The sequence below is a fragment of the Mytilus edulis genome, chromosome 3, assembly GCF_963676685.1.
Source record: "Mytilus edulis chromosome 3, xbMytEdul2.2, whole genome shotgun sequence".
Classification (NCBI taxonomy): Eukaryota; Metazoa; Mollusca; class Bivalvia; order Mytilida; family Mytilidae; genus Mytilus; species Mytilus edulis.
In genome coordinates, this window is record NC_092346.1 from 43,185,514 (window position 1) to 43,257,602 (window position 72,089).

General features: G+C 31.8%; 3 protein-coding genes across 6 annotated transcripts in view; 1 reads left to right on the forward strand and 2 right to left on the reverse strand.

Moving 5' to 3' along the window:
• Positions 1-5,738: 5,738 nt before the first annotated feature.
• On the reverse strand, positions 5,739-42,160 carry LOC139516578 (uncharacterized). The gene is made up of 25 exons (XM_071306757.1): positions 42,068-42,160; positions 40,303-40,770; positions 38,371-38,549; positions 35,779-35,928; positions 34,742-34,908; positions 33,815-33,998; positions 32,469-32,596; positions 32,096-32,207; positions 29,984-30,184; positions 28,765-28,809; positions 27,555-27,737; positions 26,936-27,079; positions 24,319-24,516; positions 23,424-23,548; positions 21,977-22,106; positions 21,308-21,498; positions 20,451-20,544; positions 18,649-18,871; positions 15,981-16,162; positions 15,365-15,517; positions 14,255-14,403; positions 11,992-12,134; positions 9,380-9,477; positions 8,794-8,974; positions 5,739-7,180 (listed from the first exon to the last, which is right to left on the reverse strand). Exons 1-25 carry the CDS (start codon positions 42,108-42,110, stop codon positions 7,077-7,079), a joined length of 3,975 nt encoding a protein of 1,324 aa, XP_071162858.1. The 5' UTR covers positions 42,111-42,160; the 3' UTR covers positions 5,739-7,076.
• A 4,355-nt stretch (positions 42,161-46,515) lies between these two features.
• On the reverse strand, positions 46,516-64,715 carry LOC139516579 (ESF1 homolog). 3 transcript variants are annotated; one of them, XM_071306758.1, is made up of 15 exons: positions 64,608-64,715; positions 61,726-62,100; positions 60,931-61,011; positions 60,237-60,332; positions 59,418-59,590; positions 58,566-58,692; positions 57,772-57,931; positions 57,231-57,342; positions 56,346-56,502; positions 54,710-54,871; positions 53,877-54,040; positions 52,956-53,073; positions 52,092-52,153; positions 50,455-50,610; positions 46,516-46,816 (listed from the first exon to the last, which is right to left on the reverse strand). In XM_071306758.1, the coding sequence occupies exons 1-15, from the start codon at positions 64,627-64,629 to the stop codon at positions 46,526-46,528; spliced, it is 2,256 nt and encodes a 751-aa protein (XP_071162859.1). In that variant the 5' UTR covers positions 64,630-64,715; the 3' UTR covers positions 46,516-46,525. The 3 variants fall into 3 exon arrangements, with proteins under 3 accessions (XP_071162859.1, XP_071162860.1, XP_071162861.1); XM_071306759.1 differs by lacking the exon at positions 64,608-64,715 and adding an exon at positions 64,451-64,517; XM_071306760.1 differs by lacking the exon at positions 64,608-64,715 and adding an exon at positions 64,463-64,488.
• The window catches only part of LOC139516580 (GRIP and coiled-coil domain-containing protein 1-like), a 24,093-nt gene continuing 16,659 nt past the window's right edge, over positions 64,656-72,089 (forward strand). Inside the window, exons 1-4 of one of the 2 annotated variants that reach the window (XM_071306761.1) lie at positions 64,663-64,764; positions 68,453-68,573; positions 69,198-69,337; positions 70,559-70,591. In XM_071306761.1, coding sequence (XP_071162862.1) covers positions 68,489-68,573; positions 69,198-69,337; positions 70,559-70,591 — 258 coding nt within the window. In that variant the 5' untranslated portion in view covers positions 64,663-64,764; positions 68,453-68,488. Of the gene's footprint in view, positions 64,765-68,452; positions 68,574-69,197; positions 69,338-70,558; positions 70,592-72,089 lie in introns of both variants that reach the window. The other variant, XM_071306762.1, reaches the window with a different exon arrangement.

Sequence of the window (72,089 nt, forward strand, 5' to 3'; positions counted from 1 at the left end):
TTTTCACTCGATAACATAGTAATGGATTGTTGAGACTTGTTATACATCTTTACATTGTAGAAAGTAGTAAATATGAACAAAAATAAGACCTTTTTTACGGCCCAAAAAAGAGGACTCCATGCCCAAATAACTGTGATGTAAATATGACTTATGGTAAAAGTCCGAGTCAGCCTATTCCCGCCATCAGCAAAAAAAAAATTATTTTAACTTATTTTGTTCCTTTACTAATGCTAATACCACTTATATAATTTTTATTTCTAAATTCTAGTTTTTTTAATTGCACCGAAGTAGTCATCCTGTAATTTGGTGGGTTTTCTTTTTGGCTTCTCTGCTAAGCACTTGGTCTACTGCGTAACTTAACAAATTTGATAAAACGGTAAACAGTATGGTTAAAGGTATCGAGAGTATCAATAAACGAGTCGACGAGGTTGAAAAAGGTTTGAACTTTATCAATGCAGAAGTCGAAAATAACAAAAAGGATGTCCGAGAAGTAAAAAAAAACCTGACAGAGATCCGCTCTGAAAACGAAGAAGCAACCAAAACTATTGCTAAACTACGAACAGATTTCGAAGATCTCAACGAAAGACAACTAGATCTCCAAACTAGGTCGATGCGGGAGAACTTGATTTTTACGGGTATCCCAATGTATGACGAGTCTGAACAGTCGGAGGAAACAGAGAAAATTATCGAAAATTTTATGACAGTGGAATTAAAAATGGAAACATTACCGAAATTTCATCGAGCTCATCGTTTCGGTAAAGAATTCACCGAAAAAATCCTGACGGTTCTATTAAATTTGTTACTAAACCAATAGTATGTAGATTTGTAAATTTCAAGCAACGAGAACTCGTTCGGAAAGTAGCTAGAGAATTAAAAGACACAAAATACGGCATAAACGAACAGTTTCCGAAGGAGATAAACGACCGTAGGAAGGCACTGTGGCCCCACTTTCAAGAGGCACGTCGTCAAAGGAAAAAGGCTTTCTTCAAGAGGGACCGCTTATTTATTGAAGGGAACGAATTTACACCAAAAGACACCACTAAAGAAATGGACACTAACGATAGACAGACACGTTCACGCCACCAATACAACGAACAAGGTGCTCGACCGAGAGAATTCAACCAGTCGAAATTTTCACAACCCCGTAGAGGACCCCGAAAAGGACAGAACTAGGAATACCGTGGAGGATTGAACAGTACCGTTAGAAATGACCAGTGTAAACAAACTAGCGACCTTCACTCTTGTTCATTACCTGTAAATAAAGATATTGATGTTCACAATAAAACTATTGAAATCCTTTCATTAAATGTATGTGGTATAAAAACAAAACTTTTGTATCCTGAATTTAAGTCATTATTAGATAACCATGACATTGTTTGTTTAACAGAAACAAAACTAGATGATGTAGACGAAATAGATTGTGATAATTTTATTTTTCATTATAAAAACAGAAAGAAGCTAGCAAATCACAAATCTGGTGGTATTGCTTTGGGTTTTAAAAAATATTTAGACAAGTATATTAAATATATTCAGTCAGACTGCCAATTTGTACTTTGGTTTAGTATAGACAAAAAAGTTTTAGATTTACCAAAAGATGCTATTTTTGGAATTATATATATCCCACCGATAAATACTTCATATACATCAGAAGATGCCTTTACTGAAATTGAATTTGAATTACAAAATTTTTGTAGTAAAACAAACTATATTACTATGCTTGGCGATTTTAATAGTCGCACGGGAAATTTGTCTGATTTTTATAACATTGATAAAGATAGTTCTTTTGAAAATAATTTCACAGATTATAATGAATTAAGTGATGTTGATGTTTTAGATGAACTTGGTATACCAAGGCTGAGAAATAGTATAGATACTGTAGTAAATGGGTATGGAAGAAAATTTATTGATTTTTGTAAAAATAACAGAATGTTTATTCTTAACGGTAGACTGGAAGAAAACAAAACAGGTAGTCCAACTAGTAGAAATTCTAGCGTTATTGACTATGCGTTGAGTTCTACTCATTTTTTATACAACATTTGTAAACTTGAAGTGTTAAAGTTTTGTAAACTATTTTCAGATGTACACTCTCCTTTGTCTCTTCAATTGTATACAAATAATGAAATAAAAGACAAATTGTTAACAGAAACATTTTGTTGTGGTGACGAAAGAGCAAATAAATGGAAAAATGAAAAATGTAATGAGTATAAGAACAATATAGATAGAAATAAAGTTGATGATATATGTAATAGATTGTCTGCATATGTAAATGATGTAAATAATGTTACTAAATATGATATGAATAACATTGTTACTGATATTTGTGATACTTTAACCGAATCTGCCAAGGCAACATTCGGAACTTCGACATTTAATAAAACTATGTTTAAGTGCTCAAAGAACCAGTTTAGTAAAGACTGGTACAATAAAGATTGTAAAAAAGCGCAACGAGAATTTAGAAAATCTCAGAGGTTATACAAACATTATGGGTCGAACATTTTTAAAGAACGACTTAGACAAAGTGAATTGCATTATAAAAAAGTTATGGATGTTAATATCAAGAATCATAATACTGAAATGAGTAAAAAGATGAAGGGATTGAAAACAAAAAATCCAAAAGAATTTTGGAAATTGTTCAATAGAGGTAGAAAAAGAGAGAAAAGCAATATTTCACTGCAAAATTTATTTGATTTTTTCAAGGACTTAAACAAAAATAAGTTCGAAAATGAGTTTTTGATAGAAAACGATGTAAATTCTGATACAGTAAATGAAAATTTGAATTGTCCAATAACCCGGGATGAAATTTTGAAAGCTGTAAAAAAAGCTAAAAATAATAAATCACCGGGTGAAGACCAAGTAATTAATGAATATATTGCTTCTTCTCTTGATTGTATGGTTGATATTTATGTATATTTATTTAATATTGTATTTGATACGGGAATCTTGCCTGAGGCTTGGCTTATTGGAAATGTAATACCTATTTTCAAAAACAAGGGGAGTAAATTAGACGCCAAAAATTATAGACCGATTACACTTTTGTCTTGTCTAGGGAAAGTTTTCACGTCAATTCTTAACGACAGACTTGGGGATTTTATTGAAAATTATAACATCTTAAACGAAAACCAGGCAGGTTTCCGGCAAGGTTATTCCACAACAGATCATGTTTTTTCATTACATGCTTTATTTGAATTATTGCGGGTGAAAAAGAAGAAATTATTTTGTGTATTTGTCGACTTCGAAAAAGCTTTTGATTTTATTCATCGAAACTCATTATTTTTTAAACTGATATTAAACCATGTGAACGGAAAATTTCTAAGAATTATTAAAAATATGTATGATGATGTCAAATCTAAAATTGTTCATAATTCAGAAGTTTCTGATATTTTTGCTTGTGAAACAGGAGTTAGACAAGGGGAAAACCTTTCTCCTTTGCTTTTTTCCCTGTATCTAAATGATTTACAAGAATTTTTAGAAAACTCTAATATTGAAGGAATTCAGTCTGTAACAAAAGATATTGAAAATGAACTTTTTGTATATTTTAAATTTTTTCTGTTATTGTATGCTGATGATACAATACTACTTTCTGAATCTAGCCATGATTTACAATGTATGTTGGACAAATTTTCAGAGTATTGTAAACAATGGAAATTAAAAATTAATATAAATAAAACGAAAATTATGATATTCTCAAAAGGTAGAATACCTAGAAACTTGTTATTTAATATAGATGGAAATGAAATTGAGATAGTCAGTAGTTATAAATATCTTGGTATTGTATTTTCTAGAAGTGGCTCATTTCTTTCCACCAGAAAATATCTTCGTGACCAGGCGATTAAAGCAATGTATGCTGTGATAAAAAAATCCAGATTAAATAACTTGTCGATCGAGTGCCAACTCGATATGTTTGATAAGGCTATTGTTCCTATACTAACGTATGGGTGTGAGATATGGGGATTCGAAAATTTAGATATTCTTGAGAGAGTTCATTTGCGTTTTTGCAAACATATATTGAGGTTAAAAAATTCAACCCCCAATTTTATGGTCTATGGGGAATTGGGAAGATGTCCTATTTCTGTTACCGTCAAGTCACGTATGATTAATTTCTGGTGTCGTTTACAAGAAGGAAAAGAGAGCAAAATATCATGTTTATTATATAAGCTGTTATATGTAAATTTTAATAACTATGGTTATGATAGTAAATGGATATTATATATAAAGAAAATTTTTGATGACTGTGGAATGTCAAATATATGGCAAAGTCACAACTTATTTGAGAAACGTTGGGTTGTATTGAGTGTTCAGCAAAGATTAAGAGATCAGTTCATTCAAGAATGGTCAACAGAAATGAACACTTCGCCCAAGGGGCTGTGTTATAGATTGTACAAAAATGTTTTTAAATTTGAACACTATTTATCAGTACTACCATTTAATTTATTAATAACCTTATGTAAATTTAGATGTGGGAATAACCGTTTGCCCATCGAGACGGGAAGGTGGCGCAACATACCAAGATCTGAAAGATTGTGTCACCTTTGTGGCTCAGCTGACATTGGTGATGAATACCATTATATCATGTCTTGTAAATATTTCAAAGATGAAAGATGCAAATACTTACCTCATTATTGTAATAAAAATATAAATGTTATCAAATTCAAACAAGTATGTTCAACCCAAAATATTGTTGAACTTGAGAAACTTTGTAGATTTATTAAATCTATTTCTGTGAAAGTCTATCCTCCTGGTTAATACAACTATATATGTTTATTTATCATTTGTGTAAATATTTATCATATTAATTTTGTATTTCACACATGCTATGTCTTATATATGTTATATATATTATTGTAATATCTTCTCTGTAACTATGTATTTGGTTTATGAGAATAAAGATCATTCATTCGTAATTAAGAGCAAAGACTGGTCGGCTCGGAAATGTCTTCCAGTGGACTGTTTACTAGCGAACTTGCATGTTCTAGTACAAAACAGGGTAAATATTCATATTATTTAACTGTTAAAATGTTCTCGCCTTGAATATGCATATTATTTGCCACTGGACGTTAAACAGCCATCCATGATCATCACCTTTATTTTAATTTGTACGATACCATTTGTTTCAAGTTACTTTTAACTAGTTGTTTACTATAGTTCAGGGGGATTTTAAAATCGATAAACCACTGTAATTACTGTTCATTTTATTTTCAATTAAATACTTTTTTCAAACAAATGCAATTTTTAGAAATAATAGATTATTATTAATAAAAATTTATCATCGGATGAATTCTAGATTCGCAGACCACAACTATATGTATTATTTGTCTTATTTCTTTTGTCATTTATGATCGCATACATTTTGTGGTTTGAAAATTTCTGTTAAACACGGTTAAACCCTGTCTGTTTCAGTATTTATATGACCTTCATAATATACCAATCTTATGAAGAAGAAATCATTCCAGGTCTGCTAAACTTGTTTGTATAAGAGTTGAACGGTAAGATGGAAATCCTTCATACATTTATAATGTTTCGAATACATAATGACCCCCTATAAAAATGGGGAAAAAAACTGAAATATTTTATGACCGTTGACCCTGTGTTGCATTCACACGAATCCTCTTTCATTTGTAATAAGCTGATGAACAGTTTGCCTCATCTAGTTGTTATAGTCTAGATAAAAACAATGTTTGTGTCATTAGAACTAGAACTACAGAAGGTGTGCTGATGAATAATTATAAAAAAAAACATTATTGCAATGCAAACGTTTAATACTCAACGATAAACTAACTAACTATAAATCAAACAAATCTGCAGTAGAAATTTTCATAGACGACTTTTCATACATTCACAAATGCAAACCATAATCTCTTCTCTGCATGCATGCAAGTCTCTTTTTCTCTTCGTCTGCTTCCCCCCATTGTCACATATTATTTCTGCTTTTCTTTTTATTCTCCCGATCCCTATTTACCATGTCAAAGCATCTCAAGTTACATAATACAATATACATATAAAAATCATTCTATTGAAGTGTATGTCAAGTATTAGATAGTATTGTCGTCATTTGATCTATCAGACAGCATACATTTTCATATCTCGAACACAATCAATGGACTAACATCGAATTTTTAAGATCATCACAAGTTGGCTTCACAATACAGTAAGCGTTTAAATTTGTGAGTATGAAAAAGAGAAAAGTACATTTATCTTACAGCCAACGCATTTGATAATTAATTGGGTTTTTTTTAAATTTTCATGCAGTAATTAAAAAATCATGAAACGCATGTGAATATCCTTTGCAAAATTAGTTTTTTTTTAAACTTTGTATTTTGCAAAACGATCATAGTTTCCATCTACCCTGGAAGGATTTAAAAAAAAAACACCGCTGAAAACAAAATTAATTTCAAGACAACCTTATTGTGAAGTCAATTAAAAAAAAATGAAGTCAAATATTTTACAATTTAACATTTGAATTATTTATATACACAAAAAATGCACATTTGGTTGAGAAGGAGAAATACTGACAGAAAACCAAGTTATAATTGGAGAATGGAGGAAAATCTATTACATGTTATACTATTTGTCAATTTAAAAAAAAAGATTTCCATTTTGCCAACTTTGAAAAAATTGCTTAGTTTTCAGTTAGTTTACTTTATATTCAACTCACAATGATACAATTAATAAAAAAGCAACATATGTACAAATTAATAAAAACAACTTCTTAAACATTTCAGAAAGCAGAAATCAATTCACTATTTGACTACCAAAGTAACCCAAAGATCTAACCTAAGCAGTCATACTAATGTGTCCAACTAGTCAGGAATTGAACGACCTTTAACAAGGTTTCACAAGCCTAAATACGTAGAAGGTTATCTACAGTGGATTATACGTAGTATTTATTTTGCAGATGCATTCCTAACTTGAAAACATGATATGACCACAGAAATATTTCAAAATATCGGTAACTCAATTATTTGTTCATTACGCGACAGTCTTTTAATAAGTCAAATATTTTTATTTTTTAATTTCTGAAATGTTGAAGACGAAAATTCATAATCATAGTCCGTTTCCATATCAAAGGTCGGTTTTCATTAAAAAAAATGTCTCATTACTGCTTCCCGTAGGATCCCGGAACAAACCAATATCACTGTACCTATCCAACTTGATGACAGTCTTTCCGAATAGTTACCTTTGCCTTGCATAAACAAAAATTATAAAAATTATAAAACTATGCATTTATATATAATATTTACATATGTTATTATATAGTATACATTCATACATTAACTATTTTGTAGTTCTGTTCATCATAAAGATTAATACTGAGTAATTATGCAGGTTTCAACAAATAATTTTGCAAATTCCAAATTAAGTTAAATCTTACTTAAAACTGGTTAAGCGTTTTCAAGTACTGAAAGCAATACTGCTATTATAAAATCGCTTCAAAGATTCAGACAAAAACGTATTGAATTCTTGTATTAAGCCATGCTGTGTTGACAGCAGCTCCTTGTAAAGTTAAAATAAAACTCACCAGTTGCAACACGTGAGTACATATACGCAACAATCGCTGTAGTACTTATAATAAATTTGATAGTATTACATGGCAGTTATTATTTGTAACCCATGAAAGTTTGTTAAATGAAGGGATTATTTTACAGAGAAACAAGAGTGTGTCCAACGTATAGTGCCTAACTCGCACAATCAGGTTCAAATTTGACTAAAAACTTCAATTTAGCATGCAATTAGAAAGATCATATCATAAAGAATATGTGTACTAAGTTTCAAGTTGAATCAACTTCATCAAAAACTACCTTGATCAACAACTTTAACCTGAAGCGGAACAGACGGACTGACGAACGGACGCACAGACCGAAAAACATAATGTCCCTAGCTGGGGCATATAGAAATATATAACACATATTGCTTCGCCAATGAGAATTCCCTCAGCTAAACAAAATCAGTAGCTACAAATAAGTTTATTTGTCATTGAATATTGATTGATTGCTTTGGAAGGAATATGATAATTGAAAAAAGGAAAAAAATTGAGGTATACTGAAAGACATACACCATCTTCTGCAGTAATGGCATTTCTTAAGATTTAGAGTACTAGGACTTTTTCCTGGATATGTGCTGTGCTCGTGGTAAATAAAACGGTTGAGCAGGTGAAAAAACTTTTTCTGAGTACACAAAGTAAATTCTTAATTTTCTTTTAGTTGTAGTATGTCAACTTTTAGCTTCTGTTTTGTTTTGTTATATTGAACGACCATGCAAGACCCAATTGGCAGCCAAGTTCGTTCGTTCAATTGATTAATCAAATTTGCTTTTTCAGTTGTCCTTGTTGTATATCCTAGACAAAATACTATGTTTAAAGATTATTACATGATAAATCTCAAATAGATTTGGGTGATCCGCTTTTAAATTTGAACAATTATATGTATAAATATTTAAGGGAGTAACCTTTTAATGTCAAGGGACGGGTTTTCATTCAGAATTCTTTTTTCGTGCAAAGCCCTAAGGTGAACAATTATTACAAACTATTTTGACGTTATCAATCAAATATTTTTTTACAAAATTTAACACTGTAAGGTACATGTATGGAAGAAATCTGAATTCAGAATATTTTATTTGTCCATCTACCTGACCGCATTATTATTCCATCAATTTGAAATTGGAGTTCAGAATATTTTTAAAGAAAAAAACATAACCCCATAATCCCCTGTGAAGTTAATTTCCTAACAAGTATTACTTGTAATATTGAAAAAAATGTGTAATCATAATAGACAAGATACATTAAATTTCACAACTTACCGAAACTGCCGGCATAATTGCTTCCACCTTGATTCTGAGATGCTTGAATGCCAGCATCAACTGTTGATGCGATACGAACTAGAACAGATAATTGGTCTGGGTTTAAAGCTTCTAACTGAGATGTTGTTGTAGACTGGGCTTGGCTTGAAGAGAAAAATCCTAGTTGTTCTTTAGAAAATTTCTGTAAGATATGTAGATAAAACATTATCATGATATGTATCTATACTAATGCAAGTAATACACTTTATGGGTAATTGTATTTTTGAAAGAAAATTGGCATTTAATTCTTCGTGAATTGAAGAGTTTTTAGTGATATTTCCACCCTCTCTGTTAACTTTAAGTTTGCTGTCCTACTTTGTTTGTCGTCTATGAATTTGATTTTACCACAAAATATGACAAAATTGACACAGCGTAGAAAGATAATTTGAAATATATAAACAGCTGCTGTGAATTCAGGCTTATTATTTTCTGAGCTCATGTTATATTTTTTTAACGAACATACGCTTATACATTGTATCTTCTTTATTTATTATCGAAACATTCACTGTCTGTAATTGTTGTTTGGAGAATAATGTTTAAAACAAACCTCAAATGTAGACGTTGGGATGTATGTGATGTGATCTGGTTTGATGCTATCAATGTGGTCCTCAGAAAGCATTCGAATATCCTCTTCGTTAAGGCCACCTTTATAAAGCCAATAACTTTTTTTATATAAAAATGATTTGTAGTTCTCTTACATCATGAAACCGAATATTTTGGAAGTCAAATATGAAAAAAATACATTTAAAAGCTAAAACAGAACAGTCAATATTATTTGCGAGAATGAGTTTAATGCAATCAAAAATATGAATGGAGAATGTTGATTCAAATTAATTTAAATAACACTTGTGCCTGAATCGCGTACGTACATTACAAAAATGCCCATTTTCTTGTCAAATCTTCTTATTTCCAATCAAGTTCCCTAAAGAAATGAACGCAGAATGTTATCAACAAATAAACGAACCTTTATATTTCACTTCCAAAGTTAGGAACTCGTTTTTTTTAATAATACTTTGTGTAACCATGGTAACTGTTCAGATGAACAGAGAGAAAAACCAGAAACGCTTATTTGACATTTGACGGTAAAATGAAATAAAACACACAAATAAACAATGCGATGACATAAAGGAACACGACGTCTTGGAGTACGAATAACATCGAAAGTATTAATCTGTTATTACTAATTACTTTAGAGAACAGACCCGATTTTCCCTGATATTTTACATTGAAACCATGTAATTGATTATTTATACAAGCAATTAAATGCTTAGGTTAAGTGCTTCATTCACAGTTGGTGTCCACTGATGTTAACAAATGAACACAGATGGTTAGCTGGTCAAGATTATTTAATTTCCATATCCTCTGCACCATGGAAGAATTATATTGATGTCAATATAATACTTCCATGTCTGCACTAACTACATTTTATATTCTTGTCTACAAAATATTCTCATAGTCAAGGTATTTTGCATGAACAAAAATTCTTTAAAAATTCATTTAAATAATATTTTAATTTATTTTTTCTTTAGGATTTCTGCAGCTAATTTGGAAATGCTATGATAAATATTTTAAATTTCAGCAAATTTGATATGTTTTAATATTATGGTATATTCAGTGAAGGATAAATATTTCTTGTTAAAAAAGTTTTTATGGAATACATTTTTTAGCATTTATTTTGATTTTTTTTTCAATTCCCACTTGCAAGCTTGTAGTAAATTTATTGTGTGTGTATATTTAGAATAAAAATAAAAATCTGGTCTGTGGTTCTAATACTAAAGGTGTTTCGGTTACGGTCACCTATCCTCATCAGGTATCCCTAACCTATATGTTTCCTTTCTTGTAATACTTAGAATGGTTCGAATTTGGTTTCAATTATGGGGATACTCCAGAAGCTTATTTAGAGGGGGGGGGGGGGTGAACCTCCTTTTTCTGGGAGAAATTTGATTGATTAAATAGGGAATCTCTAAAGGCTGACCGGAGCAGGCCCCTCTAAGGCAGTCAGTGTACTCACATAACTATATTGAAATCAATCAGGTTTAGAACCAATCCATATATTCTTCATTTTAAGGCTAAAATAATACCTAATTCTGTTGACGTGCAAATGTGAAGTGGACACACACCCCTTTTTATTTTCCACTGAATAGAGGGGCAATATGTATATAAACCACTTTTATTGTTATAGCATTGCATTGAAACTAGTGAGATAAAACGCTTAAAATAAGAGAAAATAAGTTAGAATATGAAATAAAATTGAGAATGGAAATGGGGAATGTGTAAAAGAGACAACCCGACAAAAGAGCAGAAAACCGATGAAGGCCACCAATGGGTCTATAACACAGGGAAAAATCCAGCACATGAAGATGTTTTAAAAATGAAAACTAAGCACAACAAGAATGTGTCCACAGTACACGGATGCCCCACTCGCAATATCATTTTCTATGTTCAGTGAAATTTGGGGTAAAAATTCTAATTTGGCATTAAAATTAGAAAGATCATATCATAGGGAACATTTGTACTACATGTAAGTTTCAAGTTGATCGGATTCCAACTTGATCAAAAACTACCTTGACCAAAACTTTAACCTGAAGCGGGAAAGACGCGGGACGGACAAACGAACAGACAAACGGAGACGACAACTAGAAAACATAAAGTCCCCTCTACTATTGTAGGTGGGGCATAAAAATCATAAACAGCTGCGCCATGAGCTTGAGCGCATGATACGCCTAACAGTTTTCAAGAATACAGTTCAATAACTTCTCAATGTCATACCTTATGACTCCCTTAGTTATTTTGATTCATGGTCGTCGAAGGACACAGAAGAGGATACATTAACACTCATGAGATCAGAAATGTGTCCCTAGTACACGGATGCCCCACCCGCACTATCCTTTTCTATGTTCAGTGGACCGTGAAAATGGTGTTATAGCAATAAAACTATACAGATCATATCATAGGGAACATGTGTAAAAAGTTTCAAGTTGATTGGACTTCAACTTCATCAAAAACTGCCTCGACCAAAAACTTTAACCTGAAGCGGGACAGACGAACCAACGGACGGACAGACGCACAGACCAGAAAACGTAATGCCCAGTAATGGGGCATACAAATTTTATAGATTCGTTCATTAATATTTCTCAAAGAAGTAAATGTAAAATATACCTATAACTGTGCCAATTCTCTGAATGGTAGACGTATCCCAGGTAGATACATCATCACCAAATGCTAATTTGGCAAGTTTAGCCCACTCAATAAATTGAAGTTCGTTACAGCTTGTTACTTGTCCAATAGCTTCTGACGCATTTCTGAAAATACAATCGACTAATTAACTTAAGATTAAACTGTGTGATACTTATTCTAAATGAAGAGTAGTAATAAAATAAAATTGAGAATGGAAATGGGTAATGTGTAAAAGCGACAACAACCCGACCATAGAACAGACAACAGCCGAAGGCCATCAATGGGTCTTCAATGTAGCGAGAAACTCCCGCACCCGGAGGTGTCCTTCAGCTGGCCCCTTAAAAAATGTATACTAGTACAATGATAATGGACGTCATACTAAACTCCGAATTATACACAAGAAACTAAAATCAAAAATCATACAAGACTAACAAAGGCCAGAGGCTCCTGACTTGGGACAGGCGCAACATTGCAGCGGGGTTAAACATGTATATGAGATCTCAACCCTCCCCCTATACCTCTAGCCAATGTAGAAAAGTAAACGTATAACAATACGAACATTAAAATTCAGTTCAAGAGAAGTCCGAGTCCTATGTCAGAAGATGTATGAAACAACATCCAGGCATACTCAGGATTTTTTCAAGTATATTTTGAAGTTCTTTTCTTGTTAACATTCCTCATTAAAAAGGTATTGTAAAAATATACAACGGACGGATACAAATTGCAAAATGACAAGGTAACCGTTGTCTGACAGAGAGATTTAGTCATGTTATATAAACATCATTTCTCAGGTCAGAATAAGTCATCAGTTCACATTAGACAATTGATAGTAATATGATGGATAGATGGTATTCGAAATATCGATTGATTTGTATATTTATTATTTAAGACTTATCTTAAACTTCTTTATTGGAGACTTATTAGACCGTATTCTTATCTATGAAAATACATAAATATCCAATGAATTATGTCAGGACAAAAACAAAACAAAAAATCATTCGGAACCGGCCGGAATATTATCATATCATATTCATTTGAATACAAGAGATTAAAATGAAATTCAAAACGAACAAAATAGTACTGTTGAGGTCTTTTAAAGTTCATCATATCCAAACATGGTCGTATTTACACCAACAATTTCACCCTGAGTAAAGACAAAGCTGTGTACACGCACATGGAAGTCTGCGGAATGTGTCCATAAAAAAACAAGTTAGTAAAGAGGTTAGAAATGCTTCCCTCTTATAATAAATGTTGTTACGATACCAGAAGGGCATTCAAACTCATTGATTAAAAATAAACTGACAACGACATAGCTTAAAAATTAAATAAAAGACAAACAGACAAGTAATAGTACACAAGACACAACATACAAAACTAGAGACTAAGCAACACGAGCCCCTACCAAAACCTGGGGGTGATCTCAGATGCTCCGGAAGGGTAAACAGATTCTGTTCCACATGTGGCACTCGCCATATTGATCATGTTATAAAAAACTTGGTAAATAGTCTAATTCTGTAGGTCACATTCTTGAAAAGGGAACGAGATTGTAGTTATGACACAAGGACAGATCCGATATCATCTGTGAAACGGATATTTCATAACGGTCAACCAACTCGTGATGGCGTCCGTAAAATTAACGAAGGGGTGATATCAACTTTACCATTTGTTAGTTGTATTGATTTAAATAGGCAATATATGGATAATAGACATCTCAAAACAAAAGGTGATTAAATTGTGTAACTGAGTGGATCATAAATATCATTGAAATGAAACTCAGTTGTTAGTTTATTTTGCTTAGTTTATTTTGCTATCTTCTACAGACTGGAAAAATGCACATCAAAATCCATGCAAGTTTTTAATTTTCTGTAATATGAACTTCATGTAACTTTTACTTACTACTATCTGAGTCCAGTAGGGCCTTTAAACTTTCCTAAACGCATCGGTTTGTCTATACCCAGAGTAGATTTCGTGTTATAAACCTGGCCATTTTTTACTTAAGATTAAGCTTAGCAACTCTATGCTTCCCCCAGATTATTAAAGATAACCGTACAGTGACAATATCGCCATTTTGTCATAATATCGCCATTTTGTCACTTGTAGATAGTTTACTTATTTGCAATCATGCAGCATATTCTTTCTTTTATATTCAAAGTTCAACATCCATACGATTATATTTATGAACTCGTGAATGACTAAAATTATAACAATACACGACAAAACATGAATCATATCTATAATAATTTACAAATAGGTGGTTTGATGGATTGTCGCTATCTGATCCGTTGTCATTCCACATGTGAAGTGGCCTAAAATGCTGATTTCTGCTGCACTCAAAGCGTTAACAAGCTGACCATTTTTGTAATAATCCAAGAAACGCTGGAATGCTTCTTTTTTCTGCAGAATAAACAGAGATTAGGTGAAAATAAACTCATCATAGATAACAGGATTGAAATTTGATATTTACGCCAGACGCGCGTTTCGTCTACAAAAGACTCATCAGTGACGCTCGAATCAAAAATGTAAAAAAGGCAAAACTAAGTATGGAGATGAAGATCAATGAGGACCGAAATTTCTCAAAGTTTTGCCAAATACAACTGAGGTAATCTATTTCTGAGGTAGAAAAACCTTAGTATTCCATAAATTCAAGTTTTGTTAACAGTTAATTTATAATTTTGAACATATCAATGATAACTCAAGTCAACACATAAGTGCTAACTACTGGGTTTGTGATACCCTCGGGGAAATAAATCTCCACCAGCAGTGGCATCGACCCAGTGGTTGTAAATAAACTCATCATAGATACCAGGATGAAATTACAACAAGTGTGATACGATATATCTCCACGAGACAATTAACAGGCGAGCTTTTTGAATAATTTTAGTTTACTGTTGAGAGTTGAGAAATATAGTATTACACGAGATTGTGTGATAGAATATGTTTCTCTTCAACTTTGTATTTGTTTGGCTTTTTCACTATTTTGATCTGAGCGTCACTGATGAGTCTTTTTAGACGAAACGCGCGTCTGGCGTATAAAATTATAATCCTGGTACTTTTGATAACTATCTCTAAATGATTTTGATCCTTCCTGTTTAAAATTTGCAGAAAGTTGTGCTATTTGTATGTGACGTCATCAGACTTGGTAGCATGATTTTTAACTTTTAACTAGAAGTAGAGAAATAAGTTGTAAATGGTCTTTGTAAGATAAATGCTGATATTTTGAAAAACACATTTGCGCGAACACATCAGAAATATATTTGAATTATTATATCATAAGTGCGATTTATGCATTTCTGATCGAAACGACAGAGGATAAAAGATAAAAATGATAACTGTATTATTGAACGTGTCAGTATACTTGAGCTTCCGTCCAACCATCCTGCTCTCCTAATACTTCCATTGCATCAGCATCAAGTTGTAGTGATTTTATTTCATCGATGTTCATTCCTTGAATGATAGCACCAGCAGAAGATAATGTGTCTGAGGTCCATGTTCCAGGCTGTCCGAATACCTGAAGAAAAAACGTAAAAACGAAATTCATTCTGAGACTCATATTTTCATCAAAGTCAATCACTTATATTCTCGTTTCATTTTTACACATCTACTTCATGATATAATGCATAGAGAAGACCAAAGAAACAATTATTACCTGTATTCTTACAATAGGACAAAACCTATCTCCACAGTTTTGATACATTTTTGCCATTTGATAAAGGATTTTCCGTTTTGAATTTTCTTTGACGTTTTGTATCTTATTTATTTCTCCATTTAGTAACTTCAAATTCTTTAATTCGTCATTGTGAAAAAAATATTTGATTGGTGTGAAATCCAATTAGTTTTAAATTCTTTAAGGATATGAAATAATTTAAAAGGCTTTAAATGAGGATCATATACTTAGTATTGCATACTAATATACCTGTTTCAAATGCTGTTTTGTGTTTCATCGTTTACTTTTCAACTAAATAACTTATTACCGTTTGCTTTTGAAGTAAAGTTAAAATAGCTTTCTTCTGTTCAATACTCCATGTTGAAACGCCTCCAAGAATTTCAAGGCAATTTGTGATTTCATCGTCTGGAATTGAACCTATATCTTCAACAGTTAAAGCTATCACTCCATCTCCAAGTTCCGCTAGCGCATCACACGTCAAGGTAAAGCCTGTGCAGATTGTAAAAGATACTATCAGCAAACAACACCAAACCTTCCTTTACTTTTACTTTTAAATGGATCAGGTATTTTTATATGTGTTGTAATATATGTAACAAAACTTTTAAAGTTGAGGCACTGTGCTCAAAGCTTACAAATAGTTATCAAAGGTACCAGGATTATAATTTAAAACGCCAGACGCGCGTGACGCTCAGATCAAAATAGTTATAAAGCCAAACAATTATAAAATTGAAGAGCACTGAGGACCCGAAATTCCAAAAAGTTGTGCCAAATACGACTAAGGTAATCTATTCCTGGGATAAGAAAATCCCAATTTTTTCAAAAAATTTAACGTTTTGTCAACAGGAAATTTTTAACAAGAGGCTGTCACAACGACAGCAAACCGGATTCATTAACATTTATTTGTGTCCTGGCATTATCACAAGAACCATTACTGATGACTGGTGAAAGTGAAAATCGTCAATATCAAATTTGACCTCCATTTTGTCATCAGTATCAGCATATTAAAATTTGAAAAGCTTAGATTGAATGGTTCATGAGTAAATGCAACAACGTGAATGGAAACGCCATATTACGATCTTTCAAGAATCATAACTCCTGAACGGTAAAAGTCAAAATCGCCATTATTGAACTTGACCTCCATTTTGTCATCAGTAACAACATATAAAAATGTTGGAAGCTTTGGTAGAACAGTTCATGCGTAAATGCACCGACACGACTGGAAACGCCATATTACGATCTTTCAAGAACCACAACTCCTGAACGGTAAAAGTCAAAATTGCCATTTTTAAACTTGACCCCCATTTTGTCATCTGTAACAACATATAAAAATGTTGGAAGCTTTGGTAGAACAGTTCATGCGTAAATGCACGGACACGCCATTATTGAACTTGACCGTCATTTAGTTGTCAGTAACAACATATTAAAATTTTAAAAGCTTTGGTTCAACGGTTCATGAGTTAATGCACGGACAACATTTGATTGCCGCCCGCCCGCCCAGCCGCCCGCCGTAGATCCCCAAAACAATAACCGACATTTTTGTCACAAAAATCCGGTTAAAAATGACCATATAATTGATATTCATGTATACAACGAAGTGCTGACTACTGGGCTGGTTATTCCCTCGGGTACAAATTGATACTCATCCTCTGGCACCGCACAGACCATGTTTTAGACAAACTCCAAAACTATATATTTGATTTTAAAAGCAAGAGTGGAACACAATATCAGTGTATGGTTGTAATATTATAAGAATAAAGAAATGTGATTTAGCGGTTTTAAGAGTTGTTGTATCGAAATGGTCTGGTCAGATGAACCTCAAAATATAAGTACAGGTATATAGTTTAAATTGTAAACTTCAATACATTACAATAAGGGGTTCACTGTTACGGATATGATATGGACACATCCCAAATAATGGGTGTGGAAATACCATGCTTTGAAAAGGAAACTCCAAAATATTCCAGATTAAAAAACAGGTTAGGAGGTGTACCATATCATTATACTTTAGATAAAGATTACGCGAAATTAAACTGAACTGAATAGGGAATTAAAACAAATTGCTGATTCAAACTGTGTTCTCCCGTACAAATAAATCAATGGCAATTAAAGGTCCATTTTTTAGTAAAACATACCACAAACATTTTTCAGATCCACCATTCAAAGTAACATAGGGGGTTCACAATAAACCAAGCTCAAATATATTTTTGAAAGATTAAATAGGTTGCCTCGGTGTCAATGAAGTTTAAGCGTATTGGAAAGTCATCTAGGGTATAATGTCATAAAGGATTCGTAAAAGTTAGATTGGAATCCATTTACTGACTAAGAGGTGCGGATGGGAGAATTTAACACAGTATAATAAGTTTTTGAATGATAAATCTCAAAAAATCAATTCGATTCGAGTTGTGAACCAGAGATAATAATTTCTTATGAAGTATATAAATGGGCAAAGTCTTTGCTTTTGAATGAAAACAAAAGAAATGTTTCTGAACAAAAAGTAACATAGGTGATGTAGAATGACATTATGTGAAAGTAAATCTAATAAGAATGATTCTCCGAACTTGCTACAATATTTTAGTCGGTTATTTATATTTCTTGATTGAAACCCATTCTCCGGTTTTGGAGGAGTTGTAAAATGTTTACTACAACCCTCCACATTACTATGAATTGGAAATGTGCATGTTTGTGTTAGAGAAACTGCAGAACTAATTCTTAAACCCCATTCTTATGTATCCCCTTTCAACAAAGTTGTATTATCAAACGTGTTTTTTTAATTTAAATTATTGTTGGGATAACGTTTACAGAAAACTTTACCGTACGCGTAAGGAATCTAGATTTATTATTGCAACATATATTTTTCTAATTTTTCAATGTGACTACGTACAATAAACTCATAATAGATACCAGGATTGAAATTTTATATCTAAAGACTTTCTTCAACTGGATTATAAACCCCTAGTCATAGTCAGTTACATTACCTACAGATCTTTTCTTCCTACTAGTACCATACAGTGAATCTTGAAGCATCTGATCTACTGATTTTAAGAGTACACCACTATATTCGACTTCTGCCTCTTTCTCCATGGTCTTCTCCTCGTCTGTAAGATCTTTCTTGATTCCACGCGTCATACGCTCTTGCATATTAGATTTCTTCTTTTCACTACTCTCTGTGATACATTCATTTGAGGTATACATCGTTTTCTGAAGTAAAAATGATATTTTTCTCAGAATTGATTTGGTCAAAGCAGTGATTTATGGACCAATTATAAAGCTCTTCGTTTAATCAGGTTCTTATACATTCATGGGTTTCTCACATGTTATACATTGCACTGATGCATGATATCAACAATTGTTGTAACTTTGACCTCAATCTGTCACATATTGACCTCAACATATGCCCCTTTCCGACTTTCAGTCTGTTAGTAGCCACTGCGCCTGGTACGTACAACTAAAAAAGGGTTCATAACTTTTCTAATAACTAATTTAATATATAATATACATTTTATTTTATAGGGGACGGACAAAACGTCTACAATATGTTCCGAGTTTGCCACCCTCTCGAGTTGCATACTGATACAACAACGATGCATTTGGACTTGCTCTTCAAAATTAACTCCTAACCGAAACGACAAAGCATTTTATTTTTTGTTGTTTATAATAAGGAACATTGAAAAAGTAAAATTCCAATTTTAAGCTATGATTAGTTGTATTTTTGTATTTTGTTTATATTTTGTAGTCCTTTGAAGTTTGTTTAACATTGAATGCACATATTCCGAAATGATGATGAAAACAAGACTTCCAACAAAGTTTCGAAGACACAGGTATGTAATAGTTGCCACATGTTTAGAATTTAATGACGAAATTTTGTGGTGTCATTCAATAACTAATCCGTTAAATATTGAAGATATTTGACCTGTTACTACAAAGGAGATTTAAAAAAAATTGATAAATAATTATTATCGCATATTGTCTCAGGCATCAATTTACCGAACGAATCCAAATGAAACTAATTTGTAGATAAATAGTAAAATTAACCAAGGATGTACAATGGCTAATCAGTAGAAAAGCTGAATGACCAAAACGGACTTTCAACTAATAGTAGAATCCACCTATGGTCAACTTTGCCTGAAGGAGTTAAAACTTTAGTTTCTCAATATATTTAATATCTTTTAACGAGCAGTTTTTTAAAAATGGGTGCTATAAATAATTTTCGTACTAACTTTCTGCATAATTTGGTTCACGTAAGAATTGGGATAAAGAAAAAAGATGAAAACAATATTATACGTGGTTTCTTTGCGTACTATGTGCACTCTTTTTTGCGACCCAATCAACATTCTTTAAGAATCGTTTGTAGATGGCCTTTAAATCTTAACACGATATTGACTCTGTCGGAGCACCCGATGTCATCCTCATTTTCGGTTTACTTAGTATTCTCTCTTACGTTTTTCTGTGTAGAACAATGTGAACCATTATTTGTCTGTTCATCTTTATTTTTGTATAGTAGTCTTGTACTTGTATGTTCATTTCTGCTATATATTGTGTTGATGCGTCATGTTAAGTTATCTTCTCTGTACTTTTTATTAGGTAAATTGAAAATAATATATTTGTAATCGGAATAAAAAATCTTTAAAATGTAAAATTGAGCTGTTTAAGAGCACAACAGAAATCTCGATGTTATATCGTTCACTTTCGTTTTCATATAGGATATACCATTTTAAATGCACATTAAGAAATGATGAGATAAGATTTACTAAAAGGTATTGTCATAAAATCCACTTACAAGTGGAATAGACGCCAGCAGCTCCTTTGTCAAAGACTTGGTGCATGTACCTAAAGTACAAATATCTACCTCTGTGAAACTCGGCATAGATGAACTGAAACATATTCAAAGGTAAGCATGTCATTTAAATTGTGATGGTATATAAAGTACACATATGTCAATATAAAATAGTAATAGTATCAGAAGTATAACATTAGAGTGATTAGAATTTTGGAGAAGGTATTTGGCACGAATGGAATACACCTACCTTTCAATTTTCAACGATAATTACATATTTTCTAGATTGATATACCAACCTAAATGGCAATATAGAATTGTTATTTGACTGGTACAGGTATTTTGCAAATCTATAAGTGTTTCCATGGTTTGTCATTAAAATCTGAGGTAAAAAGTGTGAAATGAAATCTGCTTGACTTATAACATGACCCGACGTTAATAAGTCTGACTTGAAATTATCAAGTTCTTATTTAAAACACCTCTGATTCTCTTATGAAATACAGACACATAAAATGCAATGAATCGACTGACATATTTTCATTATTCCTCTAATGTATAATACCAGCCTTAATAGGGTGACCCTTAAATGTTTTTTCACAGGGTCAATGTACAGAAACTCTAATAATCGGTCTAAGATAGTTTCGTTTGCTTCTATACAGCTATTTAAGACAAGCAACTGTTTCTATTATCTAAACTATTCATAATTTAATATAGAAATAGTGCTTGTTTTCAGAGTTCAAGATGATTTTCTTATTTAGCAATCATGAAAAGAACAAATTATTTAATGCTTCAGAATAAGAATGTATTATTAAAATGTTCTTTCAGATACATATTATGCACAATTGCGATAGTAAACTTACTTAATTGCTTCTGATTGCATGCCTGCTCTGATGAGAACGTTTTTATGTTCATTGTTCCATGGACATTTTTCACACATATCTTTTGCATGCATCTTAAAAGCATCTGCATCAATATTCATTATTTGGTTTCTTGACAACCCACACATTAAAATACCACATTTTTCGAATATTTCATTGGTTATAACACTTGGCTGAAATTTTAAAATTATCATTGGAAAAACTATAAAACACAAAACAAAACTAGATATGATAATTTCCAACTATGCCTGCTTTTGTTTTCCATTTTTTTAAATTAATTATTTTTAAAAACACGTAGGGAGTACGTGAATTCCCTTTCAACAACAACCAGGTTTAATCCACCATATTTTTTTTCTATCGGAAAAATTCCTGTATGAAAGACAAGACATTTACAGTCGTTCCATTAGTTTTTATAGCCGAGAGTGGTTTTGTCAGTTTGTTTACTTCCCTCTTTTTTTACTTTACCTTGGAGTTTAGTAATTTTGTCAATACTTTTTTATGGCACCTTCTCCATTGACATTTCAATATATCTGGATTTAGAAAAAAAACACTTTCTTAAACCATAATTAGGAGACTTATAGTTTATATTTCCTGATTTCTACATAAGAATAATTACCCTGCTCTCACAATTACTAATTTTAATTGACATACCGTACACCATGAACAAATCTGTATTTTCTCACGTATATCTTGTATTGAAACTCGAGAAATGTCAACTGCACCTAATTCTATACAGATCTGTTCCCTAGTTTCCTCGTTATAGTTTCTCAAGTCGTCCATTCTAGAAGAAAAAGAGTATGTAGTATGCATGATCGTATTCAAGGCCATATTTAAATGTGTTTTAAAATACGTCATTTTTTTATTCTGTCGTTTTTCAGTTTCAAATGAAAGAATTGGAGAAACCCCAATTCTCATTAATGCTGTTATAAAATAGATTTTGAATGGTCTAAGGTCATCTCATTTATGGTAATACATATATGTTTTAATAGTTTCCATCTTATTATATTAGTTTTTACATATGTACACTGTAGAAGAAAAAGAAAAAAATAAGAAAAAAATTGTGTTAACTAATTTAACAATACGGAATATTTATCTGACAAAGATGACATGAATATATTTTCCCAACTTGTCACAATTTCATCTTTCTTTCCTCGTTCTTGACAAGTCTTCGAATACGACTTATATGCGACTTTCCAAATGTGATATGTAAAAGTATTGATTTCATGACCAAAGACAGATCTGCTATTCTTCCGATTCACTGATTCCCGTTTTAGCCACAGTATAATTGGGATTCGTGTTTGTTAGTCTTTGGAGTAATGTTTAGGCTTTGGTTATTGTAGTTCACCATGGAATTGTGTTCACCACAATTTTCACACCATGTTAATCATGCTAAACTTCTAAATGATATGTTTTATGACGGCTAAGAGCCCCATTTCACTGTTTATTGAATGTTGAAACGTGATCGTGTATTTTATAAGGTAAAAAGTTTTTAATTAAGGTTGATTATTATTATACATGAAGATATTGCTATATCAACCTAAACATTTAATGAACATTTTAAAATTAGTGGTGCCAACTTTAGACCACCAAATTCGTTTTTTTGTGTGTGCAATTTTTCAAATATGCAGAGATTAAAAAACAAAATCGTCTTGCTGGAATGGTCACTTCATATACCTGAATAATTCTACAATTGAGTTGATACAATCCAATGAAATTTTTAATTATTCAATAATTTCGAGTATTACAAGTGAAATTGTCGTTAAAAGGTATATTAAACAATTGAGAAATATATAAATGGACTTGGATTGTACATTGAAATACATAAATGGGGCGGGATTTCTGAAAAACTTCAATACATGAAAAGGGTTGTAATTTTACATTACACACCAGATAACAACATTTAAGAGCAACTTTTTGTTCACATGTACAAACCCTCAGATGTTTCGACCTAAGATGGAACACACGAACGAATCGTCCGATGTGGAATTAGGGGGGGGGGGGATATTAAACATTATAAAAGTTAGGATGTTCTTCGAATCCCTAACCTTTCAACTATAGCAGCTGGGAATATAAAATGTAGCGTGAGAATTATTCTTACGATGCATTATAAAACCACTGTAGTCCCTTTGTTGGATTAACTTCTGTTTCATAGTCTATTAATGTATTACTGGTGAAAGAGTCTTCCTCCCTCACAATTCTTGATCTTCTGAACATGAGTTCAATCTGTAAATAATTGTAACTTAATATAGCAACAAGTCAATTAAGGAACTGTTTTGCATGGGTCATTATCAGTTCTATAGTTCCAAACGGTTTTATTTGAATAACATAAAGACTACATAAAACAACACGTTATAAATTTCATAGGTTTGAATCGCTTTTCTGTACTTACCTTCATCAGGAGAGATAAAAGATTTTTTTCAATACTTTTGCAACTGAGACTAACACTTTCTCGTGCAATCCACCATTTTCTACATAAGAAAATGCCTGTACCAAGTCAGGAATATATCAGTTGTTATTTATTCTTTTGATGTGTTCGAGCATTTGATTTTGCCATTTGATTAGGGATTTTCCATTTTGAATTTTCCTCGGAGTATTTTTGTTAATTTTTTTTTGTGCATACATATTTAAATAAACATTTCATTGAAAGTGGCATATGTCTATTACCGTAAAAGTATTCCCGGATAAATCAGTTTTTTAAAGAAACAATCAAACAACATAATGCTTTTTCATTCACTTTTAATATATATAATAGTGTGATTTGTGAAATATATCAATCCGCTCAAAAATGACAGGAACGCTGCTTTTTGCAACTATTTTTAAAGAAATTATTTTTTATTTTGATATTGAAACAAATTTCGTTGTTGATTTTATTTTGCCAAAATCACTTGAAATATCAATGCAGATACAACAATTCATAACATATTTGCAAACAAATAATAAAGCATTATCGTCTAAATATTTCCCTTTAATTGACTTTGAAATAACTTAATCACCTGTTTAAAAGAGCTGCAGTTTGCAGACATCAAGTCTTCAGGACGAAATGAATATAGTATGCTGTCAGGAATACTTCCGATATTCACTAAGTCCATTCCATACCATATCGTAGAACCAACAAGTTTTGTAATATATGAAGGGTCCCATTCTGATAAAGGTCCTAATGTCTCTGTTAATTCATTCCAACATATCTTTGCCTGTTACGTAGTTAACATTGAATTCAATTTAAAGGTGATTAAAATGGCATACGTTTGCATTTAACAGTACTCTTGGATCTATTGACAGAAGCTCGTATGTACCTACCATGACATTAAATCAATGAAATCTTATGTTATCTCACTTTCATATGAGTTTATGTGTTTTTATTCAATAGTTCTCTGTGTTGTGTTTTGTGTACTTTTGTTAGTCTGATATTTCTTTTTCTTTTTTAACCATGGGCGTTTTAATTTAATTTTAATGTCCCTTTTAGTATCGTTCGCCTCTCTTTTTCTATTTATTTTTTATTTGCCACGATTATTTCTTCTCTGTTTCGTTTTGTTTTTTACCTCATCAAAGAAACACTTCCATACGTGATATCGATTTACATACAACCTTACTGGTGCCACATGTCGAACAGGATCTGCTTACCCTTCCGAAGCACCTGAGATCAACACCATTTTGTTGTTGGTGTTCGTGTTGCTACATCTTTGGTTTTCTATGTTGTGTCATGTGTACTATTATTTGTCTGTTTGTCTTTTTCATTTTTAGCTATGGCGTTGTTAGTTTATTTTCAATCTATGAGTTTGACTGTCCCTGTGGTATCTTTCGCACCTCTTTTATGGTTGTGATGATGTTGAAAAGATAAACTAGAATATTCTATGAAGCTGTCTCAGGATTTATACTATTCATTTTAATTGAGAATTCATAAACGTTTTCTACATTTATACCTTTTTACGGGAATAACGGTGTCAACAAGGCATACAAGCTTAATTGTCTTTTTCATATTCTATTTTGTGAAGCAGGTAGAACTATATGTATTTATTTGAAAATTCATAATCTTTTACCCAATTTATACATTCTTACAGGAATAATGCTTCTTAAAAGGCAGACACGCTTAGTTGTCTTTTTCAGATTCTAATTTCAGAAGCAGTTAGAACCATGTGTTTTGTTCTACGCTATGAAATATATTTAGGTCAATGTTGGTCTTTTTATACATTTTTGAGTTTTAAATATACGGATTGTTCTTCAGATATAGAAAACTTCATAATTCTTAATCTCGAATTAAAAAGTCAGAATAACAATCAATGATCTTTTCATCATCTGATTATTCAAAATAATCATCATTGTTACTATCGGATGAGACTCTTGTTTTAGTATTTAGCTATTTGTTGTTAAAGTCTATGAATGCTTTCTAGTTAGTATGACAACAGTCTATACATATCATTATATAAAATTGAGAATGGAAATGGGGAATGTGTCAAAGAGACAACAACCCGACCAAATAAAAAACAACAGCAGAGGGTCACCAACAGGTCTTCAATGTAGCGAGAAATTCCCGCACCCGGAGGCGTCCTTCAGCTGGCCCCTAAACAAATATATACTAGTCCAGTGATAATGAACGCCATACTAATTTCCAAATTGTACACAAGAAACTAAAATTCAAATAATACAAGACTAACAAAGGCCAGAGGCTCCTGACTTGGGACAGGCGCAAAAATGCGGCGGGGTTAAACATGTTTGTGAGATCTCAACCCTCCCCCTATACCTATAACCAATGTAGTAAAGTAAACGCATAACAATACGCACATTAAAATTCAGTTCAAGAGAAATCCGAGTCTGATGTCAGAAGATGTAACCAAAGAAAATAAACAAAATGACAATAATACATAAATAACAACAGACTACTAGCAGTTAACTGACATGCCAGCTCCAGACTTCAATTAAACTGACTGAAGGATTATGATTTCATCATATGAACATCAGGCACAATCCTTCCCGTTAGGGGTTTAGTATCATACCATCATAACATATATGAGAAGAACATAACCCGTGTCATGCCAACAACTGTTTTTTTTAAATAATGTGTTTAGTTCCGATGCAAAGACCTTATCAGTGACTCAATATTAACGCCAAAATATGCAATCTTTAATGACTTGACAACAGTATCGTAATTATATCCCTTCTTAATAAGTCTATTCAAAGGTTTTGTAAGTTTCTGAGGTGAATACTGACACCTTTGTGCTTTATAAAGAATATTACCATAAAAAATTGGATGTGCAATACCTGAACGTATTAGAAGTCTGCATGTTGAGCTATATTTACGAATGATGTCTTTATACCGATGATAAAATTTAGTAAATGTTTTGACTAGTTTGTGATATCGAAAACCCTGGTGTAATAATTTTTCAGTAATACATAAATTTCTCTCGTTAAAATCTAAAACATTGTTACATACACGAGCCAATCGTACAAGTTGAGATATATTTATTGCCATATCTAGCATTAACTATATCATTTCTTCGAACTGAGTACTCAAATTCAATGGTATGCATTAATATCAACCCTCTTTCTTCTAAAAATGCTATACTCACTGTAAGTTATTTTCGAAGATAAGAAATGCAAAGTTTTATATACTACCTCTTCACAGGTACATTCCATAATTGTTTCCATTCTATTTTGAAGTTGTCTAGCAATAATATAACCTTTTCCTACTCCTTCTGGTAAGAATGAACCCAGATATGTCGCAGCCAATTTATCCATAGCACCTTCTCTTTGTGTTGCCTGATAAAAATCATGGATCCCATAAGATTTTGTTGGTCAATTATTTTTTAAACATTTTCATATTTAATATAAAACAACATGTATCATTTCACAGAACCTTTATGGTTTGAGTTTTTTTTTTAAATTTACAACCATATTGACTTTTCCCGAAGATTCGTGCCATAAGAAATAAATCAAGAGGCTTGACTACTTTTGCTATCCTGTAAATTGTAAATGAAACAATCTAACTTGGTCTAATTGTATGATGCTTATTTCTACTACTCATGAATATTATGTGGTTTAATGAATGGGGAGATAATTTTCAAGACAAAGTATATTTGTATTAAGTAGAAGACAGCAGAAAGGGCAAACTGATAAAATTGTTGGATATTGGTAGATAAGTCATTCGAGGAGGATGATAGAATTGTATATCTAAAATTTAGTTTTAGTCCATAATTATAAGTTTTTTTAATTTCTGATGTAACTGCATACATACAAGATCTAAGATGGCTATCATCACATTTCTCCGTGGTTTTATGTTCCTCATTTCGTATCCAGTTGCTAGGTGTTCAATGACTTCATCAGTAAACTCCTCTGGTTTGATATCTTTCCAGTGTTTGGCTTTAAAACATCTCAGCATTATTCCAAAGTTCATCATCTCTTCTGCTTTTAATTCCCCCTATCAAAATTTTCTTTGAAAGTATATCAATATATCAAAAAAATAATTATAGTCTATCGTTATATATTTTGATGCGACCGTCATACAAGTGAGAGGTTTAGCCATGTATAAAACTAGGATCAAACCACCATTTTCTACATGAGAAAATGCCTGCACCAAGTCAGGTATTTGATTTTGCCATATAATTAGGGACTTTCCGTTTTGAATTTTCCTCGGAGCTCAGTTTTTTTGTAATTTTACTTTTTTTATAAAGAAATTTATTTCTTTGTTTCTATCAAGTGAGGTGTATGTCAACCACTTTTTTTTTTAAGGAAAAGACCAACATTCTATTTTCTTAGCTAAGAAAAGATTCTAAGACAAAGAAATTGAAAATGAAAGGTTGAAATAAGTTCTTAAATCATTATTAAAGCTAACAAGTTGTTATTGTCGGCATAACGGGGTTATCTCCCTTTCAAGACAAAAAAAAAGAAATCTGAAAGGATTCAACAGACAAAGCAATGGATACATGTTATGAACCATTGAAATAAATTCATAAAACAAATTTAAAGCTAAAAAGTTGCTTTTGTTGGCATTTGTTTTCTGTATAGACAAATGGAAGTAGGTTATCTTAATACTAAGTATTGAAGACTTGATCACTTTGATAGGCCGCTAGTCAAAATACCACATGTGAAGATAGTCGGTAACATAAATTTGTTACACGGTGTGCTAGTGACGATATATATGGGGTCAGTAAATTCCATATGGGGTGACCCCATATATATCGTATTAGGTTACTTACACACCATGTAACTAATAATATAAATTCAGACAAGGCATGTTTATTGGTTTAATTCTATAACTCAACGTTTGAGTTTTTCATGTTGGTTTTTTTTTTTCTTACTTGGACGCGTGCCACCAACAGCATTCTAGAATAGATTCTGCAATTAACCGCAATTTAAACATAACCAATTGACTATACAATCAAAGCCCATAATCAGCAAGCTTGGAATAGTCCCACACTTTTATTCAAAAGGAATGTAATACTTACGTGGGGACTTTCCTGCATCTTGAATTTGTTTAAAATTACCCGTGCCTAAAATGAGAAAAAAAATATTTCGTCAATAAAACTTAAAATTTCTTTGGAATACGAATAAATTCTTCGTTTTTCCTTATCAAAATCTTTTCCTTCAAAGTCTAATAACTGAATGAATGAAAAGACAATTATAATGAATTATCCAAGATGTACGTTTCATCAACAACATTTTTTTAAAATTAAGATGGATATAAATTTAAACACTTGGTAAACATGAATGCAATGCATGATCATATGTAGATTCGTATAAAGACATTTATGTTTGTCTATTTGCTGTGATTATATATGCGTGCTTTTGAAATTTTATCTGAATGATCGTATTAAGAATTGTCTGTTTGGCACAAACAAAAACCTTTCAAAGAAATAAGTCCTATCACTTAATATCCAAGATACATGTTTAATCTACAGCAAAAATCAAAGTGCTTGTAGGGACTCAAGGGTAAAGATGGTTTAATTTATCAGTAGAAGTTAAACTAGATATTGCATTGTATTAAACATTGGTTATATTTGATTCATATACAGTTCTAAGCAAATAATGATAACTCCAATTTTTAAAGATGACTTTAACAATGACATCGTTGATATTTCTAGAATAGATATTAGGTTCCTGCACCTTGCAAAAGATATGTATTTTTCTTGACGAGTAAAACATCATTTTGTAACTCTATATCAAGGCATCTTTTAAGTGATACATTTCTAGAATGTTTATGAATAGGATTTATAGAATGTTACGATCAACGCACAATGCGTTTGTGTAACTCAAAAGTAATGATAAACCTTAGAAGATTTAATTGCATTTCATGCAATTTTTACCCAAAAATATTTGGAGTTTAAATCAAAACAATGTATATTCACTTATGAAAATGACGGAAAATCGACAAACAAAAAGTGAACAGCGATCAAAGACGGATAAAACCAATATCCCCGGTCAATTTGTATCAGTCCTTTTTAAATTGATTGTACCACAACCTCCAAAGATTCTGCCAACAGCTCTTATGAATATTTACGTAATGACAATTACGGATTGTTATAATTAATGTTCTTTTCTGTCGTTAGACATATAGCTCTTTCATGTCACTCTGAGGCAGTATTGTAAGAGCTCTGGTCCTAATGTAACCTTTAATGTGTAAAACAAGTAATAATAATTGCTCTTTTCTGTCGTTAGAAAACTTACAGGAAAACATCTGAATCTGACATCTTTTAAAATGCCATCGTTTATAGAGGCTGCCATAACATTATCTGGAATTCTGCCTATTTGATGACGATTATAACCTGCCAGTAAATGTTGTAGGCATCGGACTTTTGATATATCATAAGAATTAATTGTCCTATACTCTGGAATGTTCGCCATCATAACTTGTTTGAATTTGATAACCTGATAGTGTAAAAAAAAAAGATAGATTACCTTTTTGTATATCTATATAAGAGAAATATTACCTTTTTGTATATCTATATAAGAAAAATTATACAAACACGTCAAAAGCTGTATGATGAAGAACTATTATTGCTAAAGAAGGTTACGTACATATTTTTAAAATAAAAAAACGTACAAAAATAGTTGAGGATGCATGAGGATGAGGATAAAGATGCATGAGGATAAAGAGGAGGAGGAGGAGGAGGAGGAGGAGGAGGAGGAGGAGGAGGATACCAAACGAGGCGGTTTTCTCCAATTGATTTGTATTGTAGTCTTGTCATGTAATGTTGTCATTTTAATGTTATAATCAATATTGCCATTAAAATGCCCTGTTCCAAGTCAGGAAAATGGCTATTGTTATATTATAGTTCGTTTCTGTGTGTGAAACATTTAAATGTTGTGTATCTGTTGTGTCGTATTTCACTTATATTTAATACTTTTCCCACAGTTTTAGTTTGTAACCCGGATTTGTTTTTTCTCTAACGATTTATGAATTTCGAACAGCGGTATGCTACTGTTGCCTTTATTTATAGAAGTAGACTTATTTTTTCAACTTTGTACTTGTTTGGCTTTATAACTATTTTGATCTGACCGTCACTGATGGGTCTTATGTAGACGAAACGCGCGTCTAGTGTATCTAATTATAAGCCTGGTACCTATTATAACTATATACCTATTTTTTCATGTATGATGTTGTTGTCGCATTGCTTCATACTAATACATTACGAGTTTACCATTTATATTTAAGAGATGACTGTTCATGTTGTTATAACTTGTGTCTTCTTGTTTGATATTTTATTTTGTAAATAACAGCAAAAAATCCGTTGAATTGAAGAAACAACACATAATTACAAAAGGAGAATTATACTTTGGGAAACTGTAAAGACGAAGGTCAATTTTGTTATAAACATTTATTAACAAAATACCGTACTATAAGGTTAATTCAAAAAGGGGACGTCAATAAAACCTGAAAAAAATAGTCCGTTGGACCACCCCGAGAAAATTGTGGATAAAACATTGCATGGCCAGATAAACCTCCAGCTTGTATTAGTTGTGTGAGTTGTTTAAAGCTCTGTTGTATTGACAAAACGCTTAAGGATACTATACACTGCAACCAGTCTGTTTGTATATTTGTTTTGTTCATACATCGTTGTCAATATAATAGAATTGTATGCGACTGTCATGCAAGTAAGAGGTTCGGCTAGTTGTTAACCCATTTTTATTCCACCATTATTTTACATAAGAAAATGCCGGTACCAAGTCAGAAATATGACAGTTGTTATCCATCCTTTTGATGTGTTCGATTTTTTGAATTTGCCATTTGCTTAGGGACTTTCTATTTAGAATTTTCCTCGGAGTTCAGTATTTTGGTTATTTTACTTTTTCCTTTCGCGTATTTGGCTGGTCTTTTTTACAGTGATAACTCTATAGCTCCCTTCATCTAAATACAATGGCAAAAAAGGTTATCAAAGGTACCATGATTATATTTTAGTACGCCAGACAAAATACAATAATTCATTTTACCCAAGATTTATACATAATGAATAAGAGTTTCGCAGACATATTTTCGGATCAAACAAGAAATACAGTGAGTTATTGCTAAAAGGTCATATTCAACTGAATAACTCTAAATTGTAGTTAAAGAAGAATATTTGACTAACATTGAATCTAGGTATCATTTATTAAGAATCTATCACTTATATATGCTGTTGAGTAAAAAGCATCAGGAAATAGTTGGTCACAGTCAGATGTTCCTTAGTAGCTGGGCAAACATTGTTATTGCTAAGCTTATAATATATGAAACAAATACAGGAGCTTTGACCATGAGCACTTTTTTGTTTGTTAATAATCTGTATTTTTATATAAACTTACAGACTTTAGTTTCAAATCTTTCATTTTGCCGATCTCGCATATAGCCAATTTTAGGTTATCTGGGTTCAGCTGCTTTAGAAAATGTCTGTTTGACATCAGAAGTTCTATATACCTTTAACAAAATATGACAATATCAAAGCTTTGACATTCAACGTGCATAGTGCCGCAAATGGATGTTATTGATGTGCCCAAATAATGGATTCATCATTAAACACACAAAATGAAAGTCTTTCTGTTATTCTTTAAGGGACAGTACTAAGGAGCAATTTCAAATTGCAATTATAAAACCAGATTATTCGATTCATTCACTTTTAAATTATGATGCATAATGTTTTTCCTTGTGGAGGCTTTGATCACCAAAAATTGTACTTACTGAATAATTTCCGCTGTGGTCAACTCGGAAGGGTTTTTATCTAAAACTTTTGGAACATTTCTAGCCATTTCAGCTCGCTTCCGAGAAGACATACTTTTACTGTCGCCTGGCTTGAAATCGTTTACTTCCTAAATCAATTGTCAAATAACATATTTATGTTACTAGTATGTAGGTAACAAGTGTTAAGAAATAAGTCACATGTACAATTGTAGTTGATCTAAATCAAATATAATTGCTATGGAGGGTTTATTAATGACAAAAAAAATCGAATTAATATGTTTAACAAAATCTAAATCCGCTTTTCTTTATCTCAAAATCGCATTGATGGTTTCAACATCGGGGGAAACTTACAACTCACTGCAAGTTCAAAACGGCCCCTACCAACGGTAAGGTATCGTAATGCGTGTATGTATTGAAACACCTAGCTGAGTAGTGATTCAGAGAAAGTGAGTACAGAAATACTAATAAAAAGATATAAATATATCAAGTTATTGTAAATACAACAATTATTCTATCAACGAAATAGATTACCTTCTCTGTATTTGGAAAACCTTTAGGACTTAGGGCTCCGTGCACTATAATTTCGAACTTTATCTTGCTTAATTTTTAACTGTTTTGATAAGCATCACTTATGTCTTGACTTTGAACACGAAACGTGCGTCTAGCGTACACAATTTTAACCCTTGTATCCATGATGGGTTTACATACACCGATAATCGTCCCCGATTTTTAACTCAGGATATTAGATCATATGATATCAGTAGTGAACACAAAAGTGAATAAATAAGCCAATTCCATAACAAGGGATATTTCAACAGCAATTCGAGAAATATGTGTAAGTGTTTACAATAAACGCAACAATGGCGAAACCGAGTGAATATTGTTCACACCAGAATTCATCGAGGTTAACCGTCTTCTCATTCCATGGTACAAACGTTTGATATGTTGTTGTTGTAGTCTTTATAGTTTCTGGTACAAAGCTTGAGCATATCTGAGGCATAATTGGTCGTCGTGTACAGGAACCGTCATCTTTATCTATCTCGAACTTTGCATCAAGATTGGCGTCAGAAACGAGATCAGAACAAGACACACCAGGTTTGCTCCAATTCGATCCTCAATGATCACAGTTACGTTAGAAAAGTTAAATTGGGTGTTTGCGTAAATTAAAGTGAAAATAATTTTTCAGTGTATTGTGTTCGCTAATTTTTTATTTGATCCCTTTTTATTCTTACAGCTTTGACTTAATTAAACACGTGTCTAATATGACACTAAAATGAAGAAAAAACACCACAAAAGAGATCATTAGCATGACAGAGATGATAATAGCTTTACTCAGTTAAACATACCTCCTCTTTCGTTGCAAATTCTGAAGCATCTCCTCCACACTTTTTGATAAAACGAAATACAGGCGTTTTGTATTCAACCTTCATATTTTCAGTAAGCTTCCCAAAAGCTCTCTTTATTTTTTTAAACAGAACCTTTTTCGATGATTTTGGTATGTCTCCACATCTTATTGATATCGGTTGCCACCTGAGCATATATAACTTATATTCAGTCAGAGCTTTAAAACTACTGCTTGTTACGTTATAATTTAATTAAAATACTTAGAATTGTTTTTTTGTTTATACAAAGCATTTTTAATTCATGACGTATCCCTTCACTTTAACTTTTCTAAATGGATAGACTTTTAAAATAAAACGATGCAAAAAGATATTCTAATATTATGGTAATTCTTTGTCGATAGAACAAATAAATGTGCTCAAATAAAACGTTGAACTCCGCCACATTCGATGTGTGCCTATCCGACGTCATGCGCATCTAATTCTGTGGTTGTTGTTGGTTGAATGCAGTCAGATTTGGCTATAATTGTTTATTGAACTGTACATGTATCAGGCCTTAAAGTCATTAAACTTTCGAGTCAGTTGTTTGTTCTCATACTCCAAAATCAACCAATCAAAATGCTGGTTTTCATGTTTCGAGCATGAATTTTGTGCTCCGAGCACTGAGCAAAGTTTTATGACTTCAACCCTTAGACGTTTGTTTTCGCGTTTGAATTATTTCACGTTTGTCATTGTCTGGGACTTAAACCCCTGACTATACAGTAAGGATTTGCTTGTAATTAAAAAGCAGTACGGTGACCCATAGCTGTGAATATCATTTGGGCTCTGATGGATGGTCTTTTCATTTGCAAAGATACCACATATAATTATTTATACAAAACAAGAAGTAGTAGATTTGTTTCTCATGCTGTTTTTATTAGAGCATAAACTTACATTTTCAGGACTTCATTGTCTGAAACCTGGTAGTGCAGTATGGGGAATTCAACAAATACGTCCATGTATGTATGTATAATCTCATTCCAATTATCGTCTTGCCAATCTTTTGGTGATTTGTTCCATTTAACTTTCAGTGAAACAAACTTTATTTTGTTCGGAACATTCTGGATAAGTAAAGTGAGAACTGTTTTGAATAACTAGGGAAAAGCTACTTCCTATATAAACTGAGACCGTTTCAAAATGCAATGAGTTTTTCTGATGAAGAATTATTTACACAGGAGTTGCAGTTAATGGAATTTGATACGACTGTCTAACAATTTTTTGCGTCGTGATTTTTTCATGAACTTCTAAATAGACCAATTTTATATTTGGACAACAGCTGACCAGTGATGAGTGGAAACATATGGGAACCTTTTTGGATCTATAAAACACCTACTTTCTGCCTGCTCAAACTTTAAATTTAACAATATGCTGAATGCAGATATTGTTAGGAACTGCAGAACTGCATTTACTTCATATTTGGTCAGCCGCTTGCCACTAATGATTTGTAATTTGTGAGCAATTTTCAAACATGTCGCACACTTTTTTCCTGTTAGCCGATAAAAATGTACCATGAATTTTTAATAGTATGTTAAATGATAGCATTTTACTTTGCTCACGAATTCATATTTAGTCAGTCGCTTGACCAATAGAAATATGTGAGCGCTTTCCGAAATCTGTTATACATCCAGTTTTTCTATTCTTTGAATCGCGATCGTTTTTGGGTGTATGCTTAGAACGAATACACATGCAATTGTTTATTTAAAAAAAAACATTAAAACATAACTTTCGATTTAATTGATACATATAGGGGTGGTTTATTATATAGGGAATAACTGAGGTATGACTGGATCGGGTTCACTCTTAGGCAGTCAGTGTGCCACCCTTACGGAAATTTCTAGATCCACCAATAGCTGAAGCTTTCTTGAGATAACACGTGGCATGAAAATGTTTACCATCTGTTGTGGTGTGGTTTTTAAGACAAGAGTACTTACATCAAACTGTAAGCAAGAAGCACTCTTACTTTTCATTGCTTCTAGTGCAGCAAACATTGTAAGACATGGAAATCTGATTAAATTATCTGTACACAGTAACTTTAGCATCTGGTCATTCATCCGATTTACAGTGCCATTCATTGGCTCTTCCTGTAAGAATGAAATTATTACACATTTTTGGGGGAAATCGATTCGAATTATAAAACTAATCCATTGGACAGAAATTAGGGGATATAAGGAGTCACATGATGTTAGGTAGCGATTATAAAGCATATTTCAAGACTTGCATGCTTTGATTTTGTTAGTTAAATGTTTATGTTTCAATCATTAGTTTCCAAGCAATGGTGAAGTGGAATAAGAACAAACTAGAGGCTCTCAAGAGCCTGTATCGCTCACCTGATTCTACTTGGATTTTGAAATCATATAAAAATATAAAATTTGGCTACAAAGTAACAACACTTGGTCAGCACCTCATTAAGAAAGGAGCATTTATGCTATGTTTGCTTCATTCAATTCAGTGGTTCTATGGTAAACCAAGTCCCCTGCTGGAAGCCATCTTGGATGATGGATTGGCTACAAAGTAACAACACTTGGTCAGCATGTAATAAGGAACATGCATGCTATGTTTCACTTCATTCCATTCAGTGGTTCTCTAAAAGAAGATATTTGTATGCATTTCCCATTGGGTCCTATGTTAAACTAAGTCCCCCGCTGGCAGCTATCTTGGATGATGGATAGGCTACAAAGTAACAACAATTGGTCAGCACCACATAAATTAGGAACATTCATACTATGTTTGACTTCAATCCATTCAGTGGTTCTCTAAAAGAAGTCATTTGTATGCATTTCCCATAGGGTCCCATGTTAAAGTAAGAACCCCGCTGGCGACCATCTTGGATGATGGATCAGCTACAAAGTAACAACACTTGGTCAGCACCTGATAAGTAACATTCATGCCATGTTTAGTTTCATTGCATTCAGTGGTTCTCTAAAAGAAGTCATTTGTATGCATTTCCCATAGGGTCCTATGTTAAACTAAGTCCCCCGCTGGCGGCCATTTTGGATGATGGATCGGCTACAAAGTAACAACACTTGGTCAGTACCTCATAAGGAACATTCGTGTCATGTTTGGTTTCATTCCATTCAGTGGTTCTCTAAAAGAAGTCATTTGTATACATTTCCCATAGCTAGGTCCTATGTTAAACTAAGTCCCCCGCTGGCGGCCATTTTGGATGATGGATCGGCTACAAAGTAACAACACTTGGTCAGTACCTCATAAGAAACATTCATGTCATGTTTGGTTTCATTCCATTCAGTGGTTCTCTAAAAGAAGTCATTTGTATGCATTTCCCATAGGGTTCTATGTTAAACTAAGTCCCCGGCTGGCGGCCATCTTGGATGATGCATCGGCTACAAAGTAACAACACTTGGTCAACACCTCATAACGAACATTCATGTCATGTTTGGTTTCATTCCATTCAGTGGTTCTCTAAACGAAGTCATTTGTATGCATTTCCCATAGGGTTCTATGTTAAACTAAGTTCCCCGCTGGCGGCCATCTTGGATGATGCATCGGCTACAAAGTAACAACACTTGGTCAGTACCTCATAAGAAACATTCATGCCATGTTTGGTTTTATTCAGTGGTTCTCTAGAAGAAATTCAAAATTTAAAATGTTAACGACGACGACGACGACGACGACGACGACGACGCAGGACGACGGACGCAAAGTGATGAGAAAAGCTCACTTGGCCCTTCGGGCCAGGTGAGCTAAAAAAGCATGACATGTATTCCGTTTTATTGTATTATCCAAGCATGAATCAGGAATCAAAACCCACATTTTTTCACAACAGATTTATCTACAAATGTAAGAAGAAAGGAAAACTTGTTCTATGTAGAGATAGTTGTTGTCCATCTCAGTTAATTATATTGGTTAGCAAGTTCATATTTTTACACAAAACATTTTTACGAAAAACAATACAAAATTCGATAGTTTAAAATTTCCGATTTTTTAATTATAACATGCACGTCTACTTTTCCTGATTCCAGATATATATATATATTCTATAGTGTCTCCCATTTGGGGAAGATCTTTCTGTATTACACTGAAGATAATCAATGAAGTCCTGTGCTCTTTTGATTATAAGATAATGTTTGTAATAATTATTTTCTGATAGATGGATCAAAACTACAATTAGAAAAATAAAGAAAATGAAATTAAATGCTGAATGCAATTAATTTTTTCACTACAGGGTTGAAACGTTATAGGAGTCAAGTGCGAATCTACAGTGTTTGTAACCAAGGCCATATACATGTCTAAAAACGCCGCAAGACCCTATGTATTAATTGTTGAAAAAAATGGGACTACATTTTTACTTTAATGAATGATAAATGAAACGTTTGATTTCTAAAGGTAAATCGGGTATAAATTTAATTCAAGACATAGAACAAAGGTATGCTACTGTTGCCTTTATAGATTTGCATTAGAGTCAATGGGAGATTGTGTTACTGAATTTACCCCTATGATATGCTGCATATATCTCATATTTCAAATAATTTGACAAGACAGAACTTTCATTAGTGTATACTCACGTCAAGCGCTCTTATGACACTGATAAAATCGTTAAACTCTTTTGCTGTAAAATCCTCGGTTGAACCAACTCGAAACAAAGACTTTATTCTTAATAATAACCCTCGGTCAGCTAAGTTTAAGGACCTAAACAGCTGCCGGATAGCCATCTTGGTGGATAAAGGATGAAGCGATTTCAAAACTATAAAATACACATAGTGAAATATATAATGTGTCAAATAGGAAATGTTGGGTGAACTTCATAGGGTTGAAAACATTATGTGTTAATTTAATTTTTACCCTGCTACATGTTATTTTGAATGGTAGTTATGGTTCACATTGGCTATGACTAAACAATCTTAGTCTTTTTTATGTATGGTAATAGTATCTGTATTTGTACTTTTTCGCATTTTTAAATGGGCGTCACTGATAAGTCTTTGAAATCGAAAGGCTCGTCTGGCGTACAAATGTTTAATCCTGGTATCTAAGATAAATGTATTTAGTTTTTTCAGTCTTTGATAGATTTCAAATCTAGCATTACATATGTACCGTGCTTTAGTTGGTGTAAACTTCAATAAAACGTTTATGCTGTAGAGATGAATTGTGTTTGGAGCATGGTAAAAGGTGTATTTTTCTACCAAGGTGGGTTATATTCCGCGTGTTTTCTGTAAAGAGGAACTGTTTTGGATCGACTTTGTACTTGTTTGGCTTTATTAATATTTTGAGATGAACGTAACAAATGAGTCTTATGTAGACGAAAAGCGGGTATGGCGTACTAAATTATAATCCTGGTACCTTTGATAACTATTGGAGCAATGGTTAAAGAGGTTTTTTTCCTATACAGTAGGGAGGTATAGCGTAAAAGAGTAAAGTGTTAGAGAATGATATATATGCTTCCGCAAATTTACAGATCTAACATTGTTGGGCTGTTATTATGACGAATTAAATATATAATATAATATCATTCTTTATTAGTTTACACCTTCATTGTAAAATCTTTTTCATACAAATATTGAAATGAGTAATAGAATGCTTTCCTTTTTGAAAAATAGCATTATAGGTAAATTGTGTTTGATTCAGTTAGTAAAGCGGATTAATGACAATGAGGTATCGTAAGATTGATAATTCGTTGCTTATCGTTCAGTGGAAAAGTATTGTAAGAGCATTAGTGCAAGTAAGATGATCACATGGATCAAATATTGTATAGAAAATGGTATTATTTAGAAGAGTTTGTGAGTGATTGTATGTATGTATTATGTACTGATTTTGCAATGATTGACAATGTCACATATACCTTAAAAGAGGGACGAAAGATACCAAAGGGACAGTCAATTTCCCTTTCATTCGTAAACCATAAAACAACAGACTACGTTTATAGAAATTTATCAGCCTTTGTGAAGGAATCGGAAGTAGGTTGTCCTTCAGTTCAGTTACACAGGCTTCTTTTTCATATATATAGTCAACACATTAAATCAAGATTGGGTTTTTGGATTTTGTAAAGAAAATGTTTTATCATATACTCTCTTTAATTCATAACATAACATGGATTAGAGGGCACTTAACATTTATGCGCATATGGGGATTAAAATGTGTTACGTTTGCGTGCAGTTTATGATAACATTTGCGCGCATTTTTTTTGGCAGGTAACACATACAGGTGAATAAAGATAACTCCTAATAATAAGTATGACTAATAGTTAATAGTAATTTTGAATACACTTGTAAATTTATAGTATTTTTCATATTGAATTCTACCCTCTTACGGACGGACGTACAGGCGGACAGGGGCGACGCTTAGTGACGCGGCGAGTACGTAATAAAATTTGTCTCATGTTGAAGTGAAAGAACATGGTCTAGAAAAAGCAAAACGAAATATACCAGTAATGGTTCTGCATCAATAGCCCTTTTGAATGAGTTTTAAAGGAAGTTAGATATTGAAATTAATTTATTACTTACATTCCTCTAACATTGTCGTTAGAGCCTGAAGTTTCATTAATATCTCTTTGTCATTGTTTGATCGACGCATCATGGCCTTAAACGGTTCTGAAAATGTTTTCCTTCCAGATTGCTCGTCTAAACTAAAAGCTCTCATGTGAGGTGATGGTATCATTTCACAGTGGAAACTCTCTGTTTGTCCATTTGGTGGTCCATTGTCGTCGCCAGTCTCATCACTAGACCTGCTTCCTGCTTGTATATTTTGGTCGTTTTTGATGGGTTCGTCATTTTTGACAGGGTCATTTGATTTTTCATCTCCATCAGGTGGATCTTTTACAGAAGCAGATTCTTGATTATCTTTAATATATGACTTATCTGTAACTGTATCGGTTTTGGTGGGTAGGTCCTTTGTACCTTCAGTTTTATTGTATGGACTTCTTTGGTCTGTAGCTGATGCATAGGATATAATTACCAGAACCAAACCGAAAGCTGAAGTTCCGTAAAATTTATCAATTGACGAGGTTTATATTTAAAAACAAGTTTCTTTCTAGTATATGTAAACTAATCAATTGATCAATATTTCAATTTTGTTATGTAGTAAACTATTTAGGCATTACAAAATTCGTCGCAAGATACTGGTGTTACTTTGAGAAAAACGTGTGCTACCTATATTCTAGAACATGTCTCGCTAGTATTGTAAACAATGTACTGCTTACATGCGTTATATCAAAAGAAAACGTTTTGAAATATAACAAGCATTATGCAGTGCGATGTTAATGTTATGAGAAATAAAAGTCCAAAGCTCGTAAATACTATGCATTATGGTAGAACATTAAAATTATCAAAATTTGAACATCTTTCTTCATATTATATATTTCTTCTCTAATGAATTTTCGTTTTATTTTGAACAAAATGCAATTCAAATTTAACTGATCGAGTACGAAAGAATGTAAGTTTTTAAATTGAGTTCGTATTTGTGCGTGTTTCGTTTCCACTGTATTTTTTCTGATCATGATGGACAAGAATATTTTTTTAAATTAGTTAAACTCAAACAGCTGTGTATGTGCTTGTCCAAAGTTAGAAACGTCTCCAAATATTATCTTTACTTATATCTAAACTAGCTCCTTTTGGTGAATAATGTGGTGATGAAAGATATTCAGAAGTCCATATTTAATCATTGTTTTCTTCTTCTGAATTCGGATGCGATTTAGAAGTTCTATAACGTTATTTGATAAAGAAGACTTGGTTGTAGCAAGACTGGCATCAATTGCCATCGATTGAATGACAGTTTTATTTATTTTCAGTAAAAAAACATTTACTTTTCTTACTTCACGAAAAGGAAATAGTAAATATAGCTGTAACATCATTTCTAAAATAAGAATTAGCGAATATGTAAATAAGTTGCGGATATCAAATGAGTACTCCGAAATAAAGCCATAAAGGTCAATTTTTCGCTTTGGCAAATCCCCAAAATATAATTTGTATAGCACCGAGATACAAAGTTGCACTAAAGTGTGTGGATATGACAAATTCCATGTCGGTCAAAAACTAAACCAAAATAATAATTAAAAAAAAAAGCAAGCGACCAAGAAGCAGTAGAGGCATGCTTAAAAAAGCGAGTAATTTAATTATCTGAAATGTATATTAAACTTGAGAAAGCGACACTAAAGTCGAGTGTAAGAAAAATTCAAAAAATCTGATAAAAAAAAATCGCCAATCTAAAAAACGAAGATAAATACGTATATCACAATTCAGGGCGTCAATACAATACAATGAATTGTCTTACCTATCCACTTCGATAGCATTTTCGTTGTTCCCTGGTTTAGCATTGAGGCTTCATTTTATACTGCTCCGAGCCTTTAACGGAATATGATCGATAGACCCGTTATTTTATAATGAATTATTAAAGGTTGAAATCACATTAAAAATTAGAGACAACACTTGATATGTTTTCGTTCAATTTAAAATATAGCTGACACATTGAATTTAATAACACAAGTAGTACATAATGCAAGCTATTTTAAATGCTTTAAAATTAACAGGCATAATGGCATAAAGATACAATAAGTTAATCAAAAATTAGTTGACCACTTATCTATTTTCTGTTAAGGAAATTTTAGAGATAAAATAGAAGGTAACACAAAGCAATTTCATGCGCTGATATAAACATGAGTGGGGATACTACAAGAATATGTAAGATAAACAATATGCAACAAAGGAAATAACTAGGTTCATTTTGCTCTTTTGATGCATATATTTGTTTATAGATAAGGTTCAAAATCACATCTGCTAAAGTCTTGTGAGAACAATACAGGATAAGATCAAAATCGGGTCTGGACCCATGTCACAGTATGTGGTCTGAAGCATAACTGATGAGTATGATTTCCTAAATCATGTTCAATTGAATTAACTCTACTTTCATACTTAAAAAAATGTTATCAAAGCTAATGCAACTTTTGCCTATTCGTCAAGTTAATAGTACCTAGTGTATTTTCTGTATACATACTTCTATTTCTAGAATGTATTTTATTATGTTAGACATATGCCGAGTCTTAAACAGAAAGGGATAATTGAGGAAAATTACAACAACTGTCAATTAGTTTATACTGATAATATTAATAACTATCTGAGTTTTCATTAGCTCTCTGCATAATAACCATTACCAATAAACAGGTAATTATTGACACAAAGATTTTTCTCACCTGCATGCAATTTGATAGTAAAATACGTGAAATTAAAATGACAATAATTTAACATAAAAAATATGTCAAAGAATCATGACTGAAGATACAGGGCCAAATAATTTCTTTGAAAATGATATATGCAAATTGCAGTGATAATACAACTGCTTACCAAACATCTTCATTAAATTGTAATTGTTCCCTCAAAACGGACCTAACCACATCTACATTTACATGTAAACTCTGCAAAAGTTTCGAGGTCAATAGACCATGACTGAGGAAACATAAAACTGAGAATGGAAATGGGGAATGTGTCAAAGAGACAACAAACCGACCAAAGAGCAGACAACAATTTATCTCCATGAAATGTACCAATTTTATAAAACAGCATACCAAACATCAATAACTTATCTAAACTGAACTAATCACAAACCTTTATCATATTAAATTCTGTAAAACCAACTTATTTTCGCGGATACTTGATCACGTTTAGCCCTTTCTAACATCACTGTGATTTAATTTTGCAATTCGAAAATTTATTTGATGAAGATAAATAAGGAAAAATCCAAGTTTGATGTAACTGTTCTACTCACAAAAGTTGCAAAAATCGAATGGCCTACGAAAATTTGTTGGTTTACAGTATGCAAATATTTCAATAGACCATGACCAAGGGACAGCGGCTTAAAAATCTCAAAGCGGAAAAGATGTGACTGTGCTCATGCATCTGCTTACCAAACATCATTCACAAATCTACATTTGAAAATGCCTGTTCAAAGTCAGGAATATGACAGTTCTTGTCCATTCGTTTTTGATGTGTTTTGTTATTTGATTTTGCCATGTGATTATAGACTTTCCGATTCGATTTTCCTCCAAGTTCAGTATTTTTGTGATTTTACTTTTTATGTACAATTAGTTGTTTTCTAGAAAACTGACCTAATCATAATCTTTAACATTTGAACTAAGCAGATGTCTTTCTAAGGTTAATAGACCATGGCTGAGGGGATAAGACCAAAGAACCTCCATGTAAATGAGATGTGGCAATACTTAACCAACTGTAGGCCAAATATCATGATTTATTATTAGTGGTTTCCCTTAAACTAACACAAGTTGTTGATGCCGTCTGATAAATCATGCTTTTAGGCTCTGTCAAATCAAGACCAAAACTATAATAATCTTAAATAATAAACAAGTGCCTGTCTCCTATAAGAAGCTTTAAATTGCTAGAAAATTTTAAAAAAAAAACATAATTTTAATTTTACATTTGAAGGATCCACTGAACCTGGTTTTTATGGTCATCATATATACAGTTAAACATTTCTGAATCAATAGATATGAGAGATTTTGTAATCCATCTTTCACACTTTATTCTTAAAACTTGGTCCAGATTTTTTATCTGTCAAGTTAATATTTTTGTCAAATCTATACCACAAAAATAAACTAAAATGAATGTGGTTTGAATTTTATAATGTTATATAATTAATTTAAGAACCTTTGTGAGCATGCTCATATACCTCATGCCCCCAAATTGTCATTTTGCAAACAAAACTCATCAGATGTCTAAATTTAAAGACTCAAAACTCCTGAAAAAGTCAACTGATAGCACTTTCTTGTGATATGCACATCTATATTAAATTCACAGGGCGTATGCTTAGAAAACAAATTGAATCAAAATTTCCTGTCAGTAAAAAGTTTTATGCAATACTATGTGTGGTTTCAGAGAAGTTGAAATGACAAACTGTTGCAGTAGTATGTTTCTGGAATAAAGGGCACAACTCCTAGTGAAATTGAAACATAATTTGCACATCTACATAGTATGTCATTAACTTTATATACCTATATAAAGTTTTTTTTTCAGAACAATAGGTCATTCTTTCGAAGAATCAACCCGGACGATACCATTTTTCAATGAAATATTCTCCAAGGCATAAAATAATGACCTATGTGAGGTCATTATTTTCCTTGATATTAAAAATGCAAACTATAATTTACTTTAAAATTATATTCGTCTGATTGTTTTTTGTTGCAGATTTGGGAATCTTTTTTTAAAAGTTTTTAAAGGTGTAAAAAAAAATCGTCACTGCCCAAATTTAGATTTTAGGTGAGTAATGATTTAATATTTTTTTCGTCTATGAAGAAATATCCACAAAAATGTGGTGCACACTGAATAACCGGAGTAGCTGGTTATTTTAAAGTGTGCACGACATTTTTTTATGTTATTTCAAATAGACAGATAAAATATTACAGTCATTTCTTATAATTTAATTCAAAATTCCATTTAAACCGGAGTAAACCATGAAAAAATGTTGATGACGCCACGGTCACATGACAAATTTATGTCTATGAGCTGATAAACAAAACTACGTCAGCGAATCAGAAGACGTGTTACATCTAAAATTAAATTATAAACAAATAATGTGAAGTTTTGTTAATTTATCACTACAATACAGACATTATCATATATGTGAGATGAATTTTAATGTAAATCTTTCATAACACTTTTTTTTTTAAATCCAGACTTAAACATATTTGTGTGCAAGATTTTGAAAATCTTATTGATTTACACAGAATAGGAAATCATACTGTGACCTACATGTATTGATATTCACTTTCCTGTTACATGAACATGTCACGATTTCACGCTGCCTTAGTGTCAGTTTTAACTTTTTTACATGTATATCTTTTACTCTATCAAATGATCAACTAATAAAATATTTTTATATTCTTTTGAATAACATCCACGTACCTCACAATGAGCTATGGTGGGAAGGGGGAAGGTATAGAATTATATCCTGATTATCTGTTAAAAATGTATTGCTATTCAAAAGAAAATCATTCTGAATATTTCATTCGTTCAAGTAAAATTGATGAAAAAATAACCACTTTTCTGCGATAGAAATGTCATTACAAAAAGGTTTATATCTAAATTAATTGGTGAGTTTTATTTCACATTCTTAATTAGCCGTAAGGGGTATTAAAACCTGAACACATTATAAAGGAAAATCCCACTTTAGTGTGGTCTGTAAAATCAGATACTAAATTTTGCAAATCTTTATAAAAGAACTATATTTTTTTATGGTATATTAGTCAGATAATGCATATTTTAAGATTTTTCTTGTCGTAGAACACACCTCGGGGTGTCAGGATTACCCAAAGAGAGACCTCCTTAAGGTTGGTCTTTCATTTAATCAATCCTGACATCCCTCAGTGAGTTCTTTGACAAGAAAAATCTTAAAATATGCATTATCTTTAACATAAAGTTTCATGAAATTCTAAAAAATTTCATGTTTCAGAGGAGTTGAGATGAAAAGAACAGGAATGATGAACTGACAGTCAGACGGATGGACAAAAACATTATACCCATGACAAATTTGTTGTGTGGAGTATATAAATAATGTAAATAGATCAGAGCCCTAGATAGGCAAGATTTTAAGTCACTTATCTTTATGAACTGGTATTTGTAATGTAATATTTATAAAATTATTCTGTATGCAGCAAAATTGATTTACCTTCTTTTCTAGAGAAAATAAAAAAAAATTATAAAATGATAAAATAGTTGTTTATAATTATTTTTTATTTTTAAAATGCTTTGTTTTCATTTTCACAGATTCTACCAGTTTCTGTAAAGAAGTGTCTTTTGTCTGGGTTGTATCATCATTCACTTTAACAGTTTTGTTTTTGATCACATTTTCATCTACTTGTGAAGATTTTCTTTTATTATCTGTCTTTCTAAATATCTGTTTGGCATCAATGATATCTTTCATTCCTTTTGTTTTTTTATACTCTGGTGCAGATGGGTCAACATTATACATATGTGAAGTATATAGAGCTTCAAATCTTGGATCTTTTGTATCAATCTGAAAATATAAATAAAAATACTATTAAGACATTTCCAATGAGAATATACTATTTGATGGTATAAATATTTGTATAATGTTAATTGAGAAATAATACCTGAATTATCAAAGTCTCTATACAAGGTTAAAGAAAATTTATTTTGTCTTGAACATTGCAACTTGTGGTTCAGGTGTACCCACTAAAAATCAACAAAAATTGTTATCTCAAGAAGAATAACGATCCTCAGTAATCTTAGTAAATTTATTCAAAACTTTTTTACTAGATTCTGGGCAATTTAGAGCTTGCATATATATGGCATGGACAGTAACATTTGTCCATTGGTTGCATAGTATATTTGAACCATTCAATGTCTTCCCTGATTTTATGTATATTCCATATCACATTTCGATAATATAAAATAGAAAATAGAAATTTAAAGTACCATATCAAAAGCTAAAATTTAATGATTTTTTCTTCTTGCAATTATTTTCTTAGATAATTGAATCAATCAATAATTTTAGAAATAAGAGTAAGACATTTCTAATAAATATTTATATTAATATCTTATGCAAAATGTTTATTAAATATATCCATGATATCTGTTTCATCTGATGTCAAAAAGTAAGAACTTAGTGCTAGATATATCAAATTTTAGGTTATTGCTCAGCAACAACTAAACAAAACTTTCCTAAAATTTCCAATAAGTTTCTTAAATTACATCAATATTCATTTTCTTAAATCATAAATTTATAATTTCTTCTTGGGCTTTCATTGACAGATATTAGTTTGAAATTCATTTTTCAAATATGAGGTTAAAAAGAAAACAAATAATTATGTTAACATTGATAAATTTCAAATGCAATTATATTTCAAATTCAGATTTTTCAGTGCAAAATATCTAATCAGTTCAAGTGAGGGAAGCTTTTAAAATCAAAACTTTTATCCTGATTCATCTTGTAGACTAAATCTTTTGTATGAAAAAATCCAAGTAAAAAGATAAGTGTAAGTCATGCTATATATTTGACCGGGAAACAACATCAAATTGAATGGCATATTGCAATAATTATTAAAAGGCTCAAAATTTCCTTAAAAAGTTTAACCTATAAAGTTTAAACCCTATACAATTACAATTGATTAAGTCATTACTATAAGGTTTAAGCTTGGTGTAATAGGTGTGTTGAAATAAAAAAATATTGTGTCAAACAAAATTTCAATGATCTGATAATGATAAAATTTTTACCACAGGAGGTTAAGCTTATCTTTATAAACACTCCTCAAGGGGCATTACGCCATTAGCTATCAAATTCAAGATCTCTTATTTGACCCAACTTCTTATACATATATTTGATTAACAGCATCTTAAAAAGTCCAAAAGATACAACTAAAAATGCATGAAATGTTATAATGTATCTGCATTTTGTATGAATTTTATACTAGACACCATTATTTACCCACCAGACCTGACCTTAAATGACTGACTGTCATTTATTGTTTATGGACTTTTGAGGAGGTCAATACGTTATATACGGACTTCTTTAAAATTTTAAATTATATTGACTGAGGACAAAGTCTGAGTGCCAATACAATCTAACAGGTCCATATATAACCAGGGGCAGATCCAGCCATTTTAAAAAGGGGGTTCCCAACCCAGGACAAAGGAGGGGGTTCCAACTATATGTCCCCATTCAAATGCATTGAGCGGCCAAAAAAAAGGGGGTTCAAACCCCTGGATCCGCCAATGATATAACGTATTGACTGAGTGAAAGTCCTTACTTTCTATATTACATATGTAAATGATGTATTAGGAAAATGATGTTTAATGTTCTTCCTGTGTATTTTTTAACTGTAATCATATTTTTTTTTAAACTTCATAGTTTGTTGACTTAGCATTCTCAGGGTTTCCGCTGGCGGTCGCCATTTTCGCAATTTGTGAAAAAAATAATAATTGTGGCGATAAAAATTTGTCATTTGCGACAGAATTTGGCGAAAGAAATATATATAACGATTTATTTTTCTCCATCTTGTTTATTTACTTTTTTTCCAGTTTCTTACCCGATCAGACAATACTCAAAATTCGTCTTGACCTCATTAAGTCTTATAAAATAAGATTTGGACAGAAAATCAATAATCAGCTGATTGCATTTTATAGCTATCGACAACAAAGGACTAATTAATAAAAGTGTTGATTGAATTGTTTTACAAAATGATATGCTTAACTGGCTTCAGCTAAATATCACATACAGAATTTATTTACCACTTTGGGACGCACGTGTTTGAAGCAAATTTTTGACGTCTCCTCTCCTTTTACAGTGGCGGATCCAGAAATTTTCATAAGTGGGGGCCCGCTTCAGTCACGCTTCAATGATTCCCTATATAAGCAACCAAATTTTTTCCCAAAAAAAGTTTTGCGTAAGCATGAATTTGTTAATCATGATAAATGACTCATATGAATACAACATAGTTTTTATGCGATTTTTTCACTCACATGTATTTACTGTACATATTTCATTTATGTTTGTATTCAACGTTGGCTTGAGGTATAGAGGAAGGATTGAGATCTCACAAAATAAGTTTAACCCTGCTGCATTTATATGTATGTTCCACTTTAGGAACCTCTAGCCTTTGTTTGTCTTATGTGTTTGTGAGTGTAGTGTGGTATCCCTTTTTCTAAACAAGTATACATTATGGTTAAGGGGCCAGCTAAAGCCTGCCTCTGGGTGTGGAATTTTCTCTCTGTTTTGAACACCCATTGGTGGCCTTGGGGTGATTTATGCTCTTTGTTTGAGACTGTCATCTCATTGAAATATTCCCTTTTTTATTCTCAACTCTTATTTACTTGGCAAAAATGAATTATTTGCAGTGCAGTATGTTAGACCACTATCAATTTTTCAGAAAAATATCATAATGATCCCAGATTAACATTCTGTTTGCTGAATTTGTATACAAATTTTTAGATATTGTAATAGAAACTCTGAAAAATTATTTTTGAACTTAAACAACTTATAACCTAAAACAGATACAATATAATGAACAAATAATAAACCCCTTTACACACAATCTGACCTTTAAACATTTGAATTACTGATTCATTTTTTTTCGTGGATATTTGATTTCAAAAGTTTATACTTTTTTGTTCTTTTGAATTTGTAGTTTCCCAAGATATCAATAAAAATTGGTACCCAACGAATAGTTATGAATCTACAGAAATTAAAAATGAAGAATTTGTATCGGAAAACTGAAGGGGAGATAATTCAGATTACTTGGTTTTATAGTCATGTATCCTCGTCTCATGGGTTTTCCTGCTATCAAGAAAGCATTGCGATGTCACAATTTCCATTGAAAAAACATGCATAGTACAAAAACATATGATTTGACTATACTTAAATTTATTTATTTGGTTATGTAGAAATAGGTTTATACAGTGACACATTATTATCAATTTTTCTGACCGCAATTTATCAGAGTTATCTGCTTACATTTATATGTAAACATTTTAGTATCAATTTCCTTTCTATCCACATTAAATTTTTCTCCATGTATAATTCATTGAATATGAAAAAAATTGCACAGCATACTGATTAAAAACAAGCTTCTTGCCTTCTACTTTTCATACTTCTTAAAAAATCAATTTATACTACCTGAAATCTTAATTATTTACCTTAAACTCATCTCCATCGTCTTTCTTGCTTTCAAACTTTCCTTTTTGCAACTTCTTCTTTTTCTTTGAATCGCTTTGTACAAGTTTTTTCAAACTGAAATGTTTTTTGTCATCTTCATCATTATCTTCATCCATCATCAAGAGAGATAACTCTGCCTGTAACCAAAAATAAAATCCCCAATATTATACATTGCTTTATCTTAAAACTTGTACTTCTACACTATACTTTAATATTTGCAGGTAGTTTTAAGGATATTCATAACAATCTGTGTTTTAATCCAAATGCTTACATTAAATAATATATAACATTTTTAAAGTAAAAAGTTTTTTTTTATTATATTAAGTAGCACAATCATTATGACTATTAAGTTTAAGAACTAATACATTTACAATGAAGGTGATAATGTCCTTATTGATGAAAAGATATTTCCACAAATTTGAGATTTTGAACAAAACTTAAATTTATCATCACATTTTGTCCAAATTTCACTAGAAAGGACAGAACCTTCCTGTTATAGACATTAACACTGCATTTTTAAAGCATAATAGAATCAAATCTACTAAATAAAAATTTTGACACAGTTGTCTTCAAAAATTAATGTTCATGTAAATACACACATTATGATGATTTCCAACATTGAAAATTATTGAAAATAAGGAGAATATTACTATTATGACCTAAAGCCTCGGTCACACCTTAATGGATAGCTCGATCAGATGCCTAATGGATAACTTTGAATCACTCCGCTCATGTCCATTAGACGTCCGTCCATATCTATTGCATGTCTGTTTAGCGTACATTTTGTCCAGTGGAAAATTTTGAACTTTGAACGGACGTCCAACAGATGACATATCCGTTGAACGCCCTTTTTGTTTTGGTACTTGTCCGTTTCGTTTCCGTTTTGTATCCTTTACGTGACAATTATACATCTGTTGGAGGTCTGGCAGATTCACCAACGGACTTCTAAGGAACGTCTAACGGATAAAACGGATGTTGAACGAATGTGAAACGGACTCCTACTGGATGTATAAGGATAAAACGGACAATTAACAGATCTGAAACGGATAAATGCCAATTGAAAATTTTGCGTCAGAAATGCTAATTAGATTTCTTAAGGTTCATGAGTTCTTATTATTAATATAGATTTTAGAGTAAAGGCACGATTTCACAATCAAGCAGCTCTTATTCAGGCCAGACACTGCCCTTTGGTGGCATTTTGAAGAACAAACCAAAACCAGTTACACAGAAACATTTTGAATATTTATGTCTTATTTTGTTGCCTTTAATTTTCTGTATATCTTTGTTTGTCCGTTTTATCCGGTACGCTTCCGTGAGGGGTCCGTTTTATGCGGTACTCGTCAGTTGGATGTACGTTTGACATCCATTCTGTCCCGTACGTTTCAATTTCTCGTTCGTTGCATATCCGGTGCGTGTCCGTTATGCATTCGTTACGCATCCATTTTGTTTGGTCAATACAACAACGGACTCCCAACGGATAAAAATTTTGTCAATGGACAACTTTTATTTACATCGGTTAGACGTCCGTTCGTGCTATCTGGTAAGGTGTGACCGAGGCTAAAAGGCAAGCAGATTTTTTTTCTTAGATACAAACAAAATCATTTATTTATTAACCAACCTTTTGTTTTTCCTTCAACTCTTTTTCCTCCTGAGTTTCCTTTCCTTTAAATTTCTTTTTACCTACATTAAATAAACCGCTAAGTTTTTACTAAGAAATGTAATGCTTTTATTAGTAAAGAGCCAATTAGGAAAAGAGAACTTTGTTACTTCATTCTTTTCATATTTTTTGCATCACAGTGTTTACCTATAGCACAATTATCCCTATTTTTATTTAAGTAATGACTGTAATACTTTTTCTGTCTATGAAGAAATAACATAAAAAATGTGGTGTACACTGAATAACGCGCATAGTTGGTTATTAAACAGTGTGCACTACATTTTTTACAGTCATTTCTTATAATTTAATTCTAAATTTCATTTTAAACTGGAGAAAACCATGAAAAACTTTGATGACGTCACGGTCACATGATTAAATTTTGTCTATGGGCTGATAACAAAATAACGTCAGCCAATCAGAATACGCGTCACATCCAAAATTAAATTATTGACCTTTATGGCTGATTGGTCTAAGTAGTCAAACAGCTGTATCATTAGTTTATCAACACTGAAGTTTTGAGTTTAACCCTCATGTGGCAAGTGCGATCAACTCCAATGGTATTGTCTTGGATTGTCCGTTTTCCTACTCAGTCTATGGTACTCTCCATGCACTCCTGCTTCCTCTGTCAATTAAAAATTTACTGCCCAAAATGCACAATAGTGCTGAAAGCGGAGTTAAACAGCAATAAGTTTTTTTTTCATTTTCTTGGGTCTGATTTGTTGTTCACTGTTGATATTTACTTTTATCTGACCTTAATGCAATAATTTGGCTTTTTTGTCAAATTGTCATTAAAAGAAAGTGGTGGATTGTAAATCAGAATTTTACCTTTGGTTTTCTTTTTCAGTTTAGGATCATCTTCATCATCACTGTGTTGAAAGAAAGGATCTGATTTTAAATCTTCTGGTACATCATCATCACTGAAAGCCTCTTCACCTGACTCAGCCTGGAATAAGGGAGATAAATCAACAATACATTTCATTATGGTGTACTCATTTTTTTCAATTTTCCTCAATATTTGGCAAAACCCTCTTGTCTATTAAACGTTTTGCCCAGTAACCAATATGTATCTTAATATTTTGAGAGAAAAAAATATATCTTACACTTCTGAATTTGTTTACCAAATTAGTGTTATTTACATATTTTTACAATTACTTTTGTATTTCCCCCTGTATTATAATGATAAAACAAGCTTCCTTCACTTTCCTTCAAGATTAAACTCATTTAAGCTATTTATTATTCGACCCCTGGAGAAATAAACTCATTATAGATACCAAGATTAAAATTTAGTATCTGTGCCAGACTGACGTTTCGTCAACAAAAGACTAATCAGTGATGCTTGAATAAAAAAAAGTTGAAATGGCCATCTAAAGTACAAAGTTGAAGAGCATTGAGGACCATGTCACATTCGAAATTTAGCCCAAAAGGAAATTTCCAAATTGGAAAGTTAAAAAATTGACAGCTATGGCTTATAACAATGAGATAGTGCCTTTCTGTAATCAGGATGTCTGAACATCTGTACTTGTCCATTTTGTAATAACTTTTAAAGACAGAGTGCCAGAGTTTCATATTAAACTTTGAAGATAATGGAATGTTAGCCTTTGATAGATGTTAAGTTCCTCACTGTGAATCTAAGAGAAATAACAATAATGCTGCACTGTTTGTTCTCTTACACTTGGTTTGACAAGTGCACGTTGTGATTTTGAATCATGAATCCATAAACAGTATCTTCTCCTGTTTTTCACATACCTCAGAATCCTCTTCTTCTACATCTTTTGATTTGTCTTGTTTCTTTCTATCATCTCTCTTCGTTTGTTTCTTTTCTTTTTTCTTTTCCAAGTATTTATCCCATACAGTCATGCCTTTTTCTTTTTCCTTCTTTTTTATTATTTTCTCTGCAGATTCTTTTAATCCTATAATCAACATTTTGATAAAGTCAGTTGAGCCCTTATTATTTTTATGTGCATGTAATGTCATACCCAGTTGCTGTGAAATATCAGCAAATGTCTATAAAGGTTGCTAGGGTCAGATACTGTGGATTCATTATTTTTCGTTAGATACCAATTTCGTGGATTCATTATTTTTAGTTGGATACCAATTTTGTGGATTCATTATTTTTCGTTGGATACCAATTTCGTGGATTCATTATTTTTCGTTGGATACCAATTTGGGTGGATTTCCTTAGTACAAGTGAACCACAAAATAAAAGGTTCAACGAATGACATATTTCTCATAAGATAGTACAGGGACCTCAGTAAAACCGCAAAATTAAATATCCACACACATGTTAGTTTTCCTTAATCAATATATTTAATGAAAATTGGTACCCACGAAAACAAATGAATCTACAGTATGTCATAAAATCATTTTGCAATAATTGAATATAAACCAATCATACTATAATTTGTGTGAATTTGTGACACACTTTTCTGGTTAGACAGCCAAACATATAAATAATGTCTGAAAATATCAAAACAAAAAAGGCCTAAAGAGAACTGTCAAAACAGTTTAACTATGCTAGATGGAGTTGACACTTTGCTACAGAATATTTGCAAAATAAATCTTGTATTTATTCTTGTTACCTGGTTCCCAAGTTATCTCCATTTCTACATCTCTTTTTTTCTTCTTTTCCTCTGATTCCTTTATACTCTGTACTAAACTTTTATATTTGTTGATCTGTTGTTCTTCATTGTCTGACTCACTCTCTTCATCTCCAAAATCTAAGTTTCCTAAAGGTCCAGCAGCTGTCAATTAATAAAACATTGAATAGAAAAACTATGAATGCATATCAATAAAAAGTAAAATCACAAAAATACTGAACTTAGAGGAAAATCAGTTCGGAAAGTCCATAATCACCACATGACAAAATCAAATAACAAAACGCATCAAAAACAAATGGACAAGAACTGTCATATTCCTGACTTGGTACAGGCATTTTCAAATGTAGAAAATGGTGGATTAAACCTGGTTTTAAACCGCTAACCCTCTCACTTTAATACCTGCCCTATCAATCATTCTGAATTAATCAAGAGATGGGCTAGTTACATGTACTACATCTTATATGGTGTTACCTTTATCAAATATAGGTTTGAACACAGTATGATAAGTCATTTCATCATATGTTTAGTAGTAAATACAGTAGTTTTGAATATTTGATAAATAGCCTGCTGTTTAATCCATATCGCGCAACTTTGATGCGCACCCTTTATCGCATACCCTTTATCACACCCCTACTTTTTTTTTTCTTTTTTTTTTACAGTCATTTTCTATTTATTTTTTTTATTTTATTTTTTGCTTAAGAAATATTTTTCCTGAATATAGGTACGGTCATTCAGGCGTGACGCAATTTATTGAATGACGTCATTGTTTGGTATGTACATGTGACGTCAAGAACGTCAAGTTTTCATATTTTTTGGCACACTAAATGCAACTATAAAAAATACAAAACACACGAAAAAAATACAATAATAAACAAAATATTTTTAAAACAACAGCACCAAATTGTAAGGTAACCCAGGTGCTTTGGATAAGTAATTGAGCAGTTCTTATAAGGCTTTTAAAACAAGACAAAAGTAGAACTGAAGGTAACCCAGTGAACAGTTCATATAATATAACTCTCCTGTTGAAATATATGATAAAGCGTATAAAACATGGCAAAATCCGTATCACATGCCGTATCACCCTCGACCAATATCATCCCTCGGGCCTTAAGGCCCTTGGGCTGATATTGGTGTCATGGGATGATACGACATATGATACGGATTTTGCCATGTATTATTATTCTCTATGAGGACATATCCAATATTTCCTTAATTTGTTTGGATAGTGCCTTCATTTTTAGCATTATCCTCTTAATTTAAATGAAAGTTCTTGGATGGATTCTTAATACCACAAACAGGAATGAGTTTAATTATCAGCAAAAAAAATTAGAATGAATAAAAAACTTGTCAGAGAGAGACATTTATTTTTCATATATGCATGGTATTATACCTTTCTCATGAAGATTCTTACATTTATTGAAATATGAATAAATTTCTGCTCACTTCTTTTAGCTGGTATTGAATGTGTGTGTACTAGCTAGCAGGTGAAAGCATTTCTTCACATTGGTACAAAAGACACATAACCCCTAAGGACTGTTGCACATTCATTTTTGAATATTAATTGAAATTTTTACATCTTTACATTTTACATTTCTAGATTATCCCCTAAGCTAATTACCTTTGTCATCATCTTCATCTTCAGAACTAGAGGCTAAATAAGCTTTAAAATCTTCTTCCTTCACTTCACCTTTTCCTTTCTTTGTTCTCTTTCCTATGCTAGGATTCATTGTGACCTTCAATCTGTCCTGATCTGTCTCATCCCATGTTAAATCAACCTTTAAATATGGAAATAATTTTAACACTACATAAATTTTGTAAATACTAGCAACAACTGATGTCATCCAAACCTGATATTGTCTATTCATTCTCATTAACTTTCTTTGCAAGTATGTCAACTGCATATCTAAATGTGTTGATTTTCTATAGGTTTGTGAGAAAACTTCGTCAAAACTACAAAATTATACATCCATAAAAATTGAAACCAATGAAAATAATTGAATCGACATTCAACAGTATAATCCAAATATGGGTGATACATATAGGCCGAGTTCACTTGAAACTCTAGTCCACTTCAGAGTTTCAAGAGTATCACGTTAACGCACTCCAGTTGCTCTTCGGAACAACTCTAAGTAACTCTAGGGTAAGGCCCTGACTAAGCATAAACAAAGGAAAAAATCTGATTAGTTTAACGTCATTCAAGGGTTTCTCGAGTTTAACCCTGGCTCAGTGAGAGTTGGAACTGTGGTAAGAGGGGTTAACTCGAGAGGTATGAGTAAACTTGGAATGTAAAACTGACAATCCTTGTCAATGAATATTGGAGTTTTGTGCAACCGCATGAGCGGGGTTCGAGCTCACAACCTGACTGGCTAGTTATTACAGTAGTAACTACCTAGACCACTTGGCCATCAAGGCCCCCCTTATTATAGTGAACAATGGCAAAAAGCTTGGCAAATTTTAGATATAACCTAATTCTTACAAGACTGATAATTAACTCTATACATACCTTAGACTGGCATAAAGCTGTTGTAAAGTATAATGAAGGTGTATACGAGGTCGGTGGTTCTGTACACACTGTTTTAGGTTCATGGTCAAAGGTCATATCCTCTGGAATAAACCTGTCAATGACAAGTAAGTCGATCAAGTTGCAGTGGTTTTTCAGATGTCAAAACTTATTAACTTTATTTTCATTTTTGAAATTAAAATAAAGTTATCTTCTTAAGTAAACATTAAAACACCCACGATATTTATTCTTTTACTCAATTGCCACAAATTTGAACCTGAAAAGCATTTTCTCCAAAAACTTGTGATACACAAATTGAGAGAAAGTAGAGGTAAAAAGTATGATTTTTTTTTATAAATTATCATGATTTATATGGAGACATAAAAAGTTGTTTAAGACTAAGAAACAGCACATTTTTTTTTTATTTCTATGGCTTTGAAGTTGATAATAAGATGAAATAAAGACCTTGATGCAAGATTAAAACTGTTCCCTATCAGTAAAATTCCTAATAGAAAATTAGTAAATAAACAAAATGTTGGTTTACCTTAAATCTAGTTTATTTGAACTACTTTCATATTCCATATTATCGCATTCTTCATAGATCTTATTGGCTGTTTCTTGTGAATCACATTCTACTACAGCGTAATAGTACTTCAGTCTGTTTAACTGGTATCTCCTTAGCTTCTCTGTATGAAAACCTCCACCTTAAAACATCATTAAAAAAAACTTTTCACAATTGAACGATTTCAAAGGTATAAATCATATCCACATCGTACAGGTATTGTCATTTCACATACCTTTTCGCATTTTATTGTGTCAAACTAATTATCATCTCACAACAGCAATTTCTGATTTATCAATCAACTAGAATATTGATATTTTATAAAATAATTGGAAGATAATTTTTTACACTATTGAATATGTAATTCTATGTGTAGGTGATTTTTTAGAACATTAAATATCTATGCGAGGGATTTGTCATACTTTTGCTAGCAACAGAATTTAATCATGTAAGTCAAATGAAACAGGTTTTAGACTACAGCAATTTTAAGTATACTGTCTAGACATCCATGTATTGTTAAAGACTGCATATTTTTTTTTGTTGATCTGTATTGTTGGGATTGTTTCTGATGGTATTATACCATACATTATCCTTATTCATTGTTGTAGGTTTGTATACTTTTATATGGTAGGCTAATTCTTAAAATTAGTAATTCAATCTGTCCATTTGCATTGTTTCTTAAGGTACAACACTTGTAGATTTTTTCTTTTTTTGTTGTTGAATTTGTCTTTCCTAAGCATTGAATTCCCCCATTAATTCATATTCATTTCACCTACCCTCTTCGTCATCTAGATCATCTTGATCATTACTGTCTTGATTTGCAAGAGGTGTCTCCGTTAATTCCATTGGTCCTTTTAATGCCTCCATTTCCATACGCTTTATTCCAAACTCTGAAGGGTACACCTATAATCATGAAACTAAATAATGCATTTTCAAAAATATCTAACCTTAAATGAAATTTGTAAATGATTTTAGGACAGATTTACAGTTGTGTAATTTTTTTTTTCATATCCTTGTGAACAAATATTTAAATTTGATAAACAAATCCTAGTTTATTTGTGTCCATATTAGTTGAATGTCTCAAAAAATCAGATCAATTTATATGAGACCATTTAAAATATAAAGTTAATATATAGTAGTTTTAAATCAATGAATGGTAATTAGTAGATATTTGTTCTCAAACTCTTATTAAGATAATCCAAACAATTGTAAACTGAGACCTCAATTTATTTAATATATAAATGTCTATTGCCTGTCTTGTCCAGCATTTTTATTGATTTCCTAATTTTGGTGTGACAAAAGAAAAGAAAAACAAAACATGTCTGGTTGTATTTTTACAAATTCCTATATAGTAAATAGGGAACTAACAGTTTCTTGAATGTCATTTTGAACCATTAATAAAATGCTTCATTCTTTTTTAATCACAGCCATATATATTCAACTCAATAGTGTGTCAAAACTGATTACTCATATTAACACAATATCAGAAATTGTAAATTGGTCATATGCATTAACAGGCTTTGAATTGGGGAACAGTTTAGGTTGGTGAAGCTTGCGCAGAGACTTTCGTGTCTTTTCAAAATTGATATACCACAACCCTTCAATTCCATCTATCATAAAGTATATACCTTTACATATTTTATAAGACCTCCTGTAGGTTTAAATGACTGCAACAATACAAATATATCTTGTGCTTTGACTCTATCCCAGTCTAAGTTACAGACAGCTAATCTACTGGTTATCTCTGGTGCTTCTACTGCATCTTTGTCTAAGTCTGCTATATTTATTACTAAGTTGTCGTCTGCAAATAAAAAAAGTTGTTCCTTCAAAAGCCTGTTGCCAAGAAAAATATATACCTAATAACTAGTCATCCATACATACCATATAATCATGATAATAAGAATTATTGGTTTAAAAGTAAAACATTGGGTCATTGTCCTTAAGCCAGAATTTGAGTGTGTTATATTCTGGTTATATTTTTATATATTGTACAGACGCCCAGTATTTCCATGTCCCCCGCAACGAGTTACTTGGTAGAAAAAAATTATGCTATAAGGCACAAATTATTCAGCAAATTCTTGTAATTGATAACCAGCACTGCTGTCAATAGGAAATTGTGATTAAGTACCTGGGGAACAGAACATTAATTCTAGTTGATCATGCATAATCATGATAATGACAGCAATGAAGATGCTTGATGAACTTTAATAGTGCAGGGATACAGGCGGTCCCCTCTATCTGTTAAATGACATCATAAAGGAGTGCATAATTGATAAACTTTTCAGATGACAGACATAACTGGATTATGGTCTATTGTTAGGTAACATTTCATTCATGATTTATATTGGGTGTTAATGATTTTCTGTAACTGTTGCCTAGCAGGAAAGAGGTGCACTGCCAGTGGCAGTTATTGATCATTCTAAATATATTGAGAGTTGTAGACAAACCATTATCAAACTCTTCCTCATCACTCTCTTCTTCTTCTTCTGAGGAAGTTTCTACGTTTCCTTCTCCTCTAGCTAAGTCAGGACCACTTCCCAATCCTGGAAAAAAAAGTCATATAAAAAATTATCTATCAGTATCAAAGACGGCTTATTACCACTTATTAGTGCATAAATTGATACAATTTTAAAGTGTTATTAAATTCTTCACAGTGAGATGATTTAATAATGTTTCTTAGTCAATAGAAAACTGTATCACTTCATCACATTTTCATTTTTCTGTTTATATATAAATATAAATTTGAATGTTTTAATTTAAATACAGCATTGTACAAGGCTGACTATTTAACATGGAAATGAAATATAATAACTTGAGAAAAATTGTATCCCATATATGATAACAAATTGAGGAATCTTTGTATTTGTAATTAGATTTTAAAAATTAAAATAAGACAAATCATAACATTTTATAGTTCATCAGACATGAAAACCATTTTTGTAATGCCACAATTGTAAAATCATAGGAAAGCTTTATAATTAGATGTCAATATGGAATCTTTAATGAATAATGGCTAATAAAGAACAATGATCGAGAATATCACTAAGATAAATCAGCTGAAAATTAGAAAAAGGAATTTATATTCATGCACTACTAAATGTTTTGGTTCAATGAAAATTTTCTGAAATCCACATTATGTACCTGATTCATCTGACTCTGATTCCTCTTCCTTGTCTTCATCTTTTTCATCTTCTGGGGATTCTTCTGGTTCATCATGGACATCTGAAAATGCAAATATTTTCAAATTAGCAATAGTACATCTATTTTTCATTGAAATGTATATAAATACATCTCCAGCAATATAGTACATGTACTATAGAAAAGTACCAAATGCAAATATAACAGTACAACCAAATGCAGGAAATCAATATTGGTATTACACCTGCTATATTGGTGATTTCCTCAGTAAAAGCTGGTAACTATGTGTGATTCTTTCTGAAATACCTCTTTGTAATTGTACATGTGACACACACAGTTTTCTAAACTACAAATGTAGATTGTGATAACTTTTCATAACCTATAAGTATCTAGTGTATTATGAATCACTCAATATCTTATCTGATTGAAATCTGATTTTTCACTCTGCTTCATTTGATTTTTCTTGTTGATTTACATGTATGATTTTAATCAGATTGTCATTACAAACAAAATAGTTTCATGGACAGAAAAAGTACTGTTATATATATTATACATATTATATAGCTTTTGATCTCTGCAATATTTACAAAAAAAGTAGCAATGATATAAACACAAATAAAATTTGTAAAGCACATAACATAACAACATATGTTAAATCACATATATGTCTTGTATAGTTTCAGAGGAGTTCATCATAAAAACTCTACTCTAACTGTAATTGTAAAGAGCAGCGCTACTAGCAGACCTCATTTTAATACATTGTATGTTTATTTTTTAGTCACACTGTGCATTATTTACCTGAAGATAGTTGTAATGTGTTTTTTAACTTCTGCTTTTGTGATGACTTCTTAGGTATTTCATCTGATTCATCACCATTAACTACTTCATCGTCATCATCATCCTCCTCTTTTCCCTCCCCCTCATCATCATCCTCGTCACTGTCTGATATGTCATAATACTTCTTGAAGTTTTCATCTGTTGTTGTCTGGACAGGTCTTCCACGTTTATCAACAGAGTATTTCAACTTAAATTTTTTATCACTAAACATGTCTTTAAATCTTTTATCGATTTTGACTTTCTTTTCTTTTCTTGGCATTCTTCTGAATTTTGGATCATTTTTGATCTGTGAAAATCTGCTATCTTTATTTATTTCATCCATCTTGGGGTTTTTTTCTGAAAGAAAAGGGTAAAGAATCTCTCTTAACTTGACATCCATTTGAAAATTAAAAATTAAAATGAAGGAATCGATGGGTCACTGTGAAAACTGTACAAATATAACAAAAACAAGGTTGGTAGGTAGACACGGTAGATGAAACCTATATAAATGGAGAGATAAATAAAAATTAAACAAATTGAAGCCTGATTTGACGTGAAGGTAAAAAATAAATGCAAATCAGAACCAATGTAAAAAAAACAATGGGTACATGTATATTTAGAGATTTATTTCAACATTTTATCGATATTCTTTAGTTTGCCAAACTTTTGCTGTTTCGTGAGTCGAGAATAAGTTATGCAGTTATGATCTGATGTCAAATGGATGTAGTCCAAATAGTTATGACGTGCTACAAAGAAGGCATCCCAGAAAAAAATTAAAATAGCCTTGCACGACATCATAAACAGATAAATATTATTTGGACTAGATCTTTTTCTACTTCTACCACTAAGTGACCACCGTCATTTGGTTGACTATCCTGTCACTGTTTGTTATGCGCTTGTAAACTTAACAAGTCCAAAAAAAATTACTTAAATAAAAAGGAAATAATTTGTGCTGTACATTTACATAACATATATATGTTCCAGACCGTATAAGTATTTGGACCGTACGCGTACGGTCTGGACCGTATGTGTACTTTTTCAAAATACTCATACGGTCGGACCGTACGCGTACGGTCTGACTAATATTAAAAAGTTGGTCAAGTTTATTAGTTACAAATGCATATAGCAGATCAACATAACTTAACTATCAAATTAATCTAAAAAAGTTCAATTGTAATTGAAACAAAAACTTTATATTTTAACTTTTTTTAAATTCACGCTTATTAAATCTGTTAGTCTCTTGTACTAATCATGTCGATCAGTAATACATTAATTGAATTATGATCGCTGAAATTGAAGATATCGGAAGTAAACATAATGTGGGAGGTCAATTGTTTTAGAATATTTAGCAACTTTACCAAAAAATTCAAATGCAAAGGAACATGCATGAACTGCATACATGAAAATGTAAAAAATATTACGTTACTTGAATTGTGTCACCTTGGGCGAGAGTACCAAAATGGAATTCAGATATAAAATTAAACAAATACTTAATTTCCATTGTTCGTTTGTTCATTTTATCTATCTAATTGTAATAAATTATCAATAACAATTTGTAAAACTAAAACTAAAGATTGTGATAAATGCTTGTTTCAATTTAACCCATATGATCAAATAACATGTATGGTCAGCTCGTACTGGACCGTACGCGTATACTCATACGGTCCGACCGTACGCGTATAGTCGGACCGTACGAGTACACGTATACGGTCCGGACCGTACGCGTACGGTCCAAATACTCATATGGTCTGGAACATATACATGGTGCAAATAAAAACATGGGACTTGAAATTTAAGGTTCATGTGGACCCTATGGCTAAAACGGCCGTATTTTCACCTCAAAATTTTCTCTGAGTACAGGCAAACCTGCGCATCTGGAAAAGTTTTAAGACATAGCATGCCCTAGATAAATAGAATTCAAATGCATTGTATGATTTAAAAAATTCTTAACTTAACTGGATTTTGCTGTACACTTTTTTTCGTCTCTGTAGAAGATGATAAAATTAACAAACAGTTGAGTTTACCTTGATATGGTCCACTCAGGTACACAGTTTAAAAACCAATTATTGTCAGGTATCTATTGTCCATCTAATGTCCATGTCAATTAAAAATGCTCACTTTAATTTTTACCTGTGGGGAAGTTCTCAAACCTGTTTCCCAACTTAGTTTATTTTGGCACCTTCTGGAGGAATGAAAAAAAGTGCACGGCAAGATCCTGGCAAGTTTTTATTTTTCCAAAACATAAAGCATACTTAAAATTCATTTATCTAGGGCATGTTATGCCTGAAATTTGTTACAGATGTGCAGGTTTATCTGTACTCAGAGTAAATTTTGAGGTAAAAATACGGCCATTTTAGCCATACTATGGCTATGGCCCATAGGGTCCACATGAACCTTTATGTGCATGCAGTAGTCTCTTGAATGAGTCAAGACTTTTTGCAGCGGACACCGAGTCAGGTAAGGTGTTCCAATCTCTGATCGTGTGTGGATAGATTGACCCTTTTCTGTTGCTGGTTTTGCAAGATGGTATTTCGAAAGAGTGAACGTTAGCATGGTTAGTGTGTCTTGATAGTGAGATCTGATAAGTTATGAATGCAAGTGTTTACTCAGAAGTGCGGTGGGTATTATGTTTGTCTAAAGCCTCAGTTTTTTCTATTGCTAGATCATTAATAAACACTGTATATATACAAAGTACAAGGAGACATACAATAAATTTTACAGTTTCTTCTTTCACGTGTTGTGTGTAATTTAAACCGGAAGTAATGTTCGGAATTTATTTGTTTACTTCCGCTTTTGTAAGAAACAGCTGTTTATTGAATATTTACATCCTTTGGAATAGTATTGTTTTGAATATCATTGCTCACTTTCGCAAGAACTAGGTTTCATATCAAATGTTACTGTCAAAAAAATCTTTTAAGCTGAAATAAAATAATGCCAACACACTTCCGGTAACGTTCGGACAGTTTTAGGAGTTTTCATCTAAAACTTTAAAATTAAAATCTGTCACCAGAAAAAGCTACGGTAAACCAAATATTGATACAGCATGGCTGTAAAACACTCACATTGAGAATAATGTACACTACTCATTGTTATGTCATAAAAAAAAAAAAACTGTTTTCAATGAACCTAACAACAACAAAAAAGGAAACTTTATTTTTTCTATGCACCGATGCAATGTAACGTATTATTCCAGCTTTCGGGTCGATCCGGCCCCACGTCGATCCGGCCCAAGTCGATCCGTCCCACGTCGATCCGGCCCCAATAAAAAAAAATTATTTCTAAGGAATAAAAATAAATATATATTAATTGTAATTCATAAATGTTTATTATTTTTATTATAATGTTAAAGGAGGGGGGATAGGAGGGGTCTTGATCCCGAAATCCCGGGCTTAAAAACACGAAATCCCGAGGTCCCGAATATAAATAAAGTTAAATCCCGGATCCCGAAATTTGAAAAAAAGAATTCCCGGATCCTGAAGGGGTAAATCCCGAAATCCCGAGCTTAAAAACACCCGATCCCGGAGTCCCGATAAAGGTCCTATCCCCCCTCTTAAAGGTGTACGGTAATAATAGTAAAAAAGGCCTTTGAAAAATATTTTCTTTAGATGAGTATAAAACAACTAGGTTGATTATGTCTTTATTACAAGTTTTCAAGATTATTGAGTATAATTATATTAATTAAAACAGTGAATTCAGACATCAACATTAATCAGCAGTAATTAGCATTTTCTTTCAATTGACTGTGATCCTAACAAGTCTTTCATCTTGTGTAACATATAATAACAAATAGTTACATACATGAACGGTATAAGCCGATCCCCAAGCTGATATATAAACTTTGTTTTTCTTTTTAAGTTCTTAAAATTTCTAAAATTGAGAAATGTTGTTTGATTTGCCGTATCCTTTCTATAAAAGAGTGCTGATATTATATTTTAGAGAGTGAAAACGTGCTTTCAATGTCATTGTTTTGTTGTTTTCTTGCAATAAAGAATAATGGATACTCATATGACTTTTTTTTTTTATCTACACACTATTCAAAATATTGTCAAAATAAGAAAAATATATTGACTATATCCGATGTTACAAAAAAAAGTGTTATAGAATAGAATATTTTTATATGTTATAGAAGCCTATGATGTAACCTGGAAAAAAATACAAATAATTACACCAACCAGAAGATCAAACTATAAAGACCTTGTTGAAAAACAGATTACGTAACTTTAATTAATCAGCATTGGATTGAATTAAGTGATTACGAGTGGCATTACCTTAGTTCACAATCATCAGACAACTGTTGAATAAACAAACCAATTATAGACTAATGATTTGATTAAATAAGTCATTATTATGCGATAAATTTTATAGGTCCATTGGACTGTAAATATTCATTTAGCTATTCTGTGTGTGAACTGAATAAAATAAAAATTGCCATGAAATTCAAAGTAAAAGTTATCATGGTAAATAACTTCATAATTTAAAAATGTAGAAACTGCGATACAAACAGACACAATAACACTAATTTTCGTATGGATTTAAAATAGTTCGTTAACTGGTACTCCAATACTTCACTGACCTGTTGTCATCCATCATCGATCGGACACTTTTTTCAAATTCCATTTATACTGTTAAAGTATGTGACAAATTCCTCCATAATCTAGTTAATTCATATTTTATTATGGGCCGGATCGACTTGGGGACGGATCGACGTGGGCCGGATCAACTTGGGCCGGATCGACTTTGGACCGGATTGACTTGGGGCCGGAACGACCGGATACCTTATTCCACTGCATGTTGATTTTGATAGCGGAATCAACATTTGATTGGTTAAAACTATCACATGTGACGTCGAACAAAACTTCATATTCCCCTCTGAACGTCGGGATTGCTTTGTGCGACGTTACCCATGTTACCCGTGGTTTATGTTTAAATAAAACATTTTGATACGTTTTGTTTTAAAAATTATTTCAAATCTTAAAAACAATTACAAAAGAATAAATAAATAATTAACTTTTAATCGGTACTGATTATTATAGGCCAAGTTCACCTGAAACTCTCGAGTTACTTTATTAACTCGGGTTTCAACAAAACCATTTTACTCAATCCACTCAAGTTAACCCCTTGTACCCTGGTTCCAACCCTCACCGAGCCAGGGTTAAACTTGAGAAACTCTTGAATGATGTCAAACCAATGAGAATAAGTGGCGTAGCATGCCCTGTTATAGTATACGTACTGAGGCAGGGGGACTGGGGGGCGCAGGCCCCCATAAGCTATACAGGTTTTACCATTTGAAAAACGAAAAAATCCCATCAAAGTTATAGTAGTTTTTACTTTATTCAACATAATAATGCTAAATATGTTCAAACAATATAAATTGAAAACCTAAGAGATATCAATCATGGTGCATGAAGAATGGTATCATTAATGTTATTTAACATTTGAAACTATAGACATGATGGACATGATAGATATCTGAAATAATTTTTTAATTTATATTATTTTCTATCTATCATAGAAAGTTTAAATCATTGAAAGACCATTCTTATATAATACTTCGTTTGCTTTGTATTTTATAAAGAATATCTACCAAGCTACATTATTTTAATGAGTGTAATTGAAAACATGATAAAACAAGGGGAGTAACTCAAAATTTACTACCAAGGTTTTTAAATACAAGGATTATATCTTACTTATATTTGTCAGATAGAGTCACCTATTATTTACCATTCGATACATACATCTATGTTTTTTAAAATAGTGTTTTCATTGGGTAACACTGTCCTTAATAATGGAAATTCAACTAATTTTTATGCCCAATTTATGGGCATTATGTTTTCTGGTCTCTGCATCCGTTCATATGTAAGTCTGTCATGTCCGTGTACATGTATCTGTTTCGTTCATACCTCTGTCGAGCTTCAGGTTAAAGTTTTTGGTTGAGGTATTTTTTGATAAAGTTGGAAGTTCTGACAATCAACTTGAAACTTTGTACACATGTTCCCTATGATATGATCTTTCTAATTTTTACCCCATTTCCACTGAACATAGAAAATGATAGAGTGGATGGGGCATCCATGTACTAGGGACACATTCTTGTTAACATTTATTTTAATTTGAAGTTTCCATCATGATGTTACCTACAGTTCTTTATAATAAACAATTATAGGAGCCTCTGGCCTTTGTTAGTCTTGTATTATTTTAATTTTAGTTTCTTGTGTACAATTTGGAAATTAGTATGGCGTTCATTATCACTGGACTAGTATATATTTGTTCAGGGGCCAGCTGAAGGACGCCTCTGGGTGCGGGAATTTCTCGCTACATTGAAGACCTGTTGATGACCCTCTGCTGTTGTTTTTTATTTGGTCGGGTTGTTGTCTCTTTGACACATTCCCCATTTCCATTCTCAATTTTATAGTGCATTTTTTATTTCCATGGAGATAGCATGTACTTTCAGTCATTGTTCATTGACTTTAAATGTTTTACATAGTTAAATGCTGATAATTTGATTTCAACATTTGCATCATACTATCAAAACAACATACAGACGAGACACATATTTTTGTCAACAATTTATGATACATGTAGTTATATTGTAGTACAATAACAACTAAATGCATCTTTTATATTCAAATGCAAACTGCTCACATCAAACGTGATAGGATGTTTTTCCAAAGAATGTTGTGTTTATGAAATAATGATTGTACTTTATTTGTAGGTAAATTTAAACAAAATGGGATGATCATTCAGAACCATGGATAGAGCAACTAGATCTGAACTAGTGAAAACAGTTGAGGCACAAAAGGAAAAGTTACAAAAGTATGAGGCAAAGCTAAGAGGTACATTTCATAATTGCATGATAGCCGTGATAGCTACAAAATTTTGAATAAGGATAGGACCAGGAAATTAAATATGTTGGTTGATATTAAATATCTTTATGAATTGTACCCTTTAAATTGTAGATAGGTCATGAATACAAGTTGTGGAAACAATCCAAAATGTCCCAGGTAGACAAAATAAATGGATGTCAGAACTGCCAATAAAAATGTCAAACGAAAGTATCTTATAACCATATACTTATGATTACATCTATACTAGTATAGATATGAAATTTAATTGTGAATTTAATTCTTTTTTTTTTAGCAAGACAAACCAGATTTGTTTTGTTATAGTGCATGTGCTAACTCATTCTGTGATAGCCTAGAAGAACACCCAGTGTGTGTTATAAAATTTTAAATGTCTGCTTTTAAGAAGAAGCTGGCAAATATTAATGGATATGTTCTCTGTTCTGACCTGGCAAAAGATTTAATTTGTTAAAATGAGAATGTTAAGCAAATCAAAATGTAATTGTGGTTAAAAATGAGTATCAGTTATAGTCTTGGCCTATACATTTTGCACATGTTGTATATTGCCTTTAACATGTTTAAGAAGTAGTTTTCATTACAAGTAATAATTTTTTGTAGATGTTATCCAGGCTTATAAAGGAGTTATTAAAGAAAAAGATGCATTGGAAGCAAGCATCAAGGCATTAACCAGTTCTAGACAAAAAGATAAAGATGAGAACCAACAATCAATACAAGACCCTCTTAATGTCAGCCAAGATGTATGTACAGAATTTATTTAAAATTTAAATTTAAAAAAATCTTCACTTATTCCATAATTTTCTACTTTTGAAGTATTAAGCCTATTTCCACATTATTTTTCACAGAACTCTGATTCACTCAAGTCTCTTGTCTAAAATTTATCAGAAGGTGTGCTTACTAGTCAATGACTCATCAATTTTTGTTTCAAGATTTTATGTGAATTGAGTGAAATATTTATTTTACTGTACATATATGAAAATATTAAATATTCCACAGAACATTGTATTCAAAGGCACTGTATTGGTAATTGGGCTGATTTTTTTCCCCCAGATTGTTTTGTACATGTTGTATGCAGTTAAAACTGTCAGAGTGAATTCATTCACCTGAATGTTGAAAAATTATGAATTTAGCATTTAAATGAAAAAAATAATCATGTTAATATTTGTTTACATATCTTTATCGTAAATAACAAACATGATTAATTGTTTCTTTTTTTATTAAATTCATAATTTTTCAACGTTCAGATGTAAGTCACCCTGATCTAAAAGATATATGTAGTACTAGATGTATAGAGTGTAAGAAAGAAAAAACAGTGAAAAATCCTGCATTCCAATTTTTTTTTAAATTCAAAGCAGTTCTAAAAGTTCTACCATTTGATTAAAGTCTGAATTACTTCTCTTATGTACTGGGTATACTTTGCCTTGAATAGGGTACCAAAAAGTCCAAATTGAAATTTCTTAAAATATTAATAAGTATGTATTTACAATCATCAATTTAACTTACAATGAAACTTAAGAAGTCCTCTCGATTCATGTACTAAATATCTAGATATAACATTATACATGAACTACTGACAGTCTTAATTATATAATAAGTATTTATCCAAAATATTGTTGTGGTGAGCTGGATTAACTTGTCATGACCTTCTTTTAACTTATATGATGGTGGTTTCCCCATCCATAAATCCTGCAATACAAGCTTGACTTCTACCTCTCAATGTTTCAATTGTCTTTTTAAAAGTACTGTTGACATCCAATTTGATATTGTGAAGGAATCACTAATAGAATTTCTCAAAGCAGCTAGAGAATTTAATAATTCCATGACTTTTGAGCAGGTTAATACAGATATTGTGGACAGGGCCCACTGTTTTCATAGTTTTCCATTTTTATGAGTATGATTTTATGACATAGGTTTTTAAAAGTCTTTAGGTGTTGTATGCTTTGTAACATTTTGCATTTTAGCAACCTCTATTAGCTCTATTGTTTGACTCAGAGGTGAGTTTCATGGACACAAATATTATTTTATCTTAAAACAAAAAATCAGTGGCATTATTCCTGAAAGCTTTCCAAACATATTTATTTCACACTTCGTTTTGCATACAAGCTTAAAAGAACAAGGGTTTAATTGCATGATGCATGTATTGGAATCATGGGGTTCCTGCTTTTCCTTTGTGGTTAAAGTTATCATGTTAGCAAATTTATTTGTATTGTGTGCTATGAATACTTACCTGTCAACTGACCCGTATTCTGCGGGTGTGACCCGAGATTTTCACAATTCTGAGGGATCATCCGGGACACCCGTCGGGTCATTAAATAACCCGGGAATTCCAAAAATGACCCGTTTTCACCCGTATTTCTTAGCCTTGAGATTGATTTCATAAGTAATATTCCTTTGAAATACCGGCAAATTCGTAATTGTTCCATAAACAGAAAGTTCATCTAGCTGTGTAAAACTGTCAAATGAATTGACCCATTAAGTGAATGGCTTCAGTTAACAGCTTTGGTGTCAAACACACTGTTAATTAACACCAATTACCTTAGCTTTAGGTCGTAAATAAATTGCACTGTTGTTTTACAAACATATTTCTACTAGTTACTTCCCCTTATTTGTCACCATTCAAAATTATTCCTTATATTTCCGTTTTTTTTGGGGAAAAGATTAAATCTTAAAAAAACTAAAATTCAAATACATATTGAACATGTTGAAATATAACTTTTCATTATTTTTATACCTTTATACAATTTTGAAAAAAAAAGTTGAAAATTATTTTGTACATCTACATTGTATACTTCCGTTAACTGTATTACTATATTTTATTATAGTATAAATAAATTTGGTGTATTTACTGTCTTCTGATTGGTTAAAATAATTATCTTTATTTTCAATGTTATCATTTTTAATGGCGACACGCCCACTCTAACGTTATGTATTCATACGCAAACATCTGTGTACGTTGTTACTCGTATTAATATATATCTTTGAGCCTTATTTTTGATAGAAATTTATTTATAATGAATGGCAATAATTTATTTTGAATTTATTGAACCATAAATTCAAAATAAATAATTTAACAGCCATTCATTAAATAATTTCAATGAAAAAGTTGGATTGAAATGAATGATTTGGATGATGTGTTTGAAGGCTGAGTAGCTGGTCTGACACAGTTTAAAATTACTCTTGAAAAACTATATCCTGATGTTTAAGGGTAAAATAAAGAACACAAAGACTGTGTCACACAAATTTATAAAAAATCTTTAAAAGTGCAATGAAATAATAATTAATAAGATTTAAAATTACTTAACCAAGTGAACATGCATTGATGTTTTGGTAACTTTGATTTAAATTATAAGAAAAAAGTACCATAAATACTGAAATTAAGCTCAAAAAGTTTGTACGCGTTATGACCTGAGATTTGATTCTTCAATGCAGGTCATGACCTGCTTTTTCATCGTCACAGGTTGACAGGTATGTGAATAAGAAAGCCTTTGTGAA

Coding starts and splice junctions, on each gene's coding strand:
- LOC139516578 (XM_071306757.1), bottom strand. CDS start 42,110: ATGCTAAACCAGGGAACAACGAAAATGCTATCGAAGTGGATAG. Junction 27,738..28,764: donor AGATGCAGGAAAGTCCCCAC/GTAAGTATTACA, acceptor AAATTTTGATAG/GGGGAATTAAAAGCAGAAGA. Junction 15,518..15,980: donor CTTTACTTCAAAAGCAAACG/GTAATAAGTTAT, acceptor TTTTTTCTTCAG/GTATTCGGACAGCCTGGAAC.
- LOC139516579 (XM_071306758.1), bottom strand. CDS start 64,629: ATGAAACCTAGTTCTTGCGAAA. Junction 58,693..59,417: donor GTCTTATAAAATATGTAAAG/GTATATACTTTA, acceptor TCATGATTATAG/GTGTACCCTTCAGAGTTTGG. Junction 52,154..52,955: donor ACTGAAAAAGAAAACCAAAG/GTAAAATTCTGA, acceptor TATTTAATGTAG/GTAAAAAGAAATTTAAAGGA.